This window comes from Podarcis bocagei (assembly GCF_964188305.1).
Source record: "Podarcis bocagei genome assembly, chromosome: 15".
Lineage (NCBI taxonomy): Eukaryota > Metazoa > Chordata > Lepidosauria > Squamata > Lacertidae > Podarcis > Podarcis bocagei.
This window is the reverse complement of record NC_138141.1, coordinates 17,668,872-17,740,293: the sequence shown is the minus strand read 5'-3', so window position 1 is coordinate 17,740,293 and position 71,422 is coordinate 17,668,872. Positions and strand designations below refer to the sequence as shown.

The window sequence follows — 71,422 nt, the reverse complement described above, 5'->3', positions numbered from 1 at the left end:
GCGTATGTAACCTGAAGCGTATGTAACCCGAGGTACCACTGTATCTCTTGCAGCTAACATAGCAGAGCCTGTTGGAGCTGTCCAAGGTCCTGGACTCAGAGGGCTTGGGCACACTTCCACTTGAAAGTATGGTTTTCTCCTTGTCACATGCTTTCTAGGCAGGGGTCCACATGGTTTTCCATTTGCCCTGCTGCTTCCCCAGAGAAATCCTGCTCTTCAGTGCTGAATCAGACCAAATGTTGATCCGTGGAAAACCCAATTTATGTTTGCTCCAATTCAGTGCTAAAGAATGTTGTGTGTTTTTCTGGGGGGAAGGGGCAGCGCAAGTGTAAGTCTGGATGAGCCTAGACTTATCAACTGAATTTATTTAAAGAATGCATTCACTTCCCACATTCTTAAAATATCGTGACGTATACACACATAAAGACTTGTGACTTTACACAGGCTCCTTGTTCCTCAAGCACTCACAGAACTGGGAGGAAAGTGGGTCTCCCTCCTCTGCTAGAGCTTCAGCTGAGTTGGACTCCATCAGCTCTTTCCTTCCCATGTCCAAGTCCTGCCTGCTACTAGGGAGCAGAGCTAAGACAATGACTTGGCTTCAAAGGCCTCTTGCTCTTGTTTCCTCTGTAGATGGCCCCTCTGTGCCTCCCCATTTGGACCCTGCAAAAGGACCCTTCACTCATATTCGTTCAGCTGATTGCTGGCACTTCAAACAATATGCAAGTTTGCCTCTCCCCTCCCCCCAAAAAGGCTCCTTGAAAAGCAGAGGTAGACACGTTGCTCTATAAGATGGGGAAAACTTCCAACCACTGCTGAGTAATGCATTTCCAGAAGCATGCATTTCCTTGAGGATTTGTGGGAACTTCTCCACTGAAGACTTCAGAGTCTACACAGGCTCAAGTCCAATGAAGACAAGTGATGCAAGGTTTAAGTCTGTGAAGTTTATCCCAAGGATTCTGCAACTGCAGTAACCATTGGCCAAAAACACACACACACAAAACCCACAGAAGACAAATGATGCTATAAAGGTAAAGGTTAAGGACCCCTGACAGTTAGGTCCAGTCACAGATGACTTAAGAGCTGTTCGACAGTGGAATTTGCTGCCAAGGAGTGTGGTGGAGTCTCCTTCTTTGGAGGTCTTTAAGCAGAGGCTTGACAACCATATGTCAGGAGTGCTCTGATGGCGTTTCCTACTTGGCAGGGGGTTGGACTCGATGGCCCTTGTGGTCTCTTCCAACTCTATGATTCTATGATTCTATGACTCTGGGATTGCGGCGCTCATCTTGCTCAACAGGCCAAGGGAGCCGGCATTTGTCTGCAGACAGTTCTTCTGGATCATGTGGCCAGCATGTGGCCAGCGCATGGAAACGCTGTTTACCTTTCTACTTATCTGTTTACCTTATCTACTTGCACTTTTTGGCATGCTTTCAAACTGCTAGTTTGGCAGGAGCTGGGACCCAGCAACAGGAGCTCACCCCATTGCGGGGATTCGAACCGCCAACCTTCTGATCGGCAAGCCCAAGAGGCTCAGTGGTTTAGACCACAGCGCCACCCGCATCCCTTAAATGATGCTATATTTACACATTCATTCATTTGTTTACATGCATAGGTACACACTTAGAAATTATCACTATGATTGAAATAAAAATGCATGATGTCTTAACTTTGTGGGGATGATGGTGGCCCAGTGACCTGTGTGCCTGCTCAGTCTGCCCTATAGTTGCTCACTCTTGAGGGACACTTCCAGGCCACTGTTGTTCAGCCTTCCTGTGATTTTCTGAATTTAAACCAACCTGAACAGGGCAGCCCTTCCAAATGCAGAGGATTCCTTCAAACAGAAGGCTGTCAGAACCTCCAAAGTCAGTCCTGGGCTCTGTAAAGGTAGGACACACGGCCACCCATCAGCACCCCTTGATCTCCATATAGCCACAGTACTCTGAGCTCTTTTAACATCCATAGTTTGCATTACAGCTCCGCTTTCCTCCTGCCCCCTGGGAAGAGAACAAAACCACTCACCAAGCCACATATACATGTGTCTAGGCCCTGGACTCCAAAGATGCAAGGTAGGCATCACTGCTTTGGGTTACTGTGGGGTAACCTATTAGTATTCTTTCCTCCTAATCAGACTCGGACTCTTGCTTCAAGGTCATCCCTCCCCTGATGGACAGGACGAGGTCCACCCAGCATCTGGAGGGGTTTGGAAAGTGCCTCTTGCTCAAAGCAGCTGCTACTGCTGCAGACACTCTCTCTATACAATTGCTTCATTCAAATGCAAGCAGCCAATGTAACCTTGTTTGCTCAGAGACAGTATAATTTGGAGATTATGCTTTAATGAACAGCTGATGTATGTTTCAATATACAGAACAGGAAAGTAATGGAAATTTCAAACAGGTAAATAGAAAGCATAATTCTTGACTGATGTTAACTAATCCCAACTCCCCCAGCAGAATGCTGGGCTGGCAGCAAAGCCCCAAAGAGGCAGATTCGTTGGCCATAAAAGGAATGGAGGCATTGGAACTCCGGCTTGCCAGTCAATCCCTGGAGGGTGCGAAATTCAAATTCTGCCCACAGTCCTCTAGTTATTCTGCATCTCCATAGTAGATCATTTGTGTGTACCTTGCACATGATTGGTACAGGGAGGGACTGGGCAGGGGGTGAATTTGCCTGACTGTTCTTTGGTTTTAAAAGGATGGTAGGCTTGCACAGAAACTAGGTTAATCATCATCATCATCATCATCATCATCTGCCAACAATCCTTCTGAACAGCTAATGTTTCCAAACAGCCCACTTGCAGAGTGGGGAGATAAATCAGGCTAGGGCAATAATATTTTAAACAGTGCCAGAAAAGAAGGAATTCTAATTTATCTATGTATGTATGTATCTACCATCTACAGTTTCTATTAGATATAGGTCATCAAGAAGTGTCTTGCCACCTGCATGTTTAAAGCTCTCCCTGGAATCTTCACCACCAAAGGTTAAATGAGACTGAGCTCGGATGCAGGACTGAAAAGAGTTTTCTCACTAGGAAGCACATTGGTCACAGATTAAAATAACCCATCAAGGAAAGAATGTCTTGGTGTTTTGCCTTTGCTGCAGGCACCTAAGGGCTTGTCCACTTTCATTTCTCAGACCTGTTTGACCAATGGCCGTGGAAGGACAGTGAAGAAATGAATGTGTACACTGGGGGAGTGAAGTTGCTCTCAAGCCACTTTCAGCTCTCTTAAAAACGATGGTCCACCTTCATTCATAGAGTTGGAAGGTATCACTCATTGCCTTTGAAGCCTTTTTGTTCGTTATAACTGCTTTATTTTTGTACCGAGATCAGAGCAAAGACTTTTTGCAGGGAAACCCAGACCTGCAACAAAACAATTCCTTTCATGCCTTGGTTTTCCCACACCAAACCAAAACAGTCAGCATTCCATGGTTGCGGAACACACTCAATCCTCACTCGGCTGTTTGCAGGGTTGTGCTTCATCAATAAAGATTTTCTGGACTTCTGCAAACCTTAGGATTCCCAACAAGCCTGCTGGTGCTCTTCCATTCTGTGAATGGAGCCAGTTTTTCATGTGACAAGCTAGTGCAGCTGTTTAAACTTCCTTGATTAGCCAGTCATTTGAATGATTGTTTTGTACTGGGTTTTTGTTGTGTTCCATGTACTTTTATATATCATTGTACACAGCATTGATTTTTTAAAATGAACTGGTGGCTTATAAATAAATTGCTAACGTCTGGCCACATAAGGATTGGCACTCATCTCTGAACTTTGGAAATAGAGGAAAGGATGAATTAATCAGTGGGAATACTCCACTCCTAGTGAAGTCTGAGCTCCAGAGCTCCCCAAAGAAAAGACAAACTGGGATCTTGCATTTTACAAACAGTAATTAATTGTCCAGCCAAAGGTGTCAGAATAGCCTACACCTGAGGTGCTTGTTCTTCTGTACTCCAAGGTCTTCTCCAGGGACAAGTCTCACTGTCAGGTACCAATCAGGACTTCAGTTCCTTCCTCCCATATCTATAGGAATGAGCAGGGATGCGGGTGGTGCTGTGGTCTAAACCACCAAGCTTGCCAATTGAAAGGTCAGCAGTTTGAATCTCCACGACGGGGTGAGTTCCCATTGCTCTGTCCCAGCTCCTGCCAACTTAGCAGTTCGAAAGCATGCCAGTGCAAGTAGATAAATAGGTACCACTGTGGTGGGAAGGTAAACGGCATTTCTGTGCGCTCTGACGTCCGTCACAGTGTTCTGTTGCATCAGAAGCAGTTTAGTCATGCTAGCCACATGACCCAGAAAGCTGTCTGTGGACAAACACTGGTTCCCTTAGCCTGAAAGCAAGATGAGTGCTGCAACCCCAGAGTTGCCTTTGACTGGACTTAACCATCCAGGGGTCCTTTGCCTTTTTTTAACCTATAGGAATTAGCACATTGAAAACTCCTGTCCACCCACCAAAAAGAGCCTTTTCGGCCCAATCTCTCCTTTCATGTTCATTTCTATCTTTTGATTACTTTCCAGATCTCTGAGTGACTTTCTAGATGTCCTCATTATTAATGTCCCACCCCCACCCCCGCCAACATCCCTAAATCATCTATTTCTAGGAGTGAATCCTATCTGGATGATAACACCATGCAGATGAGACTGAACTGATGAGACTGTAGATTTGCAAATGGGCCCAGTAAGCAGATTATTGAAAGGGGGAGTGACATAGTCAGGGGAAACTGCCTGCCTTGATAGCATCCACCTAGGAAAGAGTACGTAACTCTTCCCCATGATTAGGTAAGATGCTCCTTTGCTGAGAAGGCATCAGCCCAATGAGCAAAATGGAAACTTGTCTTTTGCTGAAGCAGAAAAGTCTGTTATTGCACGGACTGGTAGCATGGACCAACTCTCCCATTAGAACTAGGGTTACCACAATAATAATAATAATAATAATAATAATAATAATAATAATATCAACAACAACAACTACTACTACAACAACAACAATTTTATTATTTATATGCCAATATGCCACTCATCTGACTGGGTTGCCCCAGTCATTCTGGGTGGCTTCCAACAAAATATTAAAACACAAAACCCTCAAAAATTAAAAACCTCCCTGTCTCTTCTAGAGGTCAGATAGATGTTTACTTCTTTGACATATGACGGGATGACATTCCACAGGGTGGGCACCACTGCTGAGAAGGCCCTCTGCCTAGTTCCCTGTAGCTTCAATTCTCACAGGGAGGGAACCACCAGAAGGCCCTCAGAGCTGAATCTCAGTGTCTGGGCTGAATGCTGGGGGTGGGACCAAGGCTATTTAGGGCTTTAGAGGTCAGCTCCAACACCTTGCTCAGAAATGTCCTGGGAGCCAATGTAGATCCTTTAGGACTGGTATTATATGGTCCCGGCTGCCACTCCCAGTCACCAGTCTAGCTGCAGCATTCTGGATTAGTTGTAGATTCCAAGTCACCTTCAAAGGTAGCGCCACATAGAGCGCATTGCAGTAGTCCAATTTCTTACCAGCATTGCTCCTCTGCCTTTAACGGAAGCATGGCAAGAGCAAATTTAGCAAGCAAAGCTTTCCCTGGCTCAGAGATAGAATGCTGAGAAAATATTCTCTTGCAAAATGTCTGTGGGCTGCTAATGGCCCTGGGGAAGGGCCCATCAAAATTAGCATTTGTTTGTTTGCTTCATTTGCTAGCCAGCTAACACAGGGCAGTCTCTAGGCAACATACAATCAAATTTTCAAACATGCAAAGTTGTTAAAAAGCAACCACCAACAGCATTTAAAGCATCAAGTCAATACACAGAACACCAGGTTTCACACAGCCAGGGAGGGGCGATATATTGGGGACCCAGAGCAGCGGCACTAACATCACGCCTTGACTCAGCTGGATCAAATTTCACCAAAATGCCCAAGGGGAAGAAGAGGAATGTCTCAACCTACTGCTGAAAAAATGTCATGCCCCCCTCAGTATGCCTCCTTGGCAAGTACCGGATGGCAGCGTTCCCACTTCGTACCAGAAGAGCTAACAGCTTGGTGAGTATATTCCGAGCTTCAGAATCCTGGAAATTAGAGAGAAGGAAGGTGCATTCATTTCGGAATGAATTAAACATTGAACCGAATGGGAACCATAGAGCCTTCTAAAACAAATGTTGTGAATACTGAATGAGGACATTTTTCATTGCTCTCATTTGCATCTATTCTTACCATGTGAACTAGGGGCCGGAGGAGACAGTTTCTTTCTCTGGTGGTGTCACAGAAACGGATTCTGGCCACGCTTCTAAGAAGCCATCGTTCTGTTTCCCCAGAGAGCTCTGGATATTGCCTTGTCCTGGGTGATCTGGTAGGAGAAAGGCAGCCACCAGTGTAGGGAGCACCCTGTCTTTTGTCACCCTGCCATTCCCCCTCCCTGCAGAACAATGAGCCAGGTTCTTGGAAAACAAAGCAGCATCTCCATTGCCACCAACAGAGAAAGTTAAGGGCTTCTATCCCTGAATTGTATGAATGGCTGCAAACGGGAGCCATGATGCCGCTACCACCACAATGACAGCAGTATAGAGAGCAAGAGAGAGAACACACACAAAAAACTCCCTGCAAAGATGAATGTGAATTATGAAACAAATGTAATCTTACCAAATGAAATGGCAGGGGTGGTTTGGCAAAGTGGCTACCACATTCCCTAGCAACCACCAATGCCTTCTGGCTATTATTATTATTATTATTATTATTATTATTATTATTATTATTATTTGGTTTTTCTTTTACTTTTGGGGAAGTTGTTTGGTTGGAGTATTGCCTGCTTTTTGTGGGCTGGGGTTGCCTCTTCTTTCATCTGTTTCATTGGCTCTGTGGTGTGTGCCAATGTTTTGCCTGCTTTTTGGCTAGCTTTCCAAACGTGCCAAAGAAGTTGAGTACTCCTGAATGGAAGAAGAAGAAGAAGAAGAAGAAGAAGAAGAAGAAGAAGAAGAAGAAGAAGAAGAAGAAGAATTTATTATTTATGCCCCGCCCATCTTTATGCCCCGCCCACCCTGGGTGGCTTCTAAAATAATAATAATAATGCAATAAAACATCAAACTTTAACAACTTCCCTAAATAGGGCTGCCTTCAGATGTCTTCTAAAATTCAGATAGTCGTTTATTTCCTTGACATGGGAGGGCGTTCCACAGGGCAGATGCCACTACCAAGAAGGCCCTCTGCCTGGTTCCCTGTAGCTTCACATCTTGCAGTAAGGGAACTGCCAGAAGGCCCTCGGAGCTGGACCTCAGTGTCCAGGCTAAACAATGGGGGTGGAGATGCTCCTTCAGGTATACTGAAGGTAATGAATGAGGCTTTTAATCCAGAAAATGAATGGAATAGTAAACAGAAATAAGTTTTCCTTCCCCACCCCTAATAATAGCATCGCGCAACCAGATTTATTCCAGACATCATGGCAGACACATCCAGGTTTGCAGGGCAAATAATCTTCTGGGCCAACATGAATGCACCAATGACCCTAAGAGTGGTCTGACCTCCTCTCTCTAGCATTGCAGAGATGGCAACCACAGGATCGTGCTTGTAACCCCTCCCTTACTCATTCCAAGGGTCATTTTGTGGGCCTCTACCCCCTCCATTACTGCAAATTGCTGGAGGCTGTTCACCACCAGGTGCATGATGTATTCAGCTGACTCTGCCATTGCCTGCCCTCTGCTGATTAAAAGCCTCCAAATGTAATTGTTCTTTAGGTGAAAGGAAGACCAGAAATACATCATTGCCCTGCAACATGTTGTTGTTGGTTCAAAAGTAGACATCAGCAGGTGTGGGTGAGGAATGGCAGGTTCTGTGCACTTGGATTGACTTGGGAATGCCCTGTTTCAAAGATTTAAAACCCTGCTTTTCCACTGAATGATCCTCAAGGCAGCTTCCAACAGATTGCAACAATGCAAGGAAGATTTTAGACACACACACACACACACACTTCATAGTCCCCTGGCCAATGGAAGAGGCCAGAGTAGATGCTTCCCTTCCACTCCGCATTCCCAGGGCAAGTGGCAGCTGGACCTGAGTGTTCCTCCTAGCAAGGTAGAAGGGGCAGAGCAAGTTCTCTGCAGCTGCTCCTTCCCCAGCCAGTGGATGGGACCAAGCTGGTTTCCCCCTTGACATGGTGTACTGCCTGGGAGGCAAGCAAAGCAACCTCCCTGTTAAGGATGGAAGGATCTCTCAATTTCTGTTTTCTCCATTCCTCTTTTTTCCAATCAAAATTTCAGTTCTCCACATTTCTGCAGCAATATCTCATTTACACACACACACACACACACACACACACACACAAAAACCCTCAAGAAAATTCTTCAGCCTTTTTGTGTGCATTTCTTCTAATAAAAACATATTGGTATGCGGTTTTGAGTAACATACACATCGTTGCTGGCATTTTATCTTAATGTGGTACATCTTTGTATGTTATTCTCATGAATATATTCCTTTTAAAGCACACTTCCCACTAATATGTGAATTTTTGCAAATGTTGGCTGGTAGGAGAACTGCATTGCAAAATTCAGAGAAGTGCAAATTTTGAACGATGGCTGTGTTTCGGTTCTCGTATTGTTTTGGGAAGTGAGGGTTTGATATATTTGGCTTGATGTGGTCCTCGGTCTCCTGGTTGATGGATGGGTCTTTTCCCTAAAGACAAGATGCACCTGTTACCTATTTTATTCTGTCGTCTAATTCGGAAAGACTTTGGAGAAGGAGCGCAATACTGAACAATGACGACACATGCTATCCACGTTTTAACTAGGCATCCTCCAAAGGGCCAAAATGGGAAAGGGATTTACCAGAGGCAAAGACAAAAGAAAGGAGGAGGATGTCTCCAGTAAACATGGAGAGCTGGAATGTCTGCAACCGGTCCTCAGGATTCCTGGGGCAGAGGCAGTTTCTGATCTAAAAACTGGCCTGCATCCCCACCTCTTTTCCTGGCACACAACCCCATTTTCCAATGCAGGGGTTAAACAAGAGCTGTATCTGGGCAGAAAGAAGAGAGGCCCTGCTGGTCATTTCTAGCCGCGAGGTTTCAGCTAGGCGGCTGAAGCTGCAGAAGAGGAGGGGGGGAGACTGTAAAATCTTTATGAGTCCTGTGTCTGCTTTCCCCCCTCTCAAGGCAGCCTCAGTAAATGTTTTACCAGAGCAGTAAATGATTGAAACAACTGTTGGAGGACAACCTAACCCCAGCCTGCTATATATGCAAGAACTGACCCAGAACGGGGGACCACAAGGTATCAAAAGCTCCTTTCCTGTGCTGAAAGGGAAGCTGGTCGGTAGGGGTACCCCTCAGCTTAAAGTGGGGGGTGCCACAGCAGAGCAGGCGGGTGCCTCTCAAAAGTGGGGGCACTGCAAGTGACACCTGCTTGCCAAGCCACATTTCCCCTTGGTTGCATCTATCCCAAAATCCTCTGGTCTGCTGCAGCCACAGATTGCCCTTCCTATCACCCATGACAGCAAAATGGAGCCTCCCTGTTCAGAGTCAGTTTACCTGGAATAACAGCTGACAGGGGGGGCAACCCTGCTGCCCACTCTCCTCAGCTGCAGTGGGTGAGGAAGCTGCCACTTCCGCCCGGGGAGCCCATGGCAGCTCCACCATACCCTGCACCCCTTGGGGGGGGCACCCCAGGCAGCAGTGGTATCCCCCTGGGTTGGTTGTAAGTAAGCAGGCAAGCAGGTGGGAGCTGACTGAGGGCAGACTGAGCTTGGTGGAGCAGTGCCCATTTGCCCTCATGGACCAGCCTCACTAGGAATGGCCTGTTTGCCCCTTTAGGTCCATAGCAAAATCCTCAGCATGTGCTCTGCATGCACAATGTCTCTGGCATGATTCCTCATTCTGCCTCAAATAAGAGAGATGCGTCTGAGCATCTGCAAGGTGGACTCTATAGAGATGGGCAAGCACAGGCCTCCATGCCGCAGCCTAACTTAGGATAAGGCAGCCACTGAGCATTTCCTCTTCGTCCTCCTCCTTTCTGTCCTCCTTATCCCTCCCGGACAGAAGCAGATTGCAAACAGATTGGCTCCCAGTCAACTGCAATACCTCTGTCGGATGCTGCCTCCTTCCTAACTGCCTTTCCCAGGCAGGGGGACAAAGCAGCAGCCGAGGCGCCAGCAGAGATGTCAAGCCACAAACGAGACACCCGACTGCTCCATATATTACAGGGAATCAATTTGGCATCTCATATTAAAAAAAAATAAAAATGGCCTTTGTTCAGCAAAAGATGCACAGGTGCCAAACGCCCCAGTGATCGAGCGAGAAGACAGCCGAAAGGAAAATGGGATTGACTCCGTAGCAGAGCAGAGAATGGGGCACCATCCTGTGTTCAGTGCCTGGCAGGACCTTTGGAGCACTGCAGTCGGTCATGTTTCCTACTCTCTTCCACTCTCTTCTATGAACTCCAGGGAAGTTTTTGCATGCTCCATTTCCCCGGGAGGTTCAGAACATTTGTGATAGCAATGTTTTGTTTTGGTGTTTTTTGTTCTTTTAAATCTATTTCTCTGCAAATGCATGGGATGTCATAGAGCTGGGAAATAAAAATGATCTGCAAATTGGAACACTGTTCCTACAAAAAAAGGCAAAGTGTGTCTGTTTGTCAGGAGGGGAGAATAAGAGGGAGGAGGGTGCTCCCAGACTGACACTATTTTGCAGGGGCAGGAATTCAAACACATACCAAATAGGAAAGTGAAGGGGGACTGCACTGAAAAGTGTGGAGTGAATAGATGTCTAATGGGAAGGTATATAAAAACCTTGTAAACAAAGCTGAATATATGTGCAGTAAATAGCAGACATAGTCTAAACTTCCATGTAAGCAAATCAGAATGAATGCTCAGTAAATAAGTTGTCTGAAGGAGCCCAAAGATGGAATTTCAGTTATCAGTAGCCCCAAGTAACCGTTCGTTCATTCATTCATTTGCTCTCCTCCGTCCATTCCCTTTATTATTTCTCCTAAAGACCTGCGTATTCAAGAGGTCCTTGTAAAAAGGTAAAGGTACCCCTGCCCGTACGGGCCAGTCTTGCCAGACTCTAGGGTTGTGCGCCCATCTCACTCAAGAGGCCGGGGGCCAGCGCTGTCCGAAGACACTTCCGGGTCACGTGGCCAGCGTGACATCGCTGCTCTGGCGAACCAGAGCCGCACACGGAAACGCCGTTTACCTTCCCGCTTGTAAGCGGTCCCTATTTATCTACTTGCACCCGGGGGTGCTTTCGAACTGCTAGGTTGGCAGGTGCTGGGACAATGTGGGTTAATTCTGAAAGCCGCATTCCTTGCAGCCAGCATGGTCTTTTTCTTCCAATTTGATTTCGAGAGGCAGATCCATTTCTGATTCGCAGGGCAAATGAAAAAATGGGTAACTGGCAAAACAGAGACAACAAATGTTGCTTTGTGGCACCTTACCAACTTACAAATTTAATGTAGCTGAAGCTTTCGTGGGCTACAGTCCACTTCATCAGATGCATGAAGTGTTATCCTGAATTGCAGGGTGGGGTGTGTAACCTCAGAAGGGGGTTGTAAACAGTGAGGTCAGTTCTGGATAAATCTTTGTACATTTGATGGAATGAACTTGTTTGGCGGAAGCACGAAGACAGTCTTACCATGGGAATCCTCAGCCCCAGGTGGCAGCTTTGACGGGGATTTAACATCTGAGGGCAACGATACAAACCTCTGTGGGGCTACCCTATCAACTCCAGAACCTGGGGGGTCACCTCTATCTCTGTGGCAGAGTACCTGCTTTGCAGATTCATCCCCGCCAGCATCTCCAGGTAGGGCTGGGAGAAACGCCCACCTGAAACCCTGGAGCATCACTGCCAGCCAGCATAGAAAATACTGTGCTCAATGGACCAATGATCTGACTCAGTATAAAGCAGCTTCTGTCTGCTTCCTTTTACCTTCTTACAACTTTTATTTTAAACTGTTTACATAAACCAACCGGATTTTTGTCTCTGGTCTCAGCCGAGAAGCCTGTCAGTCACAAGTCTAAATAAGCCCAGCCACCTCATCACACACACACACGTGTCTCTGTTTAATTAACAAATAAGCCAAGCCTGTCTTGCCAATTAAGGAAATGCACCCAGTGTTACATTCATTCCAAGGTACGCTTGCTTTCCACTCCACCCACCAACCCCCAGTCCCTTCTCTGAGCAAAGTTTCTCACGCAGCAGAGGGCAGCCTCTTCCCCCCACTCCCCATCAGACCACGGCAGTTTTCTCTCTTCTGGGAGAGGTGAATGGCTAATATAGACTTTTCATTCACAAAATTGCACTAGGCAGGAGGATGCTCCCTGCAGTTGGTCTTGTTTTGCAAAAGAGGAGGCAGGTCCCTTGCCCAGGTTCCCTGGATCCCACACCGCTGTGCTTACCTGAAGGTGGAAATGGAAATTAGACACCAAACAGCATGATATAGGAGCCAGGGGCTATCTAGCCTTAGGCCAAGTGGCACCCCCGGAGAAGGAACCTCTTCCGCGCTGCCTCCATTCTTTTAACTTTGGAATATCTTTATTTTAATTTGCATGGCAAGTCAAGGTTGGTCGTATCAGCCCAAGAGAAAAATCCCCCAAACTCTGTCACAGTGTGGTGCCATTGTCATTAGGATATGGTTACCAGATTTTTTTTCAATGAATCCGGGGATTTTTTTTGAAGCTGAGTAGCAACAGGGAGGGACACGGGTGGCACTGAGGGTTAAACCACAGAGCCTAGGACTTGCCAATCAGAAGGTTGGCGATTTGAATCCCCGCGACAGGGTGAGCTCCCATTGCTCGGTCCCTGCTCCTGCCAACCTAGCAGTTTAAAAGCACGTCAAAGTGCAAGTAGATAAATAGGTACCGCTCTGGCGGGAAGGTAAACAGCGTTTCCGTGTGCTGCTCTGGTTCACCAGAAGCGGCTTAGTCATGCTGGCCACATGACCCGGAAGCTGTACGCTGGCTCCCTCGGCCAATAAAGCGAGATGAGCGCCACAACCCCAGAGTCAGTCACGACTGGACCTAATGGTCAGGGGTCCCTTTACCTTTACCTTTAGCAACAGGGAGTCAGTAGTGGGGATGGTGAGACCCTGGGCCCAAGCACACATACATATTGTATAAAGGTGCAAAGTGCTTCTTTCGCACCCTGTGAAACATAAATGCTCATAGTTTTTTTACAAAACTGAGCAACAGCGCACCGCCCACCTGTGACTCCTGAGCCTTCCCTGATCTCCTTCGCCCTTTGTTTTGACAGATCAGAGGAGGCTCAGGAGTCACGGGCAGGCAGCCATTGCCCAGGAGGGGCCAGCCTGGTAGTGCAGTTGGCTCTGGCTAGCTTCAGGAACTGCTCGCTGCCGTGGTGCAGGAAAAATGGTGGGCACCATGGCAGCGAGCAGCGAGCAGCTCCTGAAGCCAGCCAGAGCCAACTGTGCTAACAGGCTGGCTCCGGGCTGCTGAGGCTGCCAGTGCCACATTTCCCGGGGACAGATTTGCAAATCTGGGGACATTCTGGGGATGAAATTTGTCCGGGGACAGATCTGCAAATCCGAGGACTGTCCCCGGGAACCAGGGACATCTGGTAACCCTACATTAGGACAACCAAAATTTGCAAAATAAAGTGCAAGCTTCAGAGTTCTGCAGAATAGGAGGGGAGAAGAGCATCCCCCCCACTGCCCTGAAGCTATTTGTTTATCCTGTAGCCTGATTAGATTGAGCCCAAGTTAGATCTATGTTGTAGCTAAAAGAGGAGTGGGCAAACTTTTTGCAACCCAATGAGTGCTACAGTCCCTGCTGGGCAACTTACTAAGGGGTCCCAGAGGGTACTGGGCAGAGCCAGAGGCAAAGTGGGTGAGTCAATGGATTAAACTCTTACCTTTATGTTGTATGCCAGCTACAGAAGCTAGGCGTCTTCTCTCTCTCTCTCTCTCTCTCTCTCTCTCTCTCTCTCCATATCCTCCATCCAGGCACGCAAGAAGCATTTGCCCAGCCCAAAGACAACTTCCAGAGAGGCAAAAGCATTCGTGGAGAGGGCCAACCAGGTCCTGTGAGGGAAATGGCTTGGGAAGAGCACTAGTGTGCCAGACAGAGAAGTGTAAGGAACTGCATTTGGTCCATGGGTTGTGCTAAAGGTGCTGGACTGGGCAACCTTGGACCAGTTACTGTCCCATTGCCTGACCCATGGGTAGGCAAACTAAGGCCCAGGGGCCAGATCCAGCCCAATCGCCTTCTAAATCTGGCCTGCAGATAGTCCAGGAATCAGTGTGTTTTTACATGAGTAGAATGTGCGCTTTTATTTAAAATGCGTCTCTGACTTATTTGTGGGGCATAGGAATTCGTTCATTTCCCCAAAAAATGTATAGTCCGACACACACACACCCCAAGGTCTGAGGGACAGTGGACCAGCCCCCTGCTGGAAAAGTTTGCTGACCCCTGGCCTAACCTACCTCACAGGGTTGTTGTGAGGATAAAGCCAGTCTTCTCACATACTTTGAGCTCCCAGCGGGTAGGGCATGAGTCAAAATGCACCAAATCTGCCTGTGGCAGGATCCTGTACCCCCTCCCCTTCATGCTCAAACACACACAACCCCATTCACAATGACCCATTGCAGTGAGAGCCAATGTGGCACAGTGTTTTGAGTGCTGGACTAGGGTCTGGGAGACCAGGGTTCAACTCCCCACTCAGCCATAAGCTCACCTTGAGCCAGTGACTGCCTCTCAGGCTAACTTACCTCACAGGGTTATCGGGGGAATTGAACAAGAAGAGGGAGATCCACATACAACCCCCTGAGCTATGTGGGGGGAAAGGGGGAAATATAAATGCAGTAAACAAAATAATCCCCCCCGTTTATTCGTTTGTTCTTTAGCGCAAGAAAATATTTAATAAAAACCAATTTTAAAAATAAAAATGAAGGAATCCTTTCAGCTCTGAAACTCTGCCACCTCCCACTCACGTTCCAAATAAAACACGGAAGATTTTGCATTTGGCTTAAATCCTAGAAAGTTAGGCTGGATTTCCCTCTGTAGGATCATTTATTCTTGAATCAGAATTTACATTTGCATTGACTGGTCACAGAAACGGAGCTGTTATAAGTGCCCCATCTTTCCCCGCTTCCTCCCCTCCTTCGGCCGTCACTCGTCACTCGTCGCTCGTGCAGAGCCAGAAACTGGCGCCAGATTTTTGTGGTGTCACAGGGAGCTCTTTGAAAAGGTCAGGCTATTATGGAACATTATTGTCGTTCCCATAACATGGTGGCCATTAGAATTCTGTCATACCCTTTGCAAGACGCTTGTAATGAGAGAGAGAGAGAGAGAGAGAGAGAGAGAGAGAGAGAGAGAGAGAGAGGGGAGTGGGGGGCGAGGAAGGCGGGAGGGAGAAATAACATGGCACTAAATTAATTCTGATGACAAAGATAATAACAAGTTCAGGAAACAGTTGCCAAATGAATCCATTATCATTATCGTGTCAGGGCTGGGGGCTTAAGGTCTTCTCCTCAGGGGCCTTTTATAGATAAGCAAAGGAAAGGATCAAATCAGGGGAGGCAGCTGGCGAGAGGAGACGAGTGGCTGCAGATGGCACCTTCTGTCCAGATAAAAAGCCCAGGGTCGTGGAAAAGGTGCCCCCGAACTGGTCTCGGTCCACACCCAGACTCTGCCTGGGTCTCAGCAGCTCCTGATAGCTCCCAGGAAATCCAGAGGGACCATTGCTCTCTGTGCATGCTGAGTGATGGTGTGGTCTGAGAATGGGAGACCCCACCTTGCATCAGTCTGAATTTCACTTCCTACTAGCAACCAACCAATCAATAAACTTTGATCAAATTGTCTGATACCAGGGGCAGTGCAACTGAGCATGCGTAACTGATTCTGTTTGTCTCTGTCCACAGGGGCATAGCCAGTCTCTCTACAAGTGGTGTTTTCTGGAATCTCCCCTGTAGCCCTGCTAAGGGCAGTACATTCAGTTTTGCCAGCATGTAGACCCTGTATTGATTCAGGTTGGTCAAATGGGAGAGATACAATGCCATTGGCTGTCCACATTGCATCATCCCCAAACTTGCCCCTACACTATGCACCAGACCTTTTCGCTCGTGGGTGAAATGTTTGGACCACAAAGCATTGGTGAAAATAGATAAGTGTGTAGCAGTGGGGAGACAATTCAAGCCATGATTTGGACCAGTGTTTCCCAAACTTGTGTCTCCAGCTGCTTTTGGACTACAACTCCCATCATCCCTAGCTAGCAAGACCAGTGATCAGGGATAATGGGAACTGTAGTCCAAAAACAGCTCGAGACCCAAGTTTGGGAAACCCTGATTTGGACATTAAGAACATAAGAGGAGCCCTGCTGGAACAGACAAAGGGACTAGCCTCTAGTCCAGTCTAGCCTCTTAGTTCTGGCAGTCACCAGGAGGACAGGAGCAAGCAGCTTCTCCCACCATTGCTCTCACCACCAGCAATTGCAATCATTGCACCTAGACATGGAGACTCTATCCATCCATCATAACTATTGAGAGACATCCCAGCCATTGAGGTATCTACTTTAAGCTCAAGGTACCAAAGAGATTGAGCCTGGGGTTCTGTCCTGGAATATGCCTTGGCTTCTCTTCCCCATCTCGCCAGCCACTCATTCTGCTCCTCCTCAGAGCCTCCCTTTGATTCCTGTCTTCGATGTCTCTTCACAAAAGGGAGCAGGCAGAGGTCTCTCAGAGACCGTCCCCTTTTGCCACGCCGACACTTGTCATGGCAGAAGCAATGGTGACACTGTTATTATACATGGCCTCAAAGCCCATCCAAGGCAGTGGAAGATGAATTATGTTTCATTTATATCAAAGAAGCAATCTCAGAGCCCATTTGTGATCAAATTTGCTGTCAGAGAAACTTTGCTTTATCTCATTACATCTGATATCTGTTGGCTTCTTGTCCTTGAGACTATTAAAGTTTAATGTCAAGTTTGAGATGAAATGGAATCCTTGCTGTATCATCTCATCAGGACCCGAGTGCACCCCTTTCCATTGACACTAATTTTGACAACTAATTATGTAGGTGTGGGGCAGGATGGGGGGAGAGGAAGGGAGAGAGCCAGAGAGGGGAGCCCCCACCATTTCTCCTCCCTTCCCATTCATTGGAAATATTATCAGACTGCCAGGCTGCAAATGAAAATTAGTGTCACTCTCCAGAAGATGGAATCACAATTTCCATGTTCCTTGATCAGTTTGACCTGCCTTCCTTTCCCAAAGAGCTAAGGCTGCCCAATACCTATGTAAACCTCAGGAGGGAACCTAATATTGCCCACGGTTGGTCCCACCAAAGGTGAACCTGGTGGGCTATAGAACAGATTCTGAACTGATTCCATTTCACCTTTGGCTGTTGACCCTCACTGTTGCTGCTTTCATAAACTGTCACATAAATCATTGCATGTGGTGGTGTTTCAGAATCTTAACTTTGGATAATGTGATTCCTGTGTTGCTGGGGACTGGACTAGTTGACCCTTGGGAATCCCTACAAACTATATTATTCTACATGACAATCTGAAAATAGCTGGGGAAATGCCTTCTTTGCTGCTTTCACTGCCGTTAAAAGGCTCAATGCAAAGAAGGCTCAATGGTGAGTCCTTCACAAGTGTTAGAATACATTCAGCTGGAGTTTTCCTCCACTCACATTTGAGTCATCTCCCAGCTGGTTTCCTTACCATAATTTCTGAAGTATACCAGGGAGACTCCAGGAAGTGGAAGAGGGCACTCAGGGGCAATCGTACCAATGGCCCAAGCCATTTGGATGTTCCAGAAGTCAGCCAGGGCTTCAACAGGAGTGCCAGTCATATCAGCCAGAAAAATTCACCTAGTTGCATTTGACATCATCACATAGATGATAAATATATCAATCAGCCTTTGCCAGCCTGATTCTGGACTTTGGACAGCAACTGTGCTAGCTGAGGCTGATGGGAGTTGTAGTCAGAAACATCTGGAGGACACCAAGATATTGAAAGCTGGCGCAGGTTATGCTTTGTCCCCATAGCTCTCTTCTAAATTCCTTCAAACTGGACACTATAAACACAAACCATACACACGCCACCAATGGCTGCTCTACAGCTACACTGAACCTTCAAAGGCAAACATCCTGAGCACAGACTGGGGTCTGGGAGGAACTGAAATGTTTAATTATTTTGATTATTTAATTTCTATAGTGCTTAATATATAAAGAAATATCTCTAAGTGGTATGCAGAAAACTGAAGCAACAACTTAAACAAAACATTACAAAAATACACAGTTAGATATAAAAATGTTACATTAATACAAACTGTGTGTGTGTGTGTGTGTGTGTGTCAATTCATTTTCCTTCTGACACACCCTCCCTCTCAGTCTCTGGGTTCTCCCCCAGGGTCCAAACGAACTCTCAGCTCATCCACAAAGTCTCACAATGAGAAGAGTTCCTGGAAACAGTGGACATCACCCTAATCTCTCCTTCTAGACTTGCTTTTCATGGAACGCCCAAGGGTAGTGCTTCCTCAGGCTGCCAAAAGCTGTGTCTACTTCAGCTGCACTCTCCACACCTGGTTCCAGGTACAACAGTTTTGTTGAGTTTCCCAGAGGGTTCAAAGGATGGGGAAATGGCCCCCCTCCACTCACAGCTCTTTCTTCACCATCCGTCCTCTCCTCCATCTTCTTAGATGCTGACTGCAAGATGGTCTTAAAAGACAGGCAGACTCATGTGAGAGGGGACCATGTCTCATGTCTCCTGGGTCCAAGGTATAGCCAGCACCTTGAACTGTACCCAGAAATGAAGTGGATGCTGGCACAGCTAGGCCAGGAAGGAGTCAGAAGGTGGGAACTCAAAGCCAGTACCAAATAACAAAATGAGGACCAGAAACATAAGACAAACCAGGGCTCTGGTGGAACTTGATGCTCAAGAAAAGTACTTCCGGGACAGGAATATTCCTTCCTGTATAGGAGACAAGAGACTGCCCAATTCTCCCAAATGCTTACATTTTGTAGCTGCTCCCCTAAGTATCTGCTTCCTTCCCTCTCTCTCAGATACCTACATACAGACATACAGACATACATACACAGATGACAGATAGATCACACACCATCAGGGACCATGATGATGTCATGATGCCACATGGTCCATCAGATTTGGCTACATGATAATGTCACAAAGTCAACACAATTATGATGCTTTCTGCCCTCACTCTAAACGTGTGGATTATCTCACTCCATATTCACAGTCCACACCCTCAGGTAGCTGAAAATGTGTGCTTTTTGCTTTTTGCAGAAGGCAAAGGTGTTTGTAAAAAGGAGCCTCCTCCAGCCCCCAGTTGGTACAGCCTTAGTGTTTTCATCTGACCCTGGAGAACGGAGGCAAGGATCTTGTGAAAGCAGCACTAAAGCTAGCTGCTTGCGGAGTCGAAATGTCAAGCCCCATCCCACAGCACGGAAATAAGCAATATCTTGGACCACATCTGAACCTCTGGCATCAACAGCTGCTAAACACATTATCCCACACACTTAAAACATAAACAGAGGCTCGCATCGAGGCACCTGGGAGAGAATGCTTTTTTTCTTTCTTTTAATGGGTTAGTTATGGCACTTCCAAAATGAATGAACTGGAAGCTGAACCTCCCCCACCCTCTTGGTTCAATTGGCTGTTATTGCTGGCAGTTTATCAACATTAACTGATTAGGCTCAGGATGATGGATTCGCCCTGCCTCGGACTTGTGCTAAACGCAAGGCGGGGGGAGCTCCTTCTTTTCAGACATCTCCGGCGCTGGTATGTAATTGCTGTCTCTAATTCTTTGCTCTTCCCTGACCACATCAGACAAGAGAATTTATATTTCCTCCCATACTACTGCTGCATTATCATCATTATTTATTACTACTATCATTATTCAAATAAGGAGAGCAGAGTTGGCTTCAGACGAGGGGTAGTTCACTTTAAGAATTGAAACTCCACATTTCAGTGGGCTTTGGGGACACACATCTGAAGGTAAACACTCCAGATTGATGAGCTGAGCCTCAGCTTTGTAGCCCCTCAAAAGCCTACCTCCATTGTGATTTTGCCTCTCCTAGCAAAGTCTCCTTCCTTGCTTGCTTGCTTTCTGTCACCACTAAGAACCTCCCCAGAACATTATTTTCAAGATGATAGATAGATAGATAGATAGATAGATAGATAGACAGACAGATAGATAGATAGATAGATGACAGATAGATTTTTATTAATTTGAAATCAACAGCAGAGACAAACAAGCAAACCTTATTCATAGCTAGAAAGCATAGGAGCAGTACACAGGTTGCATTTTCCTAAAAGGGAGCAGATAATGTAAGAAAATAAATAGAAAGCAGCAAAACACATCATGAAAGCCAAATCTCATGATTTGGTAGGGGAAGAGAATATTGTAGACCTGAATTTGCCATCTAGGAAATGAAACCCCACCAAAGGGCACAGAAATGTCCTGGGTCTTCCTAACACTTGCAAGTTTGTGAGATATTTGTTTTCTCTTTGATAGCCAGAGTCCACATATTCTTGTATCGCAATGAGAAGTTTGAGTTCTTCAGAATATTCATGAAATGTATTCTATACAGTTATGGGGAGGGGTGCTAAGCAGCTAAAGGCAAGCACCAAATGACAGTAAAAGGTAAAGGGACCCCTGACCATTAGGCCCAGTCGTGGCCGACTCTGGGGTTGCTGCGCTCATCTCGCTTTACTGGCCGAGGGAGCCGGCGTGCAGCTTCTGGGTCATGTGGCCAGCATGACTAAGCCACTTCTGGCGAACCAGAGCAGTGCACAGAAATGCCGTTCACCTTCCCGCCGGAGTGGTACCTATTTATCTACTTGCACTTTGACGTGCTTTTGAACTGCTAGGCTGGCAGGAGCAGGGACCAAGCAACGGGAGCTCACCCCGTCGTGGGGATTCGAACCACCGGCCTTCTGATCAGCAAGTCCTAGGCTCTGTGGTTTAACCCACAGTGCCACCCACATCCCTCCAAATGACAGTAGCGGAGAGTAATACCTATGTCCCTAGAAGTGCCTCAATCTGGCACACAGATTGGACTTGCTAGAGTTAGATTACTGCTCCATCCTAGGCAGTACTGCCTACTGTGTATGCCAGTGACTCTCTGAAATCCTGAGCTAGTACTGTCACCTGAAGAACTTTAGTTGCAGCTGCCAGGGATTGAACCAACGACATGATGCATGAAAAGCCTGGGCCAAACCAGTAGAACATTCTGTGGGCACACTACAGGTGAGCAATGGTGCCCTGCCCCTTTTGCACCTTGCCCCCAATGCTGGTGACCAACACTACGCCACTGGCAGAGGGAGATCCTAAGGGTGGCTACAGTCGTGCATAATTGAACCAGGGGGAGGAGTGTTGTATGGGGCGGGGGGACCTGCAGCTACGATGTTATTAAGGAACATCCTCTCCAAAGAGAAATTTGGGGGTGCTGGCTGAGACAAATGTCAAAATGTAGTGGGGAGAATCCAGGTGGCACAGAAATTGCGTAATTTAATTCTGCAAGACTTCGGTCCAACACAAACACTGAAAGCAGTTGTGTCGCATGTTTGGTAACAGCTTCTCCCCCCCCCCACCCATGCCACCCGCCACTTCCCATAACAATGACTTTCTGATGGCTGAAGTGGGAGGGGGGCGAATTGAGACTCCCCCCCCTTTTTTTTTCTTCAAAATGTCATTCAGTTGAAAAAGAAAAATTATAATAGCTAGCATTGCCTTGCATTTAAAGAAAAAATGATAAATTTTCACTGCCTTACAAAGACAGCTTGGTATTGCTTATCAACCATGATTTCACCAGATAGCTATTTCAAAACACAGACGCTGGTCTTTTTATAATAAATGAAAGCAATAACACCAAAGAGCCTGCCCAGAGTTATAATTAAGCAGCACACAGGCTGAGAAACCATTCTCTGCCTAGACAGGCAATTGAGGGGCCCTGTGTGCAGTTATTCCCCACTGGAACACAATAACAGCCCAAAGGAAGGTGGCAGCAATTATTTGGGACAAGAAGCATACAAGGGCTTCAGTTTACCTAGACTTCAGGATTACTCAGCAAGGAAAGTACTCTGCACATGCTCAGAATATGAGTACACACGTCTCAGAGTTCTGATTAAAACCTACCTTAAGCAATGCCCCTTAGTCCTGAATAAATAAAGCCAGGCTCTTAACAGTTTGTTGAAACAACAAAAATCATAATAATCATTGTAGTTTTAAAACAAATGGCTAAATTGGGTCTGCTTCCCATTCCCTGTTTCTTTCCCTTAGGCACATCCCCCCACTCGATGTTCTGCCTCCATCCGTCCCCCTTGCTGAAGAATAATCACATCACTGTTTGAAATATTGCCAATGAAAAGAAACAGACTAGCGCCTCTGCACCTCCTTGATAAACATCCCTGGATCGGTTTCCTCCTAAAGAGGTGTCTATTTAACACAATTTCCATCTCAAGCAGCTGCTTTGCATTTCCTTTTGGCTTTATTAAAACTGATTTTCTCTTTGCACTCTCCAAACTGATCTGATTACATTTCCATTTCTCCCTGAAGAAAGTGGGGGGGGGAGGAGAGGGGAGGGGGGAGGCAGCCTAAGCTTTTCTTTGCAAAGAGAAGATGGATTTCCGGAGGTTGGCTCATATATTATTTTACTTTATTTTTGTTCCATTTTAATAGCTCGTCTTCGGTGATGGCCCCAGGGAGTGGGTCTCTCTCCTGTTGCATCTTTGCCATCCATTTCCATGGGAACAAAGAAGGGGGGGCAAGGATTCTCTCTTCATTGGCAGAGGCATAAATCAAAAGCAACACACCTTACATTCACTCTGGCTATTTGCTCAATACTAAGCCATTAGAGGGCACTGGTGTGTACATATGTGTGCTCATATGCAGTTATGCACACCCATGTTGACATATGTGCACCCCTGTTCTTTATGGCCTGCCTCCCTTTTAGCATTCTAGAGCTGAAGTCTTTGTTTTGTCCCCCAAACTGTGTGAGAGATGGAGTCTGAAAGATCAAAATCCTATCCATCAGTGACTCCAGGAGATGCCCAGGCAGTCAGTCACCTGTGGAAACTGGGCAGTTAAATCCATACCTGCCTTCCACAACCTGGTGTCATCCAGATGTTTTGGACTACATCTTCCATCAGCCCAATGTGGGGGAAACTGGTCCAGACAATCTATCATGGCACCAAATTAGGTCCAGCAGTGAATGGTCCAAACCCACCCAGATGTATCCATACCCACAGAGATGCTCTTGCTTTGCACTCCATTGCCAACCTTCTGGGGGAACCACTGTCACAAGGAGTCGCTCCAGAATACCAAAAGTTATTAAGATTGATTCGGCTCGCATGTCGTTTTGACAGGTCCAGAGCAAACGCCTAGTGCCAGGGGGGAGATTTGGTAATAATTACCATCTTTAATTACTGCTAAAACATCAATTGCTCTTGTTCAATTAGCAGCACAGATCCAGGCATGGCAAATTTCTGCTGCACAAAATAAGCTGAAAATTGATTTCGGAACACTTAATGTAGATCTGAAATTGCTAACCTGATAAGAAGGGGGACCACAGGAAGAACCGGCACACCGGCCGCAAGGAATTCTGAGTTGGTGTAATTGCTTCGCTGGAAGATTAATAACTTGTGTACCATACTTACATCTTGTACATTGTGTGGAAGTCACTCATTAGAGGCAAGGGCAAAGAAAGGGGGAGGACATGCTAATGAGGATGCTAGCAATTAAATCGGAAACCAGAGTAAAAGGGCTCTCATCCCCAATCGTTTTGAGGCATTTATAGGGCTGGCACCTTTGGGAGCAGCTAGCCAACTCTCCGTGAGTCATCACCCCTCCCCCTTGTAGAGGCCAGGGAAAATTGGGACATATAGACTCAGCCAGTTCCTAAAAAGTCATGGTGCGGCTCAGTATTGTGACTCCATGCAGCTTCTCCTTCTAATTACTGCCACAGAGAGCTAGGTGTGAATACCTGCTCCATCTCTAGCTGTCTTGTGCTGCGATGCGAGACCACTTTTAAGTGTAAGCAAAGCTCCAGGTAGCACCCAGGCCCTATTTTTAGACTCTGCATAGATGTGCTTCAATCATGATCATGTGGACAAGAAGGGTGGTTATGCTCCGCAAGGACTAATGACTCTGCGTGAAGTCAGACTTGGGAGACGCAGCCATCCTCCTCCTCCTCTTTGCCTTGATTCCAACAATGCACTTCCCTTTCCGCACAGGCGTTTGCTGTTCTCTTTAAGCAGCCCTCAGGGAGCAGTTCCATAACGCGAGATCTCAAGAGCATCCAAAAAAAGGCCTTAGGAACATCAGACGAGCCCTGTAACTGGATCAGACCAAAGGGGGGACATCTCATCAACCATCCTATTCTCACAGTGGCTGTCAGGAGTGCGTGCAGGAGCCAGGCCCTGTGACCAATAGGACTTTGCAGGACTGGGGCCTTCCTAAGTTTGTTCTGAAGAGGCAAGGCACAGCCACACAGGTGAGCCAAGAGCACCTGGTGGCAAGAGCCAGGAAGGGATATAAGGTCAGCATTTCCCTTCGGCTCTTTGCCACAGCAACACGTTCCCTGCCTTGCTGTGTTTGGGCTTCTTGACTCCTTGCTTTTTGATTCTCAGACCCCTGACTTCGTGACTCCTTGCTTCTTGATCCTCGGACCCCTGACTTCATGACTCCTTGCTTCTTGATCCTCAGACCTTTGGCTTTCTGACTCCTGGCTTCTGGACTCCCGTTCCTGCTCCCACCCTGCCATCTTGCCCCCGGTCCCAACGTCCCCAGCCGGGACTTCGATCACCCGGGAACCGGACTGTGACAGTGGCCAAGCAGATGCCTGTGAGAACCTTCAAGCAAGGCATGAGCACAACGGTTCTTTAACAAACACATTTGCGCTCCTCACCAACTGGTATTCAAAGGCATATTGGAGGCAGCCATCATGGCTAGTAGCCATTGATAGTCTTATCCTAACCTTGGCTTTTCTGGCCCAGCATTCTGATCCAGCGATGGCTAGGCAAGTGTTTCAGAAACAGCTCCCAAGTCTCACAAAGGAGGCGATGACCATCCCCTGTAGTTTGCCTGCAACTTCTGGTCCTCAAAGGTAGACTGCCTTTGGACATGAAGGCTCGCTTGCTAGAGGTTGATGGACCTACGTGGATTTGTCGCATCCTTTTTAAAAAGCCATTTCAACATCTTGTTGAAATGCACGCACCCTCCAGCATTTCTCCACTGAAATTAGGGACATCCTGTTCAATAATAACAACAATAATAGCAATAATAATTTTATTTATACCCTGCCCATCTGACTGGGTTGACCCCAGCCACTCTGGCAGCTTCCAACATATTAAGGTAAAAGTAAAGGGACCCCTGACCATTAGGTCCAGTCGTGGCAACTCTGGGGCTGTGGCGCTCATCTCGCTTTATTGGCCAAGGGAGCCAGCCAATCATGTGGCCAGCATGACTAAGCTGCTTCTGGCAAACCAGAGCAGTGCACGGAAATGCCGTTTACCTTCCAGCCTATTTATCTACTTGCACTGTTTCGAACTGCTAGGTTGGCAGGAGCAGGAACTGAGCAATGGGAACTCACCCCGTCGCAGGGATTCGAACCGCCGACCTTCTGATTGGCAAGTCTTAGGCTTTGTGGTTTAACCCACAGCGCCACCCATGTCCCTTCTAACATATTAAAACATAATAAAACATTAAAGATATTTTTTAAAAAAACTTCCTTATACAGGGCTGCCTTCAGATGTCTTCTAAAGGTTGTATGGTTACTTATCACCTTGGCTTGGGGGCGTCATGTAACTCCATATCCTCCAACATTTCTCTGATGAAAACGAGGACATCCTAAGGAAAAGCAGGACATTCCAGGATCAAATCAGAAACCAGAATGGCTTCTGTAAATCTGGGACTGTCCCTGGAAAATAGGGACACTTGGAGGGTCTGGTTACAAACACTTAAGACCCTCATTGCAGGAGACACAGGCAGTGAAATTGGAAGGCTCTTTGTCTTTGTTGTACCTGCATATATGCCTACATGCTCTACACACACACACACACACACACACACACACACACACACACAGTAAGAAAGCACTCTGACCTCTATTTAGCCCTCTTTGCTTATATATCACAGGAAGGCACTGATCAGGAGGCCGGTCTGCTCCTGTCGATCACTGAGCAAATTCCAGGTGTATTAAGTGGTCCTCAAATTGTATTTCATTTCCATTCCTTTGGTTCTGAGCTACAGCTCCCAGCCACAGGCAGCTGAGAAGTGATGCTTTGCCTGTCATACCTCTCAGCAATATCTGCTTACCAGAGCATGATGTGCAGAAGTCATGGCAACTTGCTCCCAGAAGACTTTAGCAAGGGCAGCAGGTTTGGGCTCCGGGGAATTGGTGTCCCATGCCAGGGGTGAAGGTGGGGAATGAAGTGTTTGAAAAGCAAAACAGCAAACGGGAGGGTACACCGTCTGAGCAGGAAGAGAGAAATACCACCTGCCCCTGAACACGCAGGTTCCACATATGAATGTGGAATATGTGAATGACTATCGATTTTGGTTTCTTTCTCAATTTTTGAGCCTTAAGTTCAGTTCATTACATTTCCACACTGGTTTGTGGCCTTTTTCTTTTCTTAAGTCCTCAATAATTTTTGGACCTAATATACACATTTTTTAAAAAAAATAATAATTATATAATTAATTTTACAACATACAAAAATTCAGGGGGAAATGAAAAGCAAACAATTTATCATATATATCTTCTTTTGACTCCCCGCCCCTCCTTTCTGCAGTTCCTTGTTTTTATAACATTTTACTGCATTTCCAAATTAAACCAATTTATTATTTATTGTTACTGTATGCTTTTCCCAATATGAACATTTTATGCAAACAATTTCCCTAATAGAATGCACTTTTGTACGTTGTTTTCACTAACGTGTGGTTTTTATGTACACTTTCTAGAAACGTTTCTGTATGCCTTTCTGGTTGGAGAACCGCATTGCAAAATTTGGAAAACTGCTAATTTTGATGGATGGCCATGCCTCCTCATATAGCTTCAACTGCTAATTAGACAGATTCACATTAACATGCCAAGGAATCATAAAACTATAGAGTTGGAAGGGACCCAAAGGTCATCTAGTCCAACCCCCTGCAATACAGGAACCCCAACTGAACCCAGTTTCTTCCCATTTGTAGTCACCTCCAATAGCCACTGGGATTTCCTCTTCCATCAGCTGGTCTAATGGTACCTTCCCTAACCTGGTGTCCTCTTCAGCAGTTTGGAACTGGAACCCCCATCAGCATGGCGGACCTGTCTTGGACTGGTGGGAGTTGTAGTCCAAAACATTTGGAGGGCACTACGTTGGGGGAAGGGGAAGCAGGTGGCGCTGTGGTGTAAACCACTGAGCCTTGGGCTTGCCAATTGGAAGGTCAGTGGTTCGAATCCCTGCGACGGGGTGAGCTCCCGTTGCTCGGTCCCAGCTCCTGCCAACCTAGCAGTTCGAAAGCACATCAAAGTGCAAGTAGATAAATAGGTACCGCTCCGGCAGGAAGGTAAATGGCGTTTCCATGCGCTGCTCTGGTTTCGCCAGAAGCGGCCTAGTCATGCTGGCCACATGACCCGGAAAACTGTCTGCAGACAAACGTCAGCTCCCTCGGCCAGTAAAGAAGAAGAAGAAGAGTTTGGATTTGATATCCTGCCTTTCACTCCCCTTAAGGGGTCTCAAAGCGGCTAACATTCTCCTTTCCCTTCCTTCCCCACAACAAACACTCTGTGAGGTGAGTGGGGCTGAGAGACTTCAAAGGAGTGTGACTGGCCCAAGGTCACCCAGCAGCTGCATGTAGAGGAGAGGAGACACGAACCCGGTTCACCAGATTACGAGTCTACCGCTCTTAACCACTATACCACACTGGCGAGATGAGCACCGCAACCCCAGAGTCGTTCGCAACTGGACTTAACTGTCAGGGGTCCTTTACCCAGCGGCGTAGCGTGGGTTGTCAGCACCCGGGGCAAGGCAAGTAATTTGCGCCCCCTAATCTGGAGCAAGGCAAGTAATTTGCGCCCCCTAACCCCTAACCTGCCGCCACTGCCAGCTTCTTCTTGCTGCTGCCTGGTCTGGTCTGGTGTGGTTCTCTCCCGCGCTCAGCGCTGCGCTGGGCGGCCGCTGCACTGTCCCTCCCCCAGATAGTCCCTCGCTCTCTCTCCGCACCGCACGCCTGGCACCCACCCCCTCCACAGTGGGCGGCGACCCAGTGGCTCGGATCGGATTTGCACAGCCAGCACTGCAGTGAGAGAGAGTGAGTGAGCCAGGTAGGGGCAGAGAGCTGCGAGTGCGAGCGCCCCCCCCCCCAGAAGTTGCGCCTGGTGCGGCCGCCCCCCCTGCACCCCCCACGCTACGCCACTGCCTTTACCTTTACCTTTTAGGTTGGGGAATGCTGGACTGATATCAATGTAAAACCAACCAGGCTAATGCCCATCACCACCTCTTACACAAGCAGGTTATCCAGGTTACTTATATGCTGTGGGAAGAAATAAAAAAGAAGGGACTTTGCAGGACTTAAATTACCCTGAATCTGTGCATCTGATGAAGCCAGCAGCTGCCTATGAAAGTTGACTCAGGGTATGCCACACATGTTAGTGTAATCCAGGTTCTACAGAACACTTTCTGCACTGGCAAGTGGATTCAAAATCTTCCCAAACTTTTTTAGAGCAACCTGTTTATTTCTCCCCAGTTTTGCACCCATTACCTCCTGTTGCTTGCAGTTCAGATGATGACCAGGATGTTGGGGGGGGTGAGGACAGGGGTGTTATTTTTATTTTGCCAGTGGGTTTTGAAAAGACGGAATCTGGGGAGAAAGGGAAATATCCCCAGCTGTGTCAGACAGCTGTGTGACTGAGAACAAAAAGCAAAATCAGAAAACTTTTTAAAGGGGAGAGCTAATTTGGGCTGCATCGGACAGCTGCATTTGCATAATGAAACGTAAAAAGGATGTTTCGCTCATGTATTTTTTAAAAGGTTTGACTTTAATTTTATTTAGCTTAAGAAGGGCACGTCACTCAATCTCCGCCGGTCATTTAGAAAGATATTTCAATTGTGTTTCCACAAAGCTGTCTTTAGGCCTCTAAGTGTCTCTTGCAATTGCTCAGAATACTAATGAGGATGTCGTTGACATTCAAGAGAGGAGGGCTTGTCCCAAAATTGCAGGCTTGGATGTTCTCATTTTTGTCCTTTCAGAGCAGTTTTTTTTTTGGGGGGGGGGAGAAAATCTCAACCTTTTTGCAAAGCAAGTCGCTTTTTTTTTCCTGGGCTAATACTCTTTGTTAACATCGTATCAGAAGATTATGGCAATGGCATCTGCCTCTAAGAGTGTCCACAAAGAGAGTTTTTTATATTGTAGGCTTTTGTCTGTCTCTCTCTCTCTTTATCACCGCAACTTATTTCAGGTGTGAATTGTTTAGTTGGTTGTTACCCAGGGGAATTCTTCCTTTAAAACATCCCTGTCTCTTCATGCATCTGAATAATGAGGGTCTCAGAGTGCCAATTGAGTTGAGTGTGTATTGTTTGTCGCAGACTAGGTGCAGGACAGGGATGCACAGCAATGCTTATTTCAGGAAATATAATTGTCTGGTTCCTTTAACTAGAATGAGCACCAGAAACCTATATTTTTTTTTTTACATTTATAAAAAAAATTCATAAACCTTCAACTCATATAAAATATCAAGGTGGTGTATGACAATAAAGACAGGTTCAATAAAGTGTAAGATACTATAAAAAAACAAATATTCATAAAAACGACTGGCTCATCTTGAAAACATTTAAACAGCTGAATACCCCTGCTGGCACAAAAAAATATATTCACCCAACACTGATAGTCAGCGACTATCTGAAAGATGCTTGCCAAATCTACAGCATGGGACCAGAGACCTTAAATCAGCCATGTCTAAAGTCTTGCCTGGGGGCTGCTTGAGGCCCCCAGGCTGGTTTCAAATGGCCCCCAAGCAATTTTGAAAAAGCAATCTCTTGTGGCCCCTGAGCGCCTGCCCATGAAAGCCATTTCCTTTTTGCGGGCTCGTCACGAGCTCCCCCCTCTGCGCCATTAGGGAGTCCCCGGCTGTGTCACTCCTTGGGTCCACCAATCTGGTTTGCCGGGAGGGGCGTGGCTAAATAAATAAATGCAGTGGTACCTCAGGTTAAGTACTTAATTCGTTCCAGAGGTCCGTACTTAACCTGAAACTGTTCTTAACCTGAAGCACCACTTTAGCTAATGGGGCCTCCCGCTGCTGCCGCGCCGCCGCTGCACAATTTCTGTTCTCATCCTGAAGCAAAGTTCTTAACCTGAAGCACTATTTCTGGGTTAGCGGAGTCTGTAACCTGAAGCGTATGTAACCTGAAGCGTATGTAACCCAAGGTACCACTGTACTACAGTACACATTCAGGACGTTGATGTTGCAGCAATGGTGGTGGCAGAGGGGTGGCCACCGCCTTGACCCAGTGCCGGATTTATGTATAGGCTAAGTAGGCTGAAGCCTAGGGTCTCTAAGTCTAGGGGGCCTCACCAGCCTGCCCTCTCCCCAGTGCCTCAGTCCCCCCTCTCCCAAAATTGTAAACCCAAGACTTCATGCAAGGGCAGGGCAACTGAGGCCCAGCAACTATGAGACTCAGGGCTAGCCAGTGGGGCCCAATTTGAAGCAGTGGGGCGCAACTTGAAAGGTGCAGTGTGGGGACCAAATGTGGACAAACAACTCTAGAAGAAGCACGACATGTCCCCCACTACCCTTCCCCTAACACCCCATATACACATTATGGCTATTCAATAAATAAATTTCTATACCACCATCATCCGAAGATCACAGGGCAGTTTGCAATATCAAAACACAGAAATGCATACCAAAGTAACAATCAATAACCCCCTCCACACACAAACACAAGTTTAAAAGCCATAAATTGTTTAATTATCCAAAAGTCTGGAAGAAGAGGAATATTTTTTATGGCACCTAAAGAGAAGCTCTCTGGAGAGAGCATTCTGCAGCTATTGCAGAAAAGGCCCCCTCTCATGTTGCCATCCTCCATCCCTCTCACAGAGGAGGCACACAAAAAATAGCCTCGGAAGATGATCATAGGGTCCAGGTCACTTAATATGGGAAGAGGCGGTCCTTGAAGCAAACTGCATCCTTTTCACATGTTCCTATTGTACAACTAGCAGAATTCACTGCTGAGCAGCCTTGGGCACTTTCAGCCACTGAAGAATCACAGACAGACAGACAGACAGACAGAATTGCAGAGCTGGAAGGAATCACAAGGGTCATCAAATCTAAGGTTACCAGTCATCGCCATTTCCTGGGGACAGTCCCCGGATTTACCAATCAGTCCCCTGGCAAAATCCATTGAAGTTGAAAAGTGTCCCCAGATACATTGGAAAAAATCTGGTAACCTTAAAATTCTAGTCCAACCCCCTGCAATGCTAGAATCTTTCACCCAATGCAGGACTTGAACCCACAACCCTGAGATTGGGAGTCTCACGTTCAACCGATTGTGCTAGCTACAGTTCAACATCTTCTGATGCATGAGTTAGGTGGGGTGGTTTCCCAATCCCTGAAACACCCCAAGCAGGAAGGTACTGTAGGTCACTGGCTGAATTGGACCAGCCCCAATTCAGTGTATGAGTATTTGAAAGAAAAGGAAGTTGCTGTCTCTCCGGTCAGCTCACAAAATCTGAAGCCTGCCCACTTTCATGGCATGAGCAGGTTGTGCATCATTTCAGAGCCCTCACGGCCTCGTTTGATGGACAGCCTGTGTTTCCAAGCCCAGCATCTGCTCAATTATGCATCCAGCTCCCCCAGTAGCTGCCCATCATTAGCAAGGCAAATGCCAATGCACCACCAACACCTCGTTCAGGTGGACCAAGGCCCCTCGCTCACCTGCAAGCCTCTGGGCTGCTTCCCGATTTAGGATCTTGCTCATTAAGACCTGCACACACACACAAACACACACGCCCGTGAACACATGCAGAAGTTGGAGGCTAAAGGGGGAGAGGACCCGGAGCTAATTAGCCTGTGCACAGCTGCTCATTATGACTATTACGGCTGCATTATTAATTTCCCTGCCTCTCATCTGCAATGCAGGTTTTTGGTTGCTTCATATCAGTCTGCTTTTAGATCTAGAGATGGGCAATAAATCCAGGCATTTATAAATCCAGCCATTTATCAACTGCTTCTCTCTCAGCCTTCACTCCTGTGCTGCTTTTTGATCAAACTCCAGGTGGCTACTGAGGGTCAATAGGAATATTTCAATAGCGATTCTCTCCTTCTCACCCGCTTGCATAGACAATGGTTGCTGAGATGGTATTATGGAATGTTCACAAATGGTCTAACTACCAAAGCAGAAAGTATCAGCCATGGGAATTCAGCAAACCATGCCTGTTCTGTGATAAAAGTAAAAGGTTAAAGGTAAACCTAAAGGGACCCCGGACCATTAGGTCCAGTCGAGGACAACTCTGGGGTTGCGGTGCTCATCTCACTTTATTGGCCGAGGGAGCCGGCGAACAGCTTCCGGGTCATGTGGCCAGCATGACTAAGCCGCTTCTGGTGAACCAGAGCAGTGCACGGAAACGACGTACATTTGCATTATTTGGGGAGGACTGGCAGCCAAGTAGTCAAGGTGGTCACAAGGTCAGAAATCAGAAAAGAACTGGATTTCCCATATTGATTTTGCATAACCACCTTGGGTTAGGTTGCTTAGCCTTAATACTGAACCTACAGATTGTCTCTCATCTTTGAGGAGAAATCTCCTTATTCCACAACCTTTCTGCCTTACAGGATACAGCAGATGTTCTTAAAGCTAGGCTTAAGCTTTGACAAGTCTGACAGGTGTGTCTCAATTTGATTTATCTCCGTATGCATCATTTTAAAATTCTAATGCATCCCGAATCTTAAAGACAGAGTGAGTTTGAGAGAAACATTTTTAAAAATAAAAAATAAAAATAATATGCTCAACAGAATATACCTGTGACCCTGTCCTTGGCAAAGGGTGCTTACAATATGCTTCATATAATTTACTAAGCTTGATTGGATAATTAATAAATAAATAGTGTTTGTCTGCCTGCTTCCGAATGGGAAACAAGGTGATGATGTGAGGCGAAGGGCTTGTTTAGCTTCTGCAGAATGAAGGCTGTGTAAATGGCAGATGTAATGGCTGGCTATTAGCAATTAGTGAATTGTAACCCTAGATAGACATGAAACATCAACAGGCCCACACATATGGCAAGATCCACACGCACACCCCTCCCACCCTGGCGAGGCAAGAGGGGGGGAAATACAGTGATTGCAACGTATTTGTTGGGAGCTAGTGGATACGATCTGAAATCAATCCATTAACATAAACTTAAGCTTCCCCTTTCTTTCATTCTAAATGAATTTCCATCTCACATTTGGCAAATGAGTGCTGCTGACGCCAGTCAGCTCCCATTTATCTAATAACTCCATGCAAATATTTTGTTATATTTCAATGAAACGTGTCGAAATCTATTACCTCCTGTAACATCTCGGCATCAGAAAGCGGGGGCAGGGGGGGAGGAGGTTCGTAATGCCAGCTCACAGTGAATCTCTCTGTCGGTCTTGGCAAGGGCAGGCGTGGAGGTGGAGCAGAATTAGCATCTCCTCCACTCCAGGCCACCACACCTCAAAGGTCACTCTGCCTGCCAAGGGCCAGCTGGCTCGCCAGGACCTTCCTCCTCCTGGGAGCTGGTTGCAACGGGGGTGAACTGGCTGTTTCAAGATGGAACTATATTCAGAGAGCAGGTGCCTCTACGCTGGGGGCGGTTTGGGACATAGGCATCCAAGGCCCCTACACCACCTTACCCCACGCCCCTTCCCTACCAGCACCAGACGATCCCGGGGGGGGGGGGGAGATACAGGACCTCTCACAACATCCCAACCAGCAAAAGTGTGCCTTTTTGCCTGAGAGTTTGTCTTTCTTGGTGTGATTGATGCCTGCGGGTAAGAGGTTTTTCTGGTCGATTGCAGTGTGTGGTATTGTTTGGTTCACACTTACAACATCATTATTATTATTATTATTATTATTATTATTATTATTATTATTATTATTATTACATCATCTCTTTGGCTGGTGCAAAAACATGCAGGAGAAAAGCAGGATCTAACCATTAAGGCTGGGACCCTGAAGGGCCCTGCCCTGCTTCTCTCCACCTGGCTTGGGGCTGGGCCTGACAGGTTGCTGGGCAGAGAGGACTCCATTTTTGTTTTTTAAATTGCTTTTATTTTTTATCTATGCCATTTTAAATTGCGATTGATACTAATGCTGTATTCTTAGTTTTAGATTTTATGATTTATGTGGAAATTGTTTTCCATTTGGTTGTGTACTTTTTGATATGCTTTATTTATTGCTTATGACTTCTGTTATGTTGGTAATTGTGTAAATCTTGTCATGTTGTAAGTCGCCTTGGGCATTGTTTTAACTATGAATAGGCGACATAGAAATAAAATGATGATGATGATGATGATGATGATGATGATGATGATGATAATGATAAATGCGGTCCTTGTCTGTTTGCAGCTGGTAAGGTACTTTCCATGCTGATACACTCACTGTAGGGCTGGACTTAGACACATCAAAAAAGCAATTCAGTTAAACACATTGCAAACTTCATAAAGGGAAATCCCATTGGCGAAAGATGGGACTCCACAGCGCCATCTGATTCCACAGTGTTATAATGCATATAAAGCGTTTTTTTCTTTACCAATGTAGCTGAGTCCTGGGGTTGCCAGGTAGGTTGGATGGGGCATTAGGGGAGGGGCAGTATCTTTGGTGGGGGGACGCGCCATGCTCCTTCTAGGGTAGTTCATCCACGTTTGGTCCCCATCCTGGGGCTCCTGGAAGCAGTTAACATGTGACAGTGGCCACACTCTAGGAACAGCTTCAACTGGCCAGCTAAGCCAGGTGAGGGTAGCCTGTGGTCTTAAATCCTTGGTGAGTTAGGAACTCGACTATTTCCTGCATGCTAAAATGCTCCAGTGGATTGAGTGGATGAGACCAATACCGGGTCCAATGGTCAAAAAGGTGGTTTCTGCATGAGCTGTTGAAGGAAATAAGGGGCAGATGGGGAAACCCTCTCCAACTGTCCATGTTATAAGTTTAAACCAGGTCCTGCTGGGCTGAAGCATGCAAGGTGCATGCTTAGTCTTCTTTATGATTTATTGTTATTAAAGGCACTCTCAAAGTGCAAGTAGATAAATAGGTGCCGCTCCTGCGGGAAGGTAAACAGCATTTCTGTGAACAGCTCTGGTTCGCCAGAAGCGGCTTAGTCATGCTGGCCACATGACCCAGAAGCTGTACGCTGGCTCCCTCGGCCAAGAAAGTGAGATGAGCTCTGCAACCCCAGAGTCATCCGCGACTGGACCTAACGGTCAGGGGTCCCGTTACCTTTTAACCCCCCTGGATATTCAAGCTCTCCATTTCCCATCTTGAAGGGGCCAGGCAAATCTGGAGAACCCAGGTCAGATGGGGATGTCTGGCGTCCCTAATCCAGACTGGCCGTGGCCTGGCACCCTCAAGGTGGGCACAGCTTTCCAGTCTTCTCAGTGACATTTTCTTGAGTGGACCCTCCCTCCGTGTGAGAATGCCCCACAGGGAGGTTTCTTGTTTCGCCTAGAGAAGAGGCTGCCCCACATTCACCCCTCCAGATGAGTACCGAGGGAAAGGCTAGGATGTCATTGAACATGTTGGGCCTGTGCGGTTGCCATGGTGAGAAAGTAGCCCTTCATTTGCTGTCAATAAGTCCAGCCGAGCTGCCTGATTGATTTTTTTTCCCCCTATCACAACGCAGGTTGTTTGCCTGTCCTAAGTGATGCCTGCTTTTCAAATTGCAAAAGAAACTCTCAGGCTTGACTGGAGAGTGGGGCGTTTCTCCCCCTTCCCCTTCAGTGGATCTCTAGCCGAAGAAGTAGCCCACTTCCTTTGACTCCATAGATTGATACTGCCTCATTTCCCCCCCCCCCCAAAAAAGTGTATGATTTTTAAAACCACACTCTTTGAAGTGAACTAGAGGAGCCTGGGTCAGAAACCTCCCTCCTATGTCTGTGAGGAGATTATTGCTACTCTTGTTCTGTGTGGAATTCCGAAACCTTTTTGCAGCAGCCAGAGGCGCCCCACTGATGCTATGACCGTGTTGTATAGGGCTGCTGTGTTTAATCGATCACTTGGTTTGATGGATACGAAAGATTGTAACCTATTAAAGAGATCATTCCTCTGATGAATCAGGCAACCAAGTAAGAATACAGGAAGAGCCCTGCAGCTGGGTCACGCCAAATGGGGCCCATTAAGTCCAGCATCCTGTTCTCACAGTGGCCCACCAGATATCTGTGGTAAACCCACAATCAGGATTCGAACACAAGACTGCTCTCCCCTCCTGCAGTTTCCAGCAACTGGTATTCAGAAGCGTGTTACTGCCCCTGACCTCGGAGGCAAAGCATGTATTATACACCCACACACTGTATCTTTGAAATGCATTTGTGATACTGTACGTTTCCTGCAGGCTTTTGTACAGTCAGTGCAGAAACAATCACAAATCTGCCCATGTTGTCAGGGACTGATTGGGCAGAGGGAGCTGCTCTGTCCCTTCTCTCACATGATGGAGGGGATGCTGTCCTTAGATGGTGCCCTTCTGCAACATAGACACTGATGCCAGGGACTGGGCAGAGGAGAAATGGTGGAAACCAGCCTGACCCTTCCAGAGAAGGAGAAGAAGATGGTTCAGAATTACAACAGGGGTTTGAGGAAGGTCACAGCTCAGAGGCAGATGAGGGGGAAAGCTTGGAAATAATGGAAGAGGAGGAGGAGGAGGAGGAAGAGGAAGAGGAAGCACCTGGAGGGCAACAGCTGACAAACACAGTGTCTTTAGAAAGCATTCCAGCCCCCCCTCCGAGAACCCGGCGAGCCTTGAAAGTAATACCTTGGTACCTCGGGTTAAGAACTTAATTCGTCCCAGAGGTCCGTTCTTAACCTGAAATTGTTCTTAACCTGAGGTACCACTTTAGCTAATGGGGCCTTCCACTGCTGCCGCGCCGCCGGAGCACGATTTCTGTTCTCATCCTGAAGCAAAGTTCTTAACCCGAGGTACTATTTCTGGGTTAGCGGAGTCTGTAACCTGAAGCGTCTCTAACCTGAAGTGTCTGCAGCCTGAGGTAGTACCACTGTAGAGCAAAGAGCTCAGAAGCAAAGGACCCTCAGCGCCACCTGTAGGGAAGGAGGAGGAAGTGGGAGAAAAGGGGGTGGAGACTCACTCGGGGCAACGCCATTATTCCAAGAGGTTGCATTCCCAAGCCTCTCTCTGTAATTATTGAATAAACAGCAGATGGTAAGAACTTTTCCTTGTCTTATCCGTTCCTGGCAACCTGCCGTGGGGGTTGGTTCCTCTGCTGCCTGACAACTGACCATCTGAGGACAATGAGCAATGCCATTGTTTTCCCTTAGTATCTACCACTTTATTTGTGTGCAAATTTACTCCACTAATAAATCCGCACCTGGAGAAAGGACTGGGTGTGCAGTGGCGGATCTTGGGGTGTCACATTCCAGCAGCACACTATGTGACACCCAAATTGGGTGCTCCTGCTCCCACCTCTCACTTTCCATTCTACATCATAGCTGTAGCTCCCCCAATGCTCTGCACCCAGTATGACTGAACCAGTCACGTCCCACTAAATCTCTGGTGTGTTTTGGGAGTGTGGAGGAGGATGGGGGTGGCAGGTGTTTGGCCCGGGGTGCTATTGTAAAAGTGTAGGGATTTTTTCAGATCTTTGTCACCACCAGCCTTGCCTGGTGCTCAGGTGGGTCCCCCTATGCCAGCCTTCCCCAACCTGGTGCCCCTGGACTATGACTCCCATCACCCTCAGTCAGCACAGTCATTTGCTGCTGGGGCAAATGGGAATTGTGGTCCAGAATAGCTGGAGAGTAGGAAAGGCTGCCCACTTTGCCGTCCTCAACTTTGTTTCGCTGCTGGCAAAAGAGCCAAGATAATGAGGGAAGACCCACCAGTTGCTGAAGGGATGTGCCCATGCTTTGCCTGGCATCAAGAGGGGGAAACCTCTGATGGCAGCCCTGTGTCTTGGTCAAACTTCATCATGGAACAGGGCCCAGAAATGTGATAGAATCATCAGTCTGAAAATCAGTGCTGACAGTCTTGTTGCGGACACAATGACTGAAGTGGGAGCTGCGGCCAGATTCCCAGTTCCACGATCATAGAATGACAAAGGCCTGCTGGCCTGCTGTTCCCAAGTCCTTCCAAACAGACACAGAGGATGCTGGCAGTGCCCAGAATCCTGATTCTGCCCCTCGGGGAGCAAAGGAAGTCCAGCCTTTGATCGTTCCATCCTCCTTCCGTCTTGTCCTGTAGCAACTAGCTCCCATCTGTCCAATTTGGCTGCTGCCACGTGAGCTCTCTGGTTTAGCAAAGCTTTCTTCAAAGAGCAAGCCACAAATTCTTTTCTATGCAGCCAAGCTCTGTCAACATCAAGTCTTTTGAAGAGGGGAAAAAAAGGTCCCGAGATATTCCAGAATTCTTGGCAACAGCTGCATCGCTTGGGATTCGCTGCTTGGCTGTGAGCCACAGAACCGCTTAGCAGCCTGGGGGCCACCTAAGGACCCCAGGGGCCAATTCCATGGCTTCAGCTGCTCTCTCTGCTGCCTTCACTCTCGGTTTTGCAGTATTCATTTTAGAGAACAACTTAAACTGAAAATACATATTATTCTCTCTCTCTCTCTCTCTCTCTCTCTCTCTCACACACACACACACACACACACACACACACACACACACTTTGAATACAACCAATGCAGTATTTCTGGGGATTGGCAGGTGGAGGGGGGGGAACAAACTGTGCCGCACTTTTATTTTTGTGTGCAAAAATCATCAAACGATTGTGCTTTCTCATTAAAGACAAAAGGGCTCGGTGCCCTGGGATTATTTTCCTTTGAAAAGCAAAAGCCACAATCAATAAGAGCAATCCCTGCTTAGCATGACAGCCGTGCTTGAGCTGGGGCTGTCGTCAAAGCATCTGCGGACACAGACCGGCAAGCTGGGCATTTGCTCCAGGACAAGGGACGCTGTAGCCATGAATTTTTGAGTTCTCACTAGGCTTCCACTTCCAAAGACTCAATTTGTGTTGACAGGTGATGATCCAGGGGCCCGTTTTCATACAGCCACAAGTATAAAGGGTCAGACGTTAACTCACGTGATCCCACCAGCTGTTCACAGAACATCCTACAAGCTGTGTGCACACCATACATTTAAAGTACATTCTCCACCCCAAGAATCCTGGGAAATACAGCATGTCAAAGATGCTGGGAACTGCAGTTCCCATAATTTATTGGGCAGGTGCTTTAAATGCATTGTATGTAGACAGCCTCAGTATTTAGTCTTTCCAACAAGGGCACAATTTAGGCAAGGCATAGGGAGACACACAGCAGCAGCTATGGGTCATGATGGTGTAATAATAATAATAATAATAATAATAATAATAATAATAATAATAATAATAATAATAATAATTTATTTATACCCCGCCCTCCCCGACCAAAGCCAGTCTCAGGGCGGCTAACACCAATAAAATCACAGTAAAAACATAATGGGGGGGACCAATTTAAAATACTGGTTAAAATGCAATTTAAAATGCAGCCTCATTTTAAAAGCAGCCGATAGAGCAAGACCATAAGGGGAGGGCAACATAAGGGTCAGACTGAATCCAAACCAAAGGCCAGGTGGAACAGCTCTGTCCTGCAGGCCCTGTGGAAAGATGTCAAGTCCCGTAGTGTCCTAGTCTCTTGTGACAGAGTCTTCCACCAAGTCGGGGCCAGTACGGAAAAGGCCCTGGCCCTAGTTGAGACCAATCTAACCACCTTGCAACCTGGGACCTCCAAAATGTTGTCATTTGTGGACCTCAAGGTCCTCCATGCGGCATACCAGGAGAGGCAGTCCGGTAGGTACGTGGGTCCTAGGCCGTGTGGAGCTTTAAAGGTGAAAACCAGGACCTTAAATATTATCAAACCCCCATGTTCAGAGGCAATATATCTCTGGATACCAGTTGCTAGGGAGGCAAAGTGAGAGACGGGTAGCCCCTTCTAGCCTTGCTCATGGGCTTCAAAGAGGTATCTGGCTATGTCTTTGATGCAGCAGGCCTCTTCTTCATGTTTTTTATCTCTCAGAGGCTGTCTGGCTCTGAGTACCAGGTCCTGTCGAGCAATCATAGGCAGGTGCTGTTGTCCTGTTTTTGGGGTTCCCAGAGGAATCTTTGTGGCCGCTGAGCCAGTGGCGTAGCGTGGGTTGTCAGCACCCGGGGCAAGGCAAGTAATTTGCGCTCCCTAACCCGTGGATTTGCGCCCCCTAACCCGTGGATTTGCGCCCCCTAACCCTAACCCCCAGATGTTGCGCCCGGTGCGGCCGGCCCCCCCTGCACCCCCCACGCTACGCCACTGCGCTGAGCTGAAACAGGATATTGGACTTCTGCAAACAAAGCAGAAACTCTGGGGAAGTTCTGCATTGCCAGGTGCTACAAACCTTCCCCCCACAGTGTTCTCCACACTAAAGGAATATCCAGGTGTGATGTGAAAAATGGGAAGGTACTGTCTGTCACAAAATGATATTCCACCCACAAGTGGCAACCGATAGTCCAGCCATGCATGTAAGTCATCACTTAATGAAGCCGTCATCAAATGATGGGTGCACACCTGTGAACCCACCCACAGTGCTTTCTGGTTCTGTGCATGCAGTGCTGTGACTCCACTACTTTAACAAAAATGGCTACAGCTTTCTGTCCTTCCATCTAAATCATGTGGCACTGTCAAGGTATCATCCCAATGGAGACTGCATGTGACCACCTTTGAGGCAAGACTCCTCCTCAGCATCATTACCACTATTCCAGAAATATTTGTTTCTAAAATTGGCTATCCTATAACTTACTAGGTGCTGTACGATTTAAAAAGGGTGGCATCTTTTAATCTCATCCAATCTGGATATATATCCAGAAGTGGCTCCCTAACACATACTTTCAGGCTTAAATGAGAAGCCCCCTCCCTCTGCGTGGTCCAGAATTTGCTTGGCAACTGACACAACAGTTACCTGCTTTGAAGAAGCCTGAGACGAATCCTTACCGTGCCCTCATTCCTGGCACAGGCAAGAAGATCAAACTTCACCTTCAACTACTGCTTCTGAGATGCTTCGCTGATAAAAGGGTTGTGTGGAAACTTGCATCTTGTAAACAAGACAGATGGCTAGGATGGAAGAGTAGATTTCTCTCTCCTCCACCACCACCCACCCCACAAAAGCATGCTCTTTGTGGGGTTCGTTCTTGGAAACCTCAGCCATTCCCTCTTTCAGCAGCGAGCAAAGAAACTCCCACAAACAGATATTAGAGAACACAGAGGATTCTGCAGGGACCGCCAGCACAAAACACACACGGACGCCGTATCCTTAATCTATCCTTTGATTTTGAAGGAGATACAGCTTGTGGGTCCCATTCATGCTGTTTCCATCTCCTCTGAGCTGCCCAGTGCAGCACACAGTTTTCCAAGGGACACAATAAGCTGTTTCCTCCCGGTACTTTCCGACTGGAGATGTGTGCTTTATATCTATTTATTTAAGAGTACTTTTATGGTTCTTAATTGGCACACGGCCAATTCAGAAACTTCCCCGAGGAGTCAAGAAGAGGTTCTGCCTTCAAAGAGGCTTTGCAAAATATTAAATTCTGGCTTCCCTTGCCTGAGACCAGACGAATCTCCAAATGCACATCCACACCACACAAGTTGGTGCGTCCCTCCCCTTGCCCCTATGCCAAGGCCCATTTTCAACCAAATAGTTTTGTAAGGGGGAAGAAGAAAGATCAACCTTGGTAAAGAGATGTACAGTGCAGTGGTTGGGGGGATGTCACTGAGGGCTCCTTAGAATAAAACAGTAGTTGCCATAAAGCTTTAAATTTGGTTTGAGGTTACTGTGAAATTGCCCAGATAGCATCAGAGCAAACCACCTAAGAACACGAGAAAAGCCCTGCAGCTCAGGACAGCTGAGGCACATCGAGTCCGGCACTCTTTTCTCACAGTGGGCAGCCAGATGCCCCAAGTGAAAGCCCACAGCCAACACCTGAGCACAACAACACACACACCCCACACACCTGCAATTCCCAGCAATTGGTACTGGGAGGCATTCTGTCACCAGCTTCAAGAGAGGCGAGTCTCCTGTGTTGACCTCTGGAAGAAGAAAAAACAAGACTCTAAATACAAACAGAAGCTTCTCCAGATACTTAGGCTCACTTAGACATTCTATGGGCCTTGTTTTAATTACGCAATAATGTATTTATTGTGGGAAATTTTAGCAGTCAAGCGTAACAGTGATATTTACTAGTTAGTATATGAAGAGGTATAGTATATGAGGGAGGTATAGTATATGAAGACCACAGAGTTCTAACTGCTAGAGTAGGCTCAGTGAGGTCACGCCCCCCCCCCTCTTCTCCTGAGAGGGAGGAAGTGAAGTTTGTTTCCTGTTCCCCTCTCTCTTGTCCTCTCTTCATGCTGCACGCAGTGGAGACGGACATGCCTCACAATACCCTCTAGCCCCAGGCTGCTTTGCTGCACTTCTCAGAGCATTTTACTTGCATTATCTTATTGCTGTTGCAGAAGGAAAAATGTATGCCTGAGGCCTAGAAGCTGTAAGTAAAACATTTTAAATTTACTTTGCAGTCTGTGGTCTGTTTTATTGAAAAAGGGGACCAGTTGCCTCAAGAAGCTGGAACAAAATAAATAAGGTTTAATAGCCTATTCCTATGCTCCATTAATCTGCCTAGCGACAGAACTTAATACTCTGCTACTGGTGCTATCTGTGTGCTAGCCCTGCATTTAAGAAAACAAACAAACCAGGCACTAGCCATTTCATTCCTATGTGGTTAACTCACACGTGGGTCTCCAGAGGGTTAAATGAAGATGGACTTCTGGCAAGCGATGGGCTGCACCTCACAACGGTTGGGAGGAATGTTTTTGCCAAAAATCTCAGAAACCTCACCAGGAGGGCTTTAAACTGACTAATGTGGGGGAGGGAGACAGTGCTCCTGAAGGTAGGAGTCTATCAATTGATGAAGATGATCATCCAAATGTCATAGACCAAATGGAGCAAACAGCACGCAGACCTAGTGGTGGGAGGAAAAAATCCTTAAATAAGAGACACGGGGGAATGATTAATGGACTTCAATGTCTGTACACTAATGCGCAAAGCATGGGAAATAAACAAGATGAGCTTGAGCTCTTGGTACAGCAAACTAAATATGACATAATAGGCATCACTGAAACCTGGTGGGATAAGTCCCACGATTGGAATGTAATAATGGAGGGATACAATCTATTTCAGAGAAACAGACCAGACAAGAAAGGAGGAGGAGTGGCGTTATATGTCAGGGATGTGTATACCTGTGAAGAGATCCAAGATTTAGAACCTCAAAGCCAAAGTGAGAGCATTTGGGTCAAAATTAAGGGAGAGAAGAATAACAGAGACCTCATTGTGGGAGTTTACTATAGATCCCCAAGCCAAATGGAGGACATAGATGATGCCTTCCTGGAACAGATGGCCAAGCATGCAAAAGGAAGGGAGATAGTAGTAATGGGGGACTTCAATTACCCGGATATTTGTTGGATGTCAAACTCAGCCAAGAGCATAAGGTCAAACAGATTCCTCACTAGCCTCGCAGACAACTTCATTGTCCAGAAAGTGGGAGAAGCAACAAGAGGAACAGCCATTTTAGATCTTGTCCTAACCAATGTTGATGACCTGGTTAGTGGGGTAGAAGTGGAAGGATCATTAGGCGCAAGTGATCATGCTCTTCTGAAGTTTACTATACAGCGGAAAGGAGCAGCCAAGCATACTAGGACTCAATTTCTTGACTTTAAGAAATCCGACTTCATAAAACGTAGGGATGTGCTGGGTGAGATCCCATGGACAGTAATACTAAAAGGAAAGGGAGTTCATGATGGCTGGGAGTTTGTTAAGAGGGAGGTAGTAAAATCACAACTTCAGGCAATACCAATGAGACGGAAACATGGAAGGTGCCTAAAGAAGCCAGGGTGGCTATCTAAAGAACTTTTAACTGAGTTAAGATTAAAAAAGGATGTGTACAAAAAATGGAAAAGGGGGGAAACCACCAAAGAGGAATTCAAACAAATAGCCAGCACATGTAGACACAAAGTCAGAAAAGCTAAAGCACAGAATGAACTCAGGCTTGCTAGAGAGGTTAAAAGCAACAAAAAAGGCTTTTATGGGTATGTCCGTAGCAAAAGGAAGAACAAAAAAACAGTAGGGTCACTCAGAGGAGAAGATGGTGAAATGCAAACAGGGGACACAGAAAGGGCTGAACTCCTCAATGCCTTCTTTGCCTCAGTCTTCTCCGATAAAAGAAAACAATGCCCAACCTGAAGAATTTGGAGCAAATGATTCAGCAGAGGAAACACAGCCCAGAATAACTAAGGAGATAGTACAAGAATACTTGGCTAGTTTAGATGTATTCAAGTCTCCAGGGCCAGATGAACTGCATCCAAGAGTATTAAAAGAACTGGCAGAGGTGATCTCAGAACCACTGATCAGTCATCTTTGAGAATTCCTGGAGAACAGGCGAAGTCCCGGCAGACTGGAGGAGGGCAAATGTTGTCCCTATTTTCAAAAAGGGGAAAAGAGAGGACCCAAATAATTATCGCCCAGTCAGTCTGACATCAATACCAGGGAAGATTCTGGAGCAGATCATTAAGCAAACAGTCTGTGAGCACCTAGAAAGGAATGCTGTGATCACCAATAGTCAGCATGGATTTCTGAAAAATAAGTCATGTCATACTAACCTGATCTCGTTTTTTGACAGAATTACAAGCCTGGTAGATGAAGGGAACGCAGTGGATGTAGCCTACCTTGATTTCAGCAAGGCATTCGACAAGGTGCCCCATAATATTCTTGTAAAGAAGCTGGTAAAATGCGGTCTTGACTATGCTACCACTCAGTGGATTTGTAACTGGCTGACTGACCGAACCCAAAGGGTCTCATCAATGGTTCCTCTTCATCCTGGAGAAGAGTGACTAGTGGGGTGCCACAGGGTTCTGTCTTGGGCCCGGTCTTATTCAACATCTTTATCAACGACTTGGATGATGGACTCAAGGGCATCCTGATCAAATTTGTAGATGATCAAACTGGGAGGGGTGGCTAACACCCCAGAGGACAGGATCACACTTCAAAACGACCTTGACAGATTAGAGAACTGGGCCAAAACAAACAAGATGAACTTTAACAGGGAGAAATGTAAAGTATTGCACTTGGGCAAATAAAATGAGAGCCACAAATACAGGATGGGTGACACCTGGCTTGAGAGCAGTACATGTGAAAAGGATCTAGGAGTCTTGGTTGACCACAAACTTGACATGAGCCAACAGTGTGACACGGCAGCTAAAAAAGCCAATGCAATTCTGGGCTGCATCAATAGGAGTATAGCATCTAGATCAAGGGAAGTAATAGTGCCACTGTATTCTGCTCTGGTCAGACCTCACCTGGAGTACTGTGTCCAGTTCTGGGCACCACAGTTCAAGAAGGACACTGACAAACTGGAACGTGTCCAGAGGAGGGCAACCAAAATGGTCAAAGGCCTGGAAACAATGCCTTATGAGGAACGGCTAAGGGAGCTGGGCATGTTTAGCCTGGAGAAGAGGAGGTTAAGGGGTGATAGCCATGTTCAAATATATAAAAGGATGTCATATAGAGGAGGGAGAAAGGTTGTTTTCTGCTGCTCCAGAGAAGCGGACACGGAGCAATGGATCCAAACTACAAGAAAGAAGATTCCACCTAAACATTAGGAAGAACTTCCTGACAGTAAGAGCTGTTCGACAGTGGAATTTGCTGCCAAGGAGTGTGGTGGAGTCTCCTACTTTGGAGGTCTTTAAGCAGAGGCTTGACAACCATATGTCAGGAGTGCTCTGATGGTGTTTCCAGCTTGGCAGGGGGTTGGACTCGATGGCCCTTGTGGTCTCTTCCAACTCTATGATTCTATGAAATAGAATTAATATATCCTCTTACCAATTCCCATCGTGTTAATTTTATTTATTTATATTCCACCTTTCCTCCAAGGAGCTCAGGGGGGCGTACATGGTTTCCCCCCTTCCCATTTTATCATCGCAACGCCTCTGTGAGGGAGGTTAGGCTAAAGACAATGTCTAGCCCCAAAACACACCATGAACTTTAAAGCTGTGTGGGGATTTGAGCCCTGGTCTCCTAGGTCCTAGTCCAGCAGTCTAACCACTAGACCACACTGGCTTTCTGGGTGAATGTGGAGTGTAAATGAAAGTATTGATCAGGAGATGCCCAGGATCTCATGCTAAAGTCTTTCCCGACTCTACACCAGTGATAAAAACAAAATAACAAAAACAGCCTTGCCGGATTGGATCAAGGTCCACCTAATCCAGTGCTCTGTCCCCCAGAGGTCTTTCAACTAAGGGTGCTGAACCTTGAAGGGATTGGCATGTTCCCTGCCATAGAGTTACCTTTGTGACCTGTGAAGCAGACCTGCCAGACGAGGGCTTTGCAGAGAACTGACTTCACACCTGACTTCCTGCATCCTGACCTGGCACATATATACACATCGGCTGGTGCCAACACGCTAGAAACAGCTGGCAAAGCCAGCACCTGATCTTGCCAGTGCTTTGAGGAAGGGCAGGAGCTCTGCTTGTATTTAAGCACACACACCCATCCCTATGTAGGGCTGAGAAAAACCCCTGTCTGAAACTCTGGAGAACCAGCTCTGCAAACAGAGCTTATACTGAACTGGATGACCCAGTGGTCTACTGAATCTCAGTATAAGGCAGCTTCGTACAAGTTTGTTTTGAATGCAGAGGCTCATGTTCAGTTCCCAGCAGTTCCAGGCAGGGCTGGGAAAGGCTTCTGCCTGACGCCCTGGAGAGCAGCTGCCAGTTAGTGAATATGATTCTGAACCAAGCAACTGACTCTGGGCTCTTCCAGACAATCTATTTCTTGGCTTAGTTTCCACTTTGCCTTGATGTGCACAGAGGTATTGAGCATCATTTCCGCTTTGTTTCCTCAGAAGTTATACATCTCTTGGCATTCTCAGTATTTCATCCTTTGTGGTGCATTTTCCTGCCACTTTTCTTACAATAAAAATGGGGGGGGGCATGTAGGATTATTGCCCAAGAGCCCCAAATTCACTTTAACTGTGAACACTAAATTTGTCAGTATGCAACTGACTCGTCATACCTTCCAAAGAGTAACAGTCTGGACTAAGCAACTTCCTAAAATCTTCCAAAAAACTGTCCCGAAAAACTGCCCCACCTGACAAGATGACTCAGAACACAAGATGTTGCAGCTGTCTTGAGAAGACATGTGGCCAGGTCCCTTCTCCACTGGTTAAGAAGACAGTGGTCATGAGTTGAGGAGGAAATGAACCTCCTTCCCTCCCCACCAGTAGTTACCTCTAAAGCGGCCAAGAGTTTTTTCCTTTGGTTACAACTTTAAGCACCAATTGCCACTGTAGGCTGCCAAGGAAACAGCAGAGTCCCCATCTGTCTCTCTTTTTTGCTCCCGCTTTCTCGGGTTTTTTCCGCTCTCTCCTGAACAGACTCTTGCACTAAATTAAATAAGCCAAACTCCCTTTTTATTTCCTCTTTGACAGTAACGTATTGCAAATGCGCTTGGTTTTGACATCCTAATATTCAGAGTCATATCCCTTGGGATAAACACATCGGCTGTTATCCAAGACGGTGATTTGTTCCAGGACAGAACAGAGCTGGAAAGCGGAGCAGACACAGTCCAAGCCAGCCAGCCTGGCCATTCCAGTGCAGACGACAGGGGAGAAGAGGGGTCCTCGAAGGAAAAACAACCCAAGCAGGTGCCTGGACCACTCGTGCTTGGAGAAGGGATGTCCCAAGGGGCCAAAGTGACCCGAAGAGTGTCTATTCAAGCTCCCTGCAGTGGGATTGGATCCTCCATGATCAAATCCTCTAATATGATCATCGCACAGTGTGGCCAAGGGCATGCAAAGCCCATAGACATGGCAGAGTTTCCCCTAAGCCACCCAATTCATTGACATGGGACTTGACCTCCCATCTTCCAGGAGCGAGTTTCTTCTCTGCCACACCCTGCTACGGACTGCCAGTGGGTCAGTTGCATGGGATACAAAAATTCAGTAAGAGGCACAGTCATTTAACTATTATGCGCTCAGCACATTTTGTGTCTTCATATAAACAGAGGCTGAATCGAGAGGAAATTTCTTATTGGGCATCCCTGCATGCTGCTTTGTGCTGCTCTTCCGCATTCATTTCAGCAAGGTTTGCACAGGAAAATGTCCTGGTGGATTGGGCCAAAGGATAACAATCTGCTATTTAAGTGGCTATCCTTCCCCCCTCCCCAAATGAATCCCAGCATCCTCCTGGCTGGCTATTGCCAGGTCCTTCCCAAAGACCCTCATTTTTCTATCAGTCTTTCGGAGCTCCGATCACCTCAATCAAGCTGCTTGCAGCTCCACAGTTTACAAGCAGAAAAGAGGATTCTAATCAAGGCAATCTTGCATCACAGGCCTCGTTTGCTTCTTCACAGCTCCTCTGCAGGGAGCCTTCACAGAGGCTGCAAAGGAGAGGTTGGGAGCATAAGCAAAGTGCCTGCAAGAGAGATCAAGGTGCCTAATTAGCTTTTTTATTCCACTATCTAGATCTGGTTTGAACATTCGCAGCTGCCTCGTGCTGAGTCAGATCACTCGTCTATCTAGCCCAGAGTTCCAGAGGGGTAGTAGCCGTTGTCTCAGGCTGTTTCAGCAAAAAGAAATAAAGCATCTTGTGAGACCTCAAAGACGGTCAGAGTCATTATGGCGGGAGCTTTGATGCATAACAGCCCACTTGCATCTGATGCATCAAGCGCTCTCCTCAGATGAGCAGCAGCATTGCAAAGTCCCTGAAAGAGTCCCGGGCACCAGACTCACCACAAAAATGCATGTATTTCTGTAGATGCCAATTCGGTGCAATTTTCAAATGGAAAGCTAGCCTGTAAGGGTTGGTTGGTGGTGGTGGTGGTTGAAGTTTTTAAAATGAGGGGAGGTGAAGGTGGTTGGTGTGCGTTTGGATTTGATATCCCACTTTATCACTACCCAAAGGAGTCTCAAAGCGGCTCACAATCTCCTTTCCCTTCCTCCCCCACAACAAACATTCTGTGAGGTGAGTGGGGCTGAGAGACTTCAGAGAAGTGTGACTAGCCCAAGGTCACCCAGCAGCTGCATGTGGAGGAGCGGGGAATCGAACCCGGTTCCCCAGATTATGAGTCCACCGCTCTTAACCACTACACCACACTGGCTCCCTGGTGGAGAGGGTAGGAGAAAAAATCTGGTTCTTGGGTATCCAGGGCCACACCCTAACAACACTTCTCGTGGGCACAGAAAAAAAATATGGCAAAGGAAAATGGCTATGAATTGCCCAATATTGATGGAGCTGGTGGGAAGGGTGCTTCCAGTGGGAAGGGTGCCTCTTAGGTAAGGATGGCTGGGATCAGTGACGTAGCATGGGTTGCCAGTGCCTAGGGCTTCACGAAGGTGGGAGGAGGGAAACAGATGGTGTACACATGCAAATTTAGCTGCCTAACGGAATTCATGTCACCCAGGAAATCACAGCCACAGAGATAAGAAATAAAGAATTGCTCTGTTGTCTGGAGAGGTCACTTCCTGGTTTACATGGAGAAGCCCTTTTCAATGGAACCCAGAAACAGAAGCAAGCAGCTGTATTGAGGCAGCACCAGATGCTGATATTTTGCACCCTTAACAATATTGTGCCTGGGGCAACCACCCCTGGGCCCCCCTAACAGAAACACTACACCGCTGGCTGGGACTGAACCCAGAATCTTTCAAGAATTTAAGAGGACCTCTACAGCTGGATCAGGTCAGTGGCCCATCTAGTTTAGCATCCTGCTCTCACAGTGGCCAACCAGGTGCCTTCAGGAAGGCAACAAGCAGGACCCAAGTGCAGTTTCCAGCAACTGGTATTCAGAGCCATACAGCCTCCGACAGGTAGCTAATGTGGCTAGTAGCCATTAGTAGCCTCAGCCTCTATGAAAGGAACCTGCAGTTTGAGTGCTCTATAACTGACACACACACACCATACACCCTTGGCATTTACCTTATCTCTCCCTTTCTCCAGCTTTCGGTCTAAGGTCAGGTCGCAAACCAATTGCAGGTTGTGATACTGCAGCTCAAGGCAAGCATAATGGACATTGCAGGCAATGGAGTGCCTGCTTAATAATGAGCTAACTTCACCACTAAGTGTTGCTGTATTCAATTCCAGGTGGACCTATTGAAATCCATGGTATACCCTCCAACATTTTTCTGATGAAAATAGGGACGTCCTATATCATCGTCATTATCATCATCATCAACAACAACATACCTGTATTTTTCCATATATAAGACGCCCCCATGTATAAGACGACCCTTATTTTTTTGAAATCAATGTTTCTTGAGTTGTTGAGCTTTTGAGGGGGGGTCGACCAAAGCTGTTTGGGAGGTCACCACAGCCAACACCAATCGTATGACCACATGACCACTCACTGCAGCCGCCAATCGCCTGCCCACTCGCTGCAGCCATCGTTGATCTTGCCAGCCTGCCCGCTCACCTCAGTCTCCAATCATCACCCACTCACCTCACTACAAATGCCAGTCACTCACCACTGATTACCCACCCACCCCTCTGCTATCCGTATATAAGATGACCCCAAATTTTTGCCTATTTTTTTTTAGCAAAAAACATTGTCTTATACATGGAAAAATATGGTAAATTACAACAACAACAGCAACATTTATACCCCACACATCTCTGGGCAGCTTACAATATATATAAAAGCATAATAAAACATCAAACATTAAAAAAAACTTTTCCTATATAGATGTCTTCTGAAGGTTGTATAGTTACTTATCTCCTTGGCTTGTGGGCTACATAACTCCATACCCTCCAACATTTCTCCAATGAAAATAGGGACATCCTAAGGGAAAATGGGACATTCCAGGATCAAATCAGAAACCAGGACAGCTTATGTAAATCCAGGACTGTCCCTGGGAAATAGGGAGACTTGGACGGTCCTCCATGGGCATGACCAAATTCAGTCATGTTATTTCAATGGGTCTACTTTGAGTAGAACTTACTTAGCTGGATACAATCCTAAGGAAATAAAGTCCAAATCAGAGCAGGACAGCACTTGAGGTCTGGACATGCATGTGTATGCTCCTGCTCACTCCGTTTTCTGGGACAAGTCAGATGAGAATCAGCTGGTGCAGAGACAGGCGCCAAGGGCAAAATCTTCCAATCCACGTAGGAGCAGCCATTCGTTTTTTGCTAACCATGTTCAGCGTACGCACACCCTGCAGACTGCCTCTCTTTGTCTTCTCTCCTTAATTTGCCAGGGGGGAAATCCAGAAGTAAATATAGGAAAGGGAAGAGTAAAGCTGGAGAACTGCTTCTGAAGGGTTGTTGATGCCTTTAAAATGCAGCAAGCATGGTAATCTAATAAACACAGCAACAAAGCATTTGTCACCCGGCTAATTTTATTAGAGTAGATCTCAAATGGCTAATTTCCTTTTACTAATGAGTAAATTAGCTGAGTCTCTAATCTGTTTTTAAGGCACTTACCCTAATGAAACATGAATGACAGCTAAATTCATTGTGAAATGTGGTGACACATGTTGTTAAGGTTGAAAAGAAACCTGGGCGTGTTGGAGAGGCAGGAGATTTCATGCCTCTGCCCGCTGCCCCTGGCGCTGCAGGCTGGATGATAGTCTGAAGGCCTTTCCTTCCCTCCTTTTGCCTGGAGGGGTGAAATAATGCAGTAAAGCCATGAAATCGAGTGAGAGCAATTTGGGGCAAATTGCTGCCGATGCAAGAACGATGGAGCCAGCAGCCTTGAAAGATGGAGCAGGAAAATGGGGCAGGCTTTAGTGGCAACCGCCACAGTCCCCAAATAAAGTCAGTGATTTTCTGTTTATAAACAGAGTGCCTTCCCAAGCCAATGCTCTAAAGAGACCCATGGGTACCTAGAAGTTGAACAGGTTTTCTATAGGTTCAAATCACTTCAAACAAACAGGAGCTGTGTACAGTGGTACCTCGGGTTACAGACGCTTCAGGTTACAGATGCTTCAGGTTACAGACTCCGCTAACCCAGAAATAGTACCTCAGGTTAATAATAAATAATAATAATAAATTTTATTTATATCCCACCCTCCCCAGCCGAAGCCGGGCTCAGGGCGGCTAACAACAATAAAACAGTACAACAGTACAACACAACACAACACTCTAAAACCATTCATTATAAAATTAATTCAAAACAAACCAATGGCAACCATTGGGCCAGAGCTCCGCAAAGATTGCCAAAGGAGGGAGCCAGGCTTTGCCCTGGCCAAAGGCCTGGTGGAACAGCTCTGTCTTGCAGGCCCTGAGGAAAGATGTCAAGTCCCGCAGGGCCCTAGTCTCTTGTGACAGAGCGTTCCACCGGATCGGAGCCACAGCCGAAAAAGCCCTGGCTCTGGTTGAGGCCAGCCTAACCTCTCTGTGGCCTGGGACCTCCAAGATGTTTTTATTTGAAGACCGTAAGTTTCTCTGTGGGACATACCAGGAGAGGCGGTCCCATAGGTACGAGGGTCCTAGTTTGCTTCAGGATGAGAACAGAAATTGCACGGCAGCAGCACAGCGGCAGCGGGAGGCCCCATTAGCTAAAGTGGTACTTCGGGTTAAGAACAGTTTCAGGTTAAGAACAGACCTCCAGAACGAATTAAGTTCTTAACCCAAGGTACCACTGTACACACATTAAACATGAGGCTGCCTTTGAAGATGTTTTGAAAACTTCAGCTGGTGCAGAATTCAGCAGCCAGGTTCTTCATTAGGACAGAACAGTCTGAGCAGTGGTGTAGTGTGGGTTGCTGGCACCTGGGGCCACCCAGAGGGTGGTTGGGAGGGAAATGGAGAAAGTATGCATGCACATTCAACTGCCTAACAGCATCTGCGTCACCCATGAGATCGCAGCCGCAGGGATAAGAAAAGAAGAGTCGTTCTGTTGCCTGAAGAGGTCACTTCCTCGTTCACATGGAGAAGCCTTTTTCGATGGAGGCCATTAACAGAAGCACACAGCTGTATTGAGGCAGCACCAGGTGTTTAAATTTTGCACCCCTAATAATTTTGTGCCTAGGGCAACAGCCCCTGTGCCATCCTCCCCCAATACTACACTGAGTCTGAGCACATAACTCCAGTCCTGACTTCATTGGCTACCAACTAGTTTCTGGGCCCAATTCAAAGTGCTGTTTTTGACCCAGAAAGCCTTCTGTGGCTCAGGACCCAAATACCTCAAGGACAGCATGTCCCCACATGAACCAGCCCAAACCCTCCCTTCTTCAACTGAAGCCCTTTTCCATGTGCCCCCTCCAAGGACAGTTTTTCTTACAGGTAAAGAGTTCCCTGTTTATGTAATGCTAGGGAGGCATTTGTTTTTAGATGCCAAGCAAAACCATTGCATTGTTGTTGTCCCAGGTCTTTTGATCTACATTTTCTGTATTTTAGTGGGGTGGAGTTGAATCTGGGGTACACACACACAGTCCTTTTTCTGGGGGGGACACAGGGGTACACATACCCCTAAACATTTTGTGAATCTTTGTACTTTTGTCCATTTACTGTATTTATTTTTCTCAATTTGAACTATAAAATGCTGATTTTCTTGAGTCAAAATGAGAGTACCCCTAAACATTTTTTTAAGAAAAAAAAGCACTGTATGTTTCAAAATGCTTTATCCTTACTATTAGTGTTTAATCTTGTAAGTCACTCTGAGTTTAATATTTTTGTAAGGGGAAGGTGGCAAATAAATTTAATAAATAAATAAAATGTTATGTTTTCATACCACGTAGTTAATTATGGACTTCACTCCCACCAAAGATAGTTATTGGCCGCTAACTTGGATGGCTTTAAAAGAGGATTAGACAAATCCAGTGCTTTTTTTTCAGGAAGGAGGATGTGTAGGGGTACACTCATTAAACGCTCGCTTCAGTCTGAGACTCAGGAAACACCGTGACAGGCAATGAGGCCGCCATCGGGGGTAGCAACGGAACTGACAATTAACCATGCTAGAGAAGAAGAAAAAATGTTTCTTCTCCCATTAGCTTCACAAAATGTTTAGGGGTATGCGTACCCCTGCATCCCCCCCCCCCGAAAAAAAGCACTGGACAAATCCATGCAGGCTTAAGGTTATCAAAGGCTCCACTATCAGTCTCTGCGTATTAGTTGCTAAGAGTTGGGAGAGTCTTACTGCACTTTGGTCTTCCTTATAGGCTTCCCATTGGGTCATCTGATTGGCCACTGTGAGAATAGAATGCTGGATTAACCGGGCATGACTTTTCCTATCTTCTTAAGGTGCAAATTGATAAGGGAACATATCTAGAATAGCTGATACAGGTGTTCCATAACCATTCCCAGTCATCTGACATGATGTTGTGACCGACATCCTGTGCCCACTTAATCATAGCTGATTTGACTGTTTCATCCTGTGTATTCCATTTCAGCAACAAGTTATACATTCTAGATAAATTCTTAGTACTGGGTTCTAACAATTCAGTTTCTAATTTTGATTTTTCCATCTGGAAGCCAATTTTCCTGTCCTGTCTGAAAAATTCCATTATTTGATGATATTGAAACCAATTTTGTACCTTGTGCTTCAGTTTCTCATAACTGAAGGCGTGTAATGCCTTAAAGGAAAATATTATGAAAATGGTATACAGGTGGTACATGACCCCAGTCAAGCTGGCAAAAATTTATCATTTGCCCGACAACAAATGTTGGAAATGTAAAGAGACTGAAGGTACTTTCTATCACCTTTGGTGGACATGCCCGAAGATTAAGGCTTTCTGGGAAATGATCTATAATGAAATGAAAAAGGTACTTAAATGTACTTTTCCTAAAAAACCAGAGGCCTTTCTCTTGGGCATTGTCGGCCAATTGGTGCCAAAGAGGGACAGAACTTTTTTTATGTACGCTACAACAGCAGCAAGAATACTCATCGCAAAATATTGGAAGACACAAGATCTACCCACTCTGGAAGAATGGCAGATGAAAGTGATGGACTATATGACGTTGGCCGAGATGACAGGCAGAATCCGTGACCAAGGAAAAGAGACGGCGGAAGAAGAATGGAGAAAATTCAAAAGTTATCTTAAGGACTATTATAAACTTAATGAATGTTAGAGTGTTGTGGTTTTCAGGAACAAAGGGATGCAGTGAAATAAGGTCAGAATACAGAGATAACTAAGATGACAGAGGTTGGAAAGTAACAATTGGGAGTTGCTATAAAATTATGGACATTGGGATGCAGAGAGGGGGGGTATGGGGAAGTCCCAGAAAAGAGGTTTATGAAAATATGTTATGAAATTATACGTGTATGTTTGTCTTTTTAAGTGTTTGTTTGTTTTCTATAATTTTGTAAAACTAATAAAAAATTTTTTTAAAAAAGGGAACATATCTAGAATAGCTATTGCTGGATGTGTTTACCTCTGTTTATTGTTATTTGCTCTTGTGCTTTTATTTGCTATAGATTAGTATTTTTTTAAAAAAACAATATTCTCTTTTTTAAAATTTTTATTACATTTTATTAGACGTTACAAAAAAGAAAGAAAAAGAAACAATACATAACCATACATAAAAACATTTATCTACACAATTTTCCAGAATGCAGACTAGAAAAGAAGAAAGAAGAAAGATAAAAGAAAGAAACAAGAAAAAGAATGAAGAGAAAAAATACTTTTCATAATCAATAATTCCAAATTCATACTTCAAACATTACAATATATAAATCATAGTTAAAATATTATAAAAGACTTCCACAGCATTCACCACACGTCTCTGGGTTTTCTAATTCACCTTTACATCTGTTCTTCAGTCACTTCCTTTTCTTAAATTCTTTCATAGTCCATCTAATCTTTGTATTCTCTGTATTCTTCACAAGGTTAGTCTAAGCACAACCAAACTTTCATGTTTGATCCCTGTTTGTGTAAATATTCATTTAAGCATTCCCATTGTTTCTGTACCATTTTCTCAAAAGCTGTACCATTTTCTCAAAAGCTGCTTTAACCTGTCGCCTTACTAAAACCTGAAGCAAAAAGCTAGGGGAAGCTTTTCGTTGTGGACGAGACAAATATGCACAATAACTTCATGGATTAAAATGGCACATCAGGGTAGCCTTCCACTCCTGAAAATCCCTGCTCATCTCACATCAATGTTCTGAGCAATCTCTTAACCACAGGAAGAACAGAGTGGTTTGAACGGTGCATTGGACTTCTCTCTGCACTGCCAGGGAACGAGGTTGTATATTCCTTGGAGCATCTTGCTTCATGGGCTGAAACCAGAGCCAAAGGCCTGTCACTCCACCACTGAATGTTCCCTCTGCTACGAACACCAGGAGAATGTAGATTGGCAGGAAGGTCTGCAAAAAAGCGACATAACACCAGCAGGGCCAGTTGGCAGGCATATGCAGAGCAGGCTGCCAGAGCCCAGCACACAGGCTGCACAAACCTCACACCTACAGGCGGAACACCTCTCACATTAATTGATGAGGCAGAAGTTGGAGAGATGCCTCCCATGCCAAAGTGGTCCAACAGAACGCATATCCAGAAAATGGCACCCCCCAAAGGAAGGTCAGGCCTGAATGTGTCAGTTGCTGGCAGGCAGGCAACAATGCATCACACGCAAAACCCAAATTGAACTCAACTCATGCGCTGCCCTTTGAGATCTCTCAAACTCAAGCACGGAAACGTAGCCACTCAGGCAGGGAGTCTTTCTCAGCCCTGCCTAGAGAGATGCTGGCAGCTGAATCTGGGACTTTCTAAATGCCAAGCAGGTGGACCTCCTAGAACATCTGGAGAACCTGTGCAACAGACCTGTGTCGTGTTGTTTAGAAACAGCCCACACATTTCAGTGCATCTTAATGACAGGAGGTGGCCATTATGACCTTCAGAGCCTGCTTGTGAGCTTCCCAGAGTCTTCTGACTGTCCGCTGTTGGAGGCATAATGCTGGATGGCCCTTTGCAAAGGCACAGCTTGGTAGTTCATATGTAACTCAGCCCAAACTTGTTGCACCAACAGTCACAATCATTTTGCTAGCAAGCACCCAAGGTAACTGACATCATGGGGAAACTGTTTAAAAGATTTGCAGGTACCAAAATGTGTTGACTTGATGAACCTTGCGAGCTGCATACCGCAAAATAAGAATACCCAGTATCAAGAACCCTCTTCTTGAGAAAGAGAATAAAAAACAGACTCTGCAATTGATGTCAGCTACTGAGGTCTTTGCAAACCATGTACGGCATTGGCTTCAAGACTGGGCTGAAGTGAAGAACATCTTTATTGAATAGCAAGCTGAATTCAATGCCATTTTCTCAACTTTGGAGCATGACTTCCTCTTGCTGATAAATGTGTTTCTCTAAGAAAAGGCCTATTCCCTGCAGCTTTTGCCAATCTGAAGGCCACCTTAAATTCTGCAAATAACAAGCATGGGCAGGCCAAATGGCCAGTCCAGACACAGACTGAAGGCTTCTGTATTTAGGTTACGGTTCTCCCTACTGGTCCACTTGTTAAAGTAAGACCAGCCTCCAATGTTCAAATGACATCGTGTCTTAAAAAGGGAAAAACAAGTTTACATGTTTGCTTCCTTTTTCCTGTTTATATTAATGTAATTTAGATATAGGATGTTAACATGCATTTTAGATAAAAGGTTGTTTTTCTATATGCTAATATCTCTGGCTTTTGATGTTTGTTCCCCTAATGTACTTGGTTAATCTCACTTTGTATATTACTAAGAGATCTTTTAAACAACTCTTATATTATATTAATGAGGCTATTAAAGAACTAAAGGATGACAAATTCTTCCACCCAGCAGCTGATACAAAGAAACTCTCAACTTAGCACTGTGCAGACAACATGTCCCTCTTTTCTTCTTATTTGGGCCTGAGGCATTTGCTGGTGGCTCAGGGAAATTCTTTTAAAAAGAGATCTTTCAGCTATCAACTATGAGAAGATGGAACATTGTTGCATTTAATTAAAAATGGGATGATCAGCAATCGAACAAGTTAGAGCTTGTTGTTACCTGGGACTTTGCTCTCATCTGAAGCTTAACAGCTGGAAAGACCACCTTCAATCCTCCAGGCCAGCTCTCCTCAAGCTGGTGCCTGCCAGATGCTGTTGAACTACAACTCCCATCATCTTGGTCATTAGCCATGCTGCCTGGGAGCTGATGAGAGCCACAGACCTAACACCAACTGTAGGGTTGCAAGCTGGAGAAGGAGCCTAAAGATTACAGGCAGGGAACATGGGAAGCTGCCTTATACTGAATCAGACCATTGGTCCATCTCACTCAATATTGTCTACACTGACTGCCAGCAGCTCTCCAGGGTATCCGGCAGGGTACTGCCTCTTCCAGGCCTACCTGTAGATGCTGGAACTTGAACCTGAGACCTTCTGCATGCCAAGCAGATGCTCTACCACTGAACTACGGTTTCCTGAGAGTCAGAAGACCAAAAGGAAACCTGTTCCTATTCCTTAAATTCCGGGAAATCAAATGGCTCTTCCAGTTTCTAGATGTGACTGACATTTGAGCTCCTGATAGTTCTTTTTTTTAAAAAAAATAACTTCATTGGTTTGAAAATAACACATACTCATACCCTTAACAAACAAAAAATCAAGGTATGCAGTGAAAATGCAGCACAAGAATACACAGTCAATCTAAAGGGTAGAATATGATTTAACCTAGAGCAACCAGGGAGCAGGGCTTGGATGTCTGCAAGAGTTCTGGATTTTTCTTCTTATTCATGTAATCAATAAAACAGTACCAGTCAGTTGTCAATTACTCATTATGTCTCTATCCTTAGGCTGGTTGTATTTTGTTGGTCAATTTGTCTATCAGGGCCAATTGCCAAACTCTGTTAAGCCAGTTCAATAGGGATGCTGTTTCCAAAACTGGGCTATAATAAAGATCTGCCTTCTGACCCTGAAAAATACAGTGGACGCTCGGGTTGCAAACGTGATCCATGCAGGATGCACGTTCGCAACCCACAGTGTTCACACGTCTGTCCACACGCAGGTTGCAATTTGGCACTTCTGCGCATGCACAAAGCGTGATTTACCGCTTCTGCACATGCATGACCGCCAAAACCCAGAAGTAACCCATTCCGGTACTTCTGGGTTTCGGCGGTCCGCAACCTGAAAAAACACAACCTGAAGCATCTGTAACCCGAGGTATGACTGTATTCATTCCTCATAGTACTTAATGTCCTAGAAATTCTACACAATACAATGCTTCAGTCGGTCAACTTTGGGAGTGCACGTCAGCTGTGCGAGAATCTTGGATGCCTTTAAAGGAGGATGAAACAAATTCATGGAAGATGATTTATCAATCAGTGGTTGCTAGTTCTGATGGCTATATGCGGTGCTATTTTTCTAGAAAAAGAGGTGCCGGAACTCACCACAAGCACCTCCCTCATTCTCTTAGAATGGAAAATGGCACCCACCTGAGAGGTGCCAGAACCAAGTTCCTGTGAGTTCCCCCTGAAAAAAATAGCCCTGGCCTCCATGATCGGAAGAAGTATCCCTTAACACCATTTGCTGAAAAAGCAAGAGGAGGAACAGGCTGCAGCCTTCCTGTTCTGCTTTGTGGGCCTCCAGGCAACACCTGGATGGCCACTGTGAAAAACAAGACGCTGAGTTGGTTGGGCCCATTTTGGATTGATCCAGCTGCATGGCTCTTCTTCTTACCTACTCAGAACAGAAAATATTGCACAAGATGCAACACATTGCTGTCTGCAATGCTCATTCAGTTAATATTTATGATCTCTTGGGAAGGCTCCATTGCTTAAACCAGGCACAGCTGAAACTTTTACTAAGCAGTTGTTGTGGACAAGATTGCATCTGGGGTGTGTTTGTATCAGTGGCGTAGCGTGGGTTGTCAGCACCCGGGGCAAGGCAAGTAATTTGCGCCCCCTAACCCGTGGATTTGCGCCCCCTAACCCGTGGATTTGCGCCCCCTAACCCGTGGATTTGTGCCCCCTAACCCTAACCCCCAGGTGTTGCGCCCGGTGCGGCCGGCCCCCCCTGCACCCCCCACGCTACGCCACTGGTTTGTATGATAACAGATCACATTTATTCTCTGTTATGCTTTCTGATAAGATGCTTTTCTTATTATTACCTGTGGTCTGGCAAGCAAGCTCACTCAAAACTGCCCCCAACATTCAAACAAAGAAGCAGAACGTTAAGTGAAAAAACCACAGAAGTTTCAATCTATTTTTTCCCCAATTACATTTACTTAAGTTTCAACATTTTCAACATACAAAACACAGTTTCGTCTTTTCTCTTATTTCTGTCAACTTCCCACCTCTTTTTCCATGGAGTTGTTGTTTCTCCCCTTCTACTGCACCCTATCACATCATAACCTCAATATTAGAATCTAATTACTTTGGCGGCTCATAGTTCATATCCTGTCGCGAGTTTATCATACTATAATATTTCTTTAAATAGTCCGAAAAAGAGAATTGTGATGATGCAGGAACAAGTCAACCCAGCAGTAGGTGCTGGTTCACAAAAGGCTGCGATCTGAGCCACGCTCACTGAACACAGCAGAGTTTACTCCTGAGTAAACACACCAACATCTCACCGTGGGGAAATGAGAAGAAGGCCGAGGTAGGTATGAATGCACACACTTTCCCCCCTCTTTCCCCCCAGGTCACTGCCAGTCCCATCCATGTGCCCATTGCCCCCCAAGCCATATGGAGAAACAGCTTCTGTCTCTGCCTGGCGGGATGGAGTGATTTAGATCTAGTGAGCGAAAAAGAGAATTCAGCCTTGAACTGCCAAGGGATGGCCTCCCATTACCCTCTGCCACTCACCCATCTGCAATTACATCTTTCTTTAATTATCAAATGATTATGTGTGAAATAAGCTGATAAAGATAAAAAGCTGGGTCATGGGGAAAGGGCCGTGCCAAGGGAAGAATTGCCTTCTCTAACAAAGCTGCGGCAAAGGAAAGCCTTGAAGGCTCCGTGTGCCCAGCAGGTCACCCTTCCCACAATGGAAAGCTCATGGGGTCTTCTGCACAGTGCTGTGGATGGTCCTGATGCCAGAGGAGGAGCAAGGTGGGTGCGGTGGGTGTGGTCCACCCCAGGTGTCATCCCTGAGGGGGGTGACATCACCGAGCCCACCCCCAGGATGCTTGTCGCTGGTGGCGCACCCTCCAGGATGCTCAGTGCGGGTGGCATACCCCCCTGGGGTGATCGCCGTGGACGGCGCCCCCCTAGGACTTTCACTCCACCACCCTGGGATGTTTGCCCCACCCTGGGACACTTGCCCCACCCCTGGGACACTAGTCCCACCCCCGTGGGTGGCTAGCCCCTCCCCGCCCCCCGGGTGAACGCCGCTCCAGGTGCCAGAGCAGCTAGCTCCACCACTGACTGATGCATTCTGGAGTTTTGCAGAAGGACCATGTGTGTGTATAGGGGTAAGCAGAGAGTCTCCCAGGATGCTTCACCCACAAAGCAACTTAAGGTGGCGATGCTTCTTGTGCATGCCATGGTTCCTGCATTGCAGGGGACAAGACTAGGTGGTCCTTGGGTCCCATCCAACCCTACAATTCTGTGAAAAGGAAGAGCCAAAGATGTGCAAAATTGCATACAAATGTGGGTTTATTAGGGGAAATTTGAACTAAAATACTAGGGAAAGTGAGGTAAACCAAAACTGATAGACTCACCCATGCCTAGTCATGATGACTGCTTCATTTATGAGATCTCTGCCCCCGCTGCCACCCCCCAGTGAAGCTCACCTGGAACCAACTCTGCTTTTTTCCCCCTTCAGCACCAGGTAAAAACCTTTTTATTTGTCTAGGCGTCACTGCACATTTTATAACTTTTTTTTAATATATCACCCTTCTGGATTTTACTGCATTTATGGCTTCTGCTTCTGTGCTTTTAATGTTTTGCATGGAGCTTTTATGACACCTGTTATTTCAAATTTTCACTGCCCTGGCAGTCTTGTACTGAAGGACAGTTTTAAAACAGATGCCAACATATAAAATATGTGAAGTGCTCCGATTATACTAAAGCACTATATAAACACTAAGCAGCTTCTGATGGCAATGGGTCCTCTTTGCTTTCATGGCCCCACGTCCCGTTCCGTCCCCCAAGTGCAGAGTTTGATCTTTTCCTCCTGAGGATCTCAGCTTTCAGGTTCCTAGTGCTTAGACTGGCAGCAATAAGGTTGGAGCTGGGTGGGAAACATCTCTAGAAATTCAAGGAGCCAAAGGAGGCCACAGACTGACTCCCAGCAACAGCCAGAGTGCTGTGTGTGTGTGTGTGTGTGTGTGGCTTGTGGTGTGCGTACAGCTCTTTACCAGCCCTATGGTCAACTAATGTGCAAACTCATACCCCCCAACATTTCTCTGATGAAAATAGGTATGTCCTATTCAACAACAACAGCTCTTCTTCTTCTTTTTCTTCTTCCTCTTCTTCTTCTTCTTCTTCTTCTTCTTCTTCTTCTTCTTCTTCTTCTTCCCTGCCCATCTGAGTGGGTTGCCCCAGCAGCTTCCAACATATATAAAAACCTAATAAAACATTAAACATTTTTTTTAAAAAGCTTCCCTATACACGGCTGCCTTCAGATGTCTTCTAAAAGTTGCATAGTTACTTATCTCCTTGATTCAGGGGGTCACATAACTCCATACCCTCCAACATTTCTCCAGTGAAAATTGTGACGTCCTTTAAAAAAAGGTGGGGCATTGCAGGATCAAATCAGAAACCAGGAGAACGTCTGTAAATCCGGGGCTGTCCCTAGAAAACAGGGACACTTGGAGGGTCTGCAAACTGTGTTTGCATATTCAAGGTATAGAAATCAGATTTATCTTTTGGTACATTCAACTGTTTGTGTTACCTTAATGCACAATTAGAGTTTTCTTTGTGTGCAATGGAAAGGGCTCCTACACGCACACACAACCACTGTGCTCACTCACATGTACTGTATGCCCGATGCTCAAAGGGGATTCCGGCTTCCCCTCCCCCATCCCACTGAGCTCCCTTGCTTTACTAAAACAAACAGAGCAGCCTTAATATCCTCTTGGCCTGAATTATTTACTGCCTGGATGCACCATGGAGGCTGTCAGCCTGGCAGCTGTTAGACTCAAACAAACATGGATCAGAAGTGGCACTGGGACTTAGTTCTGACTCAGGTGTAACTTTCCGAGATGGGGAGAGTGAGGGATTATTTGGGAGGGAAGGAGGGGCAATGTTTGCTGGGATCTGACACTCCGGTAATGTGGCTATTTAGGGTATTTGTCAGCCGAGGCTTGCACGTTCCTGCCAGGGCAACATTATTATTTCATAATGTACATAAGCATGCACTTGCTTGCAAAATGCTCTGCAGCCTCAGAGTCTTTATTCTTTCTCTCATATATCCATGGGGTTTGCTGGGGAGAGGCAAAGAGAGTGCAGAATCCGATGGCTATGCAGAGCTCTGGGAGATTCGCATCCATCTTTTGCCACAGAGCAGAGGTTTTCATTTTTTTCTTTTTTTTTAATAACTTTTTTAGTCAAAATTAAAACAAAACATATTATCCAGAAACATATCAACCTTATTTTCCCCCATTTTTCCTCCCTCCCCTTCCCTCCCCCCACAGAACCCACCCACCCCCACCCCCCAACTTCCCTCAGTTCCAGTCTTTGATTTCTCTAAAAATGCTATTTTCTGCATGTTACACAGTTGTATAGATCCTCAAACTATTTAGCTGATTGTTATCAATAAAAAGTTTGTGAATGTTTATTCAAAACCAGCCAAGGAGTCCAGTTCGCTTTGTTGCGTCTTCAAATACTTTGTAAAGGGTTCCCATTCATCTTTAAAGTCACAGTTATCCTTGTCCCATAGCTTGTATGTCAGTTTTGCCAGTTCTGCATAGTCCATCAATTTTTCTTGCCATGATTCTTTAGTTGGGGTTTCTTCAGTCTTCCATCCTTGTGCTATTAAAACTCTCGCGGCTGTTGTCGCATACATGAAGATGTTTTTCAGCTTTTTTGGCAGATATTTCCCTACAATCCCCAATAAAAATGCTTCAGGTTTTTTAACAAATGTTAAATGGAACATTTTCTTCAATTCGTTGTATATCATTTCCCAAATTTTTTTAATTACCTTACAGTCCCACCACATATGATAAAATGTCCCCTCCTTTTCCTTACATTTCCAACATATATTTGAACTAGTTTTGTACATTTTCCCTAACTGCACAGGTGTTGTGTACCATCTGTACATCATCTTCATGTAATTCTCCTTCAATAGGGAACAGAGCAGAGGTTTTCAACCTTTTTGAGTCCTTGGCTCCCTTAAACAAGTACATTCTTTCTGCAGCTCCCCTGTGAGGAAACCCATTCAGAAGCCCAGTTATGTCGCCCCTTGCCTGCAGAGTCAGCAGCACTTCACCCCTTTTCAAACACCCTCTCTTGTGGAGTGTTTCTTCTGCCACCCCGGTCTCTGACCTGCCCCCCTCTGCTCCATAGAGAGGGGCCTCCTCCCCAGACAGCCCCAGAGGCCAGCCCTCCTGCAACAAACAGCCACACATGCCTTTGAGAGACAGAGACGTGAGAGGGCATCAGAGAGGGGAGGGGAGGAAAGAGGAACAGAGGCCAGTGTTGCCTGCAGCACCCCTGACCATCAGTCAAGGCACCCCAGGGTGCCACAGCACACTGGTTGAAAACCACTGCCACAGAGGATGTTCCTTGGGCACTGGACACCTTCACTCTTGGTGCCTCTTGGCACCTGCTAAAAACATTCTTGTTTAGAGAAACCTACCCAGTTCCTTCTCCTGCCAACCTAGCAGTTCGACAGCACATCAAAGTGCAAGTAGATAAATAGGTACCGCTCTGGCAGGAAGGTACATGGCCTTTCTGCGCGCTGCTCTGGTTCGCCAGAAGCGGCTTAGTCATGCTGTACGCCGGCTCCCTCGGCCAGTAAAGCAAGATGAGCGCTGCAACCCCAGAGTCGTCCGTGACTGGACCTAACGGTCAGGAGTCCCTTTACCTTTTTTTACCCAGATCCTTAGAAAGCTGAGGTCATTTCAGTCAGTTTCAATGTTTTCACTTTGGTATGTTTTTTAAACCAGGGCTGTAAATTGTTCTTGATTTTATTGGTTTGTCTTTCTGTATATACAGTAGTACCTTTGAAGTCTAACAGAATCCATTCCAGAATCTGTTCTGGAAGTCCATTCGACCTCCAAAACATTCGGAACCCAAGGTGCGGCTTCCGATTGGCTGCAGGAAGCTCCTGCAGCCAATCAGAAGCCACGGACGTTGCATCGAACATTCAGGTTCCAAAGAACGTTTGAAAACCAGAACTATCACTTCCGGTTTTCGATCATTCAGGAGACAAAACGTTCAACTCCCAAGGTGTTTAAAAACCAAGGTACAACTGTATAATCAAGCAGTGTATAAAATTAATGAAATAAATAAACCTCAACTCCCCACCTGTAAAATGGGAATAGCCTTGCGACCAAGAGGTCTCCTTCTAGGAACCTTGACATTGCAGGTACTCTTCTAACCTTAGCAGCGGCCCAGCTGGGGGTCAGGCAATCACTTCTGAACTTTGTAGGAATTGTGGCAGTTCTGTACGACATTAGGGCATGTCATTTTAGGAGGCGAAACTTAATTTTTGCACATTTCTTCAGTGAGGGGTCTTAAAATATTTTTTGGGGTGTGGGGAATTCAAATCTGCTATTCCTTTTGCGACTGGACAATGTTTAGCTTGGTAAATCTATACTTGATTAAGAAGCACATCAACTGCTCTTAGAAAACCAAAATTTTAATGTTTACCTTCTGAAAACATCAGGTAATGCTAAAGAATAATAATTAATATGAATAGTAATAATATAACTGCAAAAACTTGGCAATCATTTTTAATGATTCCTATGAAATTTCACACACAGGTTACTTACCAAGCAAAACTAAACTGTATTAATTTAACCAAAATATATTTTGAATTTCCAAGTCATGCTAGAACCTTTTGCAGCCCTCGTTTTTGGAATTTGAAAGTGGAAAAATTCAACGTGCGCGAATGTGACATTCTTCTTGGGGGAGCAAGTGTTGGGTTATCAGTCTGTGGGTTGAAGCCCAGCCCCTCCCTGTCACACCTCAGTTCTGGGCAGGCTTTGTCGCACATTAGATTTCTTAAAGAGATAGTATATTTTGCATTATTGCACCCAACCTAAACACATTTTCTCTGAAATAAACCTGATTGATATTGTTGGAAGTGAATTTAGAATATATATGTATGGTATTAATTAACCAGCCAGATTCAAATTACAATAAGGGAAAAAAGGCTTTCAAACAAGCCAGACTCTAGACACGCAAACATTCTCCTTGATGTACAAATTAGGCAGACAGAACACAGATGCATCTTTAGAAAATGCAATTACTTCAGAACCAGCGCAGGCAGAACCAAGAATGCAAAGGGTTTTCAGAGAGAGGAGACTGAGATGAGGAGACCCCTCAAATGGGCATGGTGCCAGTGTCTATCCAGCCTAGTTCTGGGTCTGACTGATTGGAACATCAGACAATGAAAAGGAAGGGAGGAGAGTAAACTGAGGCAATGCACATATGCAGATGGCCTATAAAAGTTGAAACTGCTACTCTGTGTGCAATTCTGCAAAGCGGTTAACTGGCAGCAAGGTCAAGAGAGAATGAAGAAAATCTCCATTTGGAGAATCTATTTTCTATTGCCAATGTAGCAATGCTACTTCACTGTTCATCAGTACATTTTAATTTGCTGCACACGCTGAGATGTTTTGGAGCCACCGCTGAATGTGAACTGTGTTCACTGAAAAAGAACTTTCAGTTCGTCAGGATTAAGCACTCCACTCATTCCGGCAATTATTAGTTGCCTCTCTCATTCCTACCTCTTTAGAACATTTGGAAGCTGTCTAAGATGTGCTTCAAATCTATTCTTCCCACTGCTGTCACATCTTGCAGATGACCTAGAGTTTTTTTCTGGCTTGAGAACACAAAAGCACTTGGGATGGGAGCTATTAGCCCTCACTCAAAGCATTGCAGCTATTTGTAAAAGGTCACTAATAGTGCAGTCAGCAACAGGGAGGAACACAGAGAAACTTTAAAATCATGGGTAATACACCTTTAAAACTTAAACACGGCTATTACATCAACCACTGTGCAAATCTACCATACTGTAGAGCAGGCTTCCTCAAACTCGGCCCTCCAGATGTTTTGAGACTACAATTCCCATCATCCCTGACCACGGGTCCTGCTAGCTAGGGATCATGGGAGTTGTAGGCCAAAAACATCTGGAGGGCCGAGTTTGAGGAAGCCTGCTGTAGAGCTTAAAACAAGAATCCAAAAAAAAACCCCAATAAAACAAATAAATTTAAGTAAAATAGAAAGCCTGGGGGAGAGGGCAATGTTTATGGGGCTCCATTGAGAAGACAGAGCCCAGCAGGATCCCCTGCAGTGATGCTGGGATTTCTGCCACTGTAAGATCTGGAGTGGGAAGCTGGCTAAGAGACCATGCTGTGCATCTGGAAGCTCCTGTTCCGAATCTCCCCTTTGCCATAGGTCCACTAGGGGTCTTCCAACAACCTCCACCTCTTTCTTTTTCTCTTCCTCAGCCCCTTCACTCATCTGCTGCATTGTAACATGCCAGCAGTAATACCGACCTACTTCACAGGGTGGTTAGGAATAGCTTAAGGGCGCTTTAAACGACTTTCAGCATGATAATGTACATGATGCAGTATGAACACCCACTGAAAATGCTATAAGAATGTCACTGGATAGCTCAGTTGGTTAGAGTGTGGCGCTGATAACTCCATGGTTGCAGGTTCAACTCCATATCCCTGCATTGCAGGAGTTTGGCCTAGGGTCCCTTCCAACTCTACACTTCTATGATAAGAGTCTGCTGGATCAGGCCAATGGCCCATCTGTTCCAGCGTCCTGTTCTTGCAGGGGCCAACCATCTTAAAACAGCCTCTGTGAAGGCCCTACTGTGGGGTTGGGGGAATGCTGTTTGAGGAGAGGCTGAAGGGCTGGCTGGGGAATAAGGCATTTTCAGTCATGATGTCAAGCTTGTAAAATGCTCTCCCAAAGGGTAAGGAGGGGCTGGCTCTGTACTTGATCCAGCCAGCCCTCATCAGTCCAGAACACACATCCAAGGCAGAAAGCTCCAATGAGCACAGCGGGACTTTCTTCTGGGTAAACATGGATAGGGTTCTGCTGTGTGTGCTTTAGCTTTCATTTGGCTGTCTTGTCTGGTTTTTAACATTTTCACCGCACGGCCTCTTACTGCTTTATTGCCTTTGTATCGATTGCGTTATATAAACTGTTTGGGGAGGCATTGTCTGAAAAAGCACCGTATAAAAGATTTAAATAGGAAACTGCCTTATTCCAGGCCAGGCTATTTGCCCCTCTGGTCCACTATTCTCTACTCTCGCCGTGGCCAACTTGGCTCTCTCCAGATGCTGTTGTACATGGGCGTTGTGGTATAAGAATATCTGGAGGGCACCAACTTGGTGATGGCCAGTCTGTACTCTGGCAGAGACTCTTGGGAAGAGAAGGAGCTTTCCCTTTACCTGCGGCCCGATTCTAATTAACTGGAGATGCTGGGGATCAACTCTAAGACTTTCTGCAGGCGATGCACCACTGAATTTAAGCCTCTCTCATAAATTTAAGAAGCAGCCAGGTACCCACCCTGCTTTAGAAAGCAAGCCATTGTGGGTTGGCCTCTTCCCTTTTCTTTTTTTGTCTTTATAACCTTCCTATAGTCGGCTTATTTGACTCCCCACTGCAAATGGGGCTGCAATCCTTCAGAGAGGAGGGTTAGTGGGGTTGCGCACAATGGTTGGAAACAGTTAACAGCGTCAGCTCCCACCGCTTGGAGCAACAATTGATCATTGCACTTCAAAATGCTTTAAGGTGCCCATTAGCTCTTTGATCAGTGGGATTTCTGTTTTATTTCTTTTCTTATACCTTAATTCTAGGTCCATCCTCCCACTGTTGCTTTCTGGGGACTTTTTGTTTCTTGTTGTTGGTTTTTTGCTTTTTCTTTTTTCTTTTTAAAAGAGGTTTGTGCAGCTTAAGCTTTATCAGACACACACAAAATCGATTGATTGTTTAGCTGTCTGTTTAAGGAATAAAAGCCCAGCTTAAAAAGAATCCTTTGAGCACCGTTCTCAAAAGAGATGGCTCCAGGCTGAGTGTGGAGCCGGCACGCCAATGCCTTTCTTCCGGCTAAGTGGATGTGTTCTCTTCCCCGCCCGATCAAATGGAGACGCGAGCTCTGCAGTGTCGACCGACTGCATGCATTGATAATGCGTCCACATGGAGCAGAAGGAAGAACAAACAGCTCTGGGATCCATCGTATCCTCTACGTGACGGAGCCCGGCGCAACTGGGGTGTAGATGGATTCCCCACAGAAGCATCTTCAATCTACCCAATCAAGATAAAAATAGATTGGTGTGTTAATTATCCCTGGACACACCAGGGATGCGGGTGGCGCTGTGGGTTAAACCACAGAGCCTAGGACTTGCCAATCAGAAGGTCAGCGGTTCAAATCCCCATGACGGGCTGAACTTCCGTTGCTCGGTCGCTACTCCTGCCAACCCAGCAGTTCGAAAGCATGTCAAAGTGCAAGTAGATAAATAGGTACCGCTCCGGTGGGAAGGTAAACGGCGTTTCCATGCACTGCTCTGGGTCACCAGAAGCAGCTTAGTCATGCTGGCCACATGACCCGGAAGCTGTACGCTGGCTCCCTTGGCCAATAAAGCGAGATGAGCACCGCAACTCCAGAGTTGGTCACGACTGGACCTAATGGTCAGGGGTCCCTTTACCCTTTACCTTTTACACCAGCCAGCAGGATGGGGATGTGTGGATTCTGTCTCCGTCTCAGAAAAATCTCCCCTTCCTTCCAGGGTTGTGAAAGCAGGATCTGGGTCCCACCTGTGCTTAAAATGTAAGACTTGCTGTTGGGTGGACAGGGGAGGCAGAAGGCAGTGGCATAGCATGGGGGGGCAGAGGGGCAGCAGCTCCGGGTGCAAAATTCTGAGTGGGCGCAGCCAGGTGCAACACCTGTGCACCCCATCCCTGGGCTGGCCAAGCCACGACATGGTGGAGCCCCCCCAGCCGAAAAGGTGTGCAGCCACCGTCACCAGCAGAGGCAATGCCAGCAGCCATGTGCCTTGCGGGCTCTGAGCATTAGTCATGTAATCAAGTCAAAGTACACATTTTTTGAGGGGAGGGGCCTTTATTCAATAGAAGAGCACCTGCCCCAAGACCATTAACCCTGTGGCATCTGCACCCCCTGAGTGTGAAACCCTGGAGAGCAGCTGCCAGTCAGCAAACAATCCTGAGCTAAATGGACCAGTGATCTGACTCAGTGTAAGGCAGGGTCCTCTGTTTCTGGTGAATTTCAGCAGGTATCAAGGACCCACTGAAGTTCCCAATCCACTGTCCTGGACTGGCTGGATGCAGAGGAGTGGTGGGTGGGAGGCACCAGCTAGGAAACCCCCAAGGGAACCCCAAAAGGGAGATGACTCAGAGCCAGAGGATTGGTGGTGGGATGATGCTGATGGGTCAGAGGGAGACTGTGAGGAGGTGTCAGGAACTGAAGAGGCAACAGGGTTTAGTAGGCAGGGAGATTCTGTGGCCGAGCGCAATCTAGAACCAGAGGCAGAAGCAGAGGCTGGAGAGGAGAGGGGCAAGAGCTAGAAATAAATCAGGCTGGCGAAGAAGCCAAGGTGTCTCCCCTTCCTGCTGTGACCAGCTCCACTTCCCACCCCCACCCCCGGTCTTCCAGAACCAGGAAAGAGGTATGAAGAGAGAGAAGCAAAGACAGCCAAGACTACATAGCCTCAGATTGCTTGGGACAGACCTGGGGAGGAGGAGATTTGGGTATCTGTGAGAAGGCAAGGGCCTTCGGTCCCCACAACTGCCTCACTGGGGCAAGATCTACTGGGAAGAGTTGCTGTGCTCACTACTAGGCCAGGCCTCCTGAGCCGTCTTGTTTCTTTGAATAAAGAGTTAACTTCACTACCGCTGTGTGAGTCATTGCTGACCTGCTCCTGGCATCTGCTCCTGGCATCCACCAGGAACTTCTAACATGTACAAATTCTATCATTATGTACATTTGCAAGCTGCCCATTTATGTCAAAGGGCCTGTATGAGAGGAGAACCCCATGGATCCTGCCCCATGTTTATTAATGGGATGGAGTACCCTCTAGGTTTTCTGCCAGCCAGCCAGTTAAGTGTTGGTGAAATGCAAAACATCTGAATCTGCACATATGAAGTCAAAAATTACAGCAGGGGAGTATTTTGCCTTCACACACAAATCTGCCATGCACTGCGGACTCCAGTTCTCTCAGGGCTCTCCTCCCTTCTGCTTCTCCTCCTTATTCCC

General features: G+C 46.3%; 1 long non-coding RNA gene across 1 annotated transcript; it reads right to left on the bottom strand.

The window, feature by feature from the left end:
* Positions 1 to 40,409: 40,409 nt before the first annotated feature.
* Positions 40,410 to 51,189, bottom strand: LOC308573959. The gene is made up of 4 exons (XR_014002283.1): positions 51,130 to 51,189; positions 48,452 to 48,610; positions 42,100 to 42,175; positions 40,410 to 40,436 (listed from the first exon to the last, which is right to left on the bottom strand). It is a non-coding gene; the product is annotated as an uncharacterized lncRNA (long non-coding RNA).
* Positions 51,190 to 71,422: the final 20,233 nt, after the last annotated feature.